Genomic DNA, 72,089 nt, shown 5'->3' with positions numbered 1-72,089 from the left:
CTCTGCAACAAAGATATAGTTTCTAAGCCTTGCTATTATTACTATTATTATTAGTTGAGCCTACAGAGGGAACCTAATGACTAGAAGGAAATCTCAGACAACAAAGTTTAGGCCTATATTTTCCTTGTAACTTTTATTAATATTCTCTATAGTATTCTCTTTCATATGAAAAGAAAAATCACCTGAAACTTCTTTATAAATGTAAGTCTGGCCTTCATTTTTAAAACAATGCCATGCTGAGGCCATGTTCAAAGACAGTGAGACAATGGCAGCAGCGAAGCTTTGATTGTGTTTCTCATTTGTCTTAATAGGATGATAGCTTTAAAGAGCAGAGCCTACCTCTTTTTACATTTAACTCAATGGTAAATCTTTCAATGGGACATGGCCTAAGCCCAGTGAACTGAAGGTGCCTATTGTGTTCAAATAATTGTTATGAAGTGGTAAAATAATTTATATTGTTCCCTTGTCTTTTTCTACTGGATTCAAAGGTTTGCTTTTATTTGTTGTAGCTGTGATCTATCAGAAACACAGTGTGAGAAGAATGTTTCTCTCTGTAGAGCTGGGCCACTTTGAAGGGAAGGAAGGAAGCTGAGCTGAGAAGGTGAAGTGATGAGCCTGAGGCATTTCACCAGTATGAACAGGCTGCATTACAACCATCTGCTTGATATGATCAAACCAGAGCATGGCCATATTCTGCCTTAGCTGACCACAAGCATGACCAGTTCTTCAGGGCTGCTTTTCAGGCCTGAGAGTAGCAGTTCAGTAAGTCTGGGTCAGGGGTGACACTAGTGATCCTTGGGTGATCTTAGGGCTTCACTTGAAAATAATAATGTCAGAACCACACTTTTTTAACATCAAGCCTGGGTGCCAGGTGGAAAAAAAACGACCAGGTACAGACAGAACATTTTTCTGAGGTAAATATGGATAGGTGCAGCTAAATAAAAACATCTTTTGATTGTTTTTAGACTTTAGTCATTGTTTTTGGAGAGAGACAGCACAAACAGAAAATGCAAATCACTACATTATTGGGAGAAATCACACCATAAAGACAGAATTCCAGATGTCTCACTCTAGAAGATGAAGAACATAATGCTGATAATTTCCATATCAGAAGGATACAGCCACACTTTCCTTTTACCCTTCTCTTCAAATATTTTTTTTCACTTTCCAAGGCTAAATTGAGACCTGAGGTGTTTACTCTTTTAATAATTACTTCAGAACACTGTGTCTTTTCATTATAATACCAGGCAAAGCCCTAAAGTTCATACCCACCTTACTACAAATCACCTCATTGACAACAGAGTTTGTAACTTTTCTCCTCAAAAGTTCTATTGCAAATCCCAATTTGCTTGCATGACTTCTAGTAGACCAAGAAACAAGACCAGATGTGGAAGGTCTGAACATTTATCTGCATTTATGCACATTCAGAGCTGCTGGACATGGACTGTTCTTGACCCAGAAGCCCAATAGCTATGTTAATCCTGCACTGTGCTAACCAAACCTAGGTTCCTGAGATTCAAGATAGGAGTATTAAAATGAGGGGAAGTGAGTGGTTAGGAAGAGCAAGAGAAAGGCAAATATTGTTTGAGCATGTGAGTAAAAAGTCATGTTGGAATGCTGATGTAATGAAGCAGTAAGGCTGCTTATATTGAAAGGTAGAGATAAAAACCACAGCTACAACCCAGCTTTGTTATGAATGTGATAAGAGGGTGAGCAACAAGGTTAAAAGGAAACAAAGATCAAAAATTACCCCAAATCCTTCACACTGCCAAAAGCTGTATACTGCTTGGCAAAACATCTATATGTTGTGTGTCCCAGTCAGCTAAAATGTCAAGAGAATAGTCTTAGATTCATGTATGCAGAATTTCTCTCCAAGGTGTGATCTTAGCACTGACCTTTGGAACAGATCTGGAGTCATACCATAATCTAAAGAAAAAAAGATACTGCTGAGTGGATAGAACTGAAATCTGCAATCTAGGCACCTCTCATCAGAAGTTCAGACAGGTCTGGAAAAGTGGCAGAAGGCTGTGAAGTCTATCCAAATGTCTTCTGAATTACCCACAAAATGTATGTACCAAATTTTTCCTGCCAAAAAAAACTCCAAACAAACAAATAAAACAAACAAACAGAAAAGAAAAAACCCAAACAAAAACAAAAACAAAAAACCCCAACCAAACAAAAAAAAAAAAAACAACAAAAAAAAACAAAACCCAAAAAACAAAGAACCTGGCAGACAAGTAATTTCCTAATTTAGGCTGTTTTGAAACTTCTGTAATGTCTGGGGTTTTTTTAAAACCATCAGTTATTCCTTTTCACTTCAATCCTTTGAGTTCTATTCAAGAACGCAGAAGATCAAACGCTTCATATTTGTCTAAATGAGGTAATGGTGTGCCAGATAGCCACAGAAATAGGGCAACTGTTGTCTTTCTGTGCTATGATATGGCTGACCCAGAATGCAAGACGAAGAGTGCTGTTAAATGACCGATCAGAATCTCTTCAAAAAAACTGCTTGGAAGCAGCTTGTCTACTAACACAAGAATAGCAAAAGAAATGTTAAAAATTATCTCATGGATTAAGCGTGATCCGAAATCTTCAAAAGGAAAGATTCCTGTGAGTCTGAATGGATTTTGAGCTTGGTTTAAAATCAATTACTCATTAATATAGGCGAGAATGTCAGAAAGTAAAGCACCTTGTATGAATAGACACACACTGAAATGAATTAAAACTAGAGCAGGACGTATGATGAAGTATGATTGATACTGAATTCAAAAAATTTACTTTTGATATAGAGTGGGATTTTGAGAAAAGTTCACACAGTATAATTGTATATGTTCAATGGAGGAAGAGAATGATATCTTATTAGATACAATATAAGTTGTGGGAAAAAAAGCCACACATAATTTTCAAAGAAAATTATTATTAAGAAAACTGTCAAAATTACTTTATGGTAACACCACCTAAGGGGCAGCTGTCACTGCCAGACCAGCAGTAACCCACTTCCTTTGTGTATGCCACTGTAGTAATACAATGGTTTCTACAGAAATGCACTTGCCATGGGAATTAATATCTAGTCATTTACTATAGAATTTCCCTCTTAAGTTAAAGAGCAGTGACATAACATTTTTGTGATACTTATTCCTGCATTCCCTGAAAAGTACCTCAGCAAACTTTTGCATACCTGTTTAGACATTGCCTTTCATAAGTTTGTGTGTCAAACTGGGCATCACACGAGGCAACCAACATATCATCAATTATATTTATTAAAGGTTTAGTGTTTTGTTTTGTTGTTTTTTTTTTTTTTTTTTTTAATCTATATTTCACATAATTTTACGTGTGAGGTTTTGGTATAAAAAGGAAGTCTGAAAGCTTGCAATCCACTCCAACTTGCATAATAATTCCAGCACAGGGTCTTTACTCTATGATGTCTTGCCCCGTCTTCACATTTATGGCTTGTTGGACTAGCAAACTCATGCCCCATGCTTGTGTACAGCAAGACTCATTCACCTTGCTAGATGCCAGAGGTGTGCATGATATGTTGTTATTCAAAAGGTCACTCACTGTTGTAAACTACTGTTTGTGTATTTCACAGAGCTGGACAGGTAGAAGTGCTTTTGTTGAAAAAATTTTTTACAATTCTTCCCTTGTATGTATGTTTCTTCAATATGATCCTGTTGCTTTCCAAAGAGCCACCTTTTTTTGCAGTAGGGTGAACTCCAAGATACATTTCTATCCATGCTAGCAAGCTACAAAGCCAGGCCTATTGCCTGAACACAAAAAAACTTCCATTCAAACTTCATGCAATCATAAAATACTGAAATTCAGATTAACCCTTGGCATGATGAGTCTTGAGAAGAATTCCAAAGACTTGAAGCTTCTCACTGGAGTGTATTTCATGAAAACCCTAAAGGATTCAATGTATCAAAAGTCTGTTGGGCAGAGTGATAACAAATCAGGTAAATTACCTTCCTGACTCACTTGAGTCATGAACCACTTTCTCTGTAGTGATTATTTGTAGTAATGATATGCAACATATTGGCTTGCTGTTATCACATATTAATTTTTATTATTAAAGATGAAAAGTGTATGTGTGCTATATAGATGCAGAAACATTACAATTGGTGACTGTTGCATATAGCTTGGAAAGTTTAAGTTGAAATGAAAGGAGGAAAAGCTGGATGAGTTCAGCAAGTCACTGTCAAATCCCACACCTTTAGTTTCAGCAGTATGAATACAAGAAATCACTCTTTACAGAGGCAAGACACTGGGAAAACAACAGTGTTACTGCTCCAAATATCTCATTAGGTGGTCAGTAGTAAATAAACATTCATAACCTCCTGGTATTCAGGGCACAAAAATGATATGAAGATTATGATAATCTCCATTTGAACATGTTTGTTTCTATTTGGGTTTACTCAAAAAACTTATCTTGAATTATAGGCAAGAGCAGTCCAATGTTTATCAGAAAAAGTTCAATCATTATGTGGCACTTAAAATAAGGACTATTTGTTACAGTGTCAGTCCTACTCATGATATCAGATCAGAATGAAGATTAGCTCTTTTCTGGATGTAGTTACCTTGTATGTTTTTATAATTGCCTTCTTGCTAAGTACAGATTGTTGACTATTTGTCATCTTGTTTCTACTTTTTAACACTCGAAATTAGACTTCTCAATTCCTAGGGATCATTACTAAGGAAACGCTCCAGCACCTGAATTACTTGAGGCTGATAACTTACAGAAACTGTTGAAATATTTTATGAACACATGAGGAGTGTATATAAGCACGTTAGGGTTTTAGTTTAAACATGGTAGTAACATTTGATTAAACGTCAATATTATGGAACCTTCTGTGGTCTACAAATAGTTTTTCAAAGTAGTTGTATTTTAAACTGAATTTACCTACACATAGACCTCCTCTCCAAGCAAAAGAAACCTAACTGGACCTGGTAAACTGAATGCTTGTCAAGGCAAAATCTCTGTGCTAAGTAGAAAGAAGAGGAAGGAAAGAAGTTTCTGAAGGATATCCCAAGTTCAGCCTGGGCAGTTTTATGTCACTGGGCATCCCACAGAGAGAAACTGTCACATACATAGGGCAATAAATTTACATGTCTGGTTAGAAACAGCCCTAGGAAGCTGTTTGGGGTAGTAGTAGTTAACAAACAAATGCAAATACAACAAATTAGAGGAACCAAGTTACTAATAGCAGAATGTGAAAGAAAGATTATCCTTAAATACAAAATAAGATAAAGGTGAAATATAGATGGCACTACTAATGAAAAAGAGCAAAATGAGAATATGAGAGAATTGTTTTCCCTTGGTCATGAAAATCTGGACTTTAGAGTAAAACTCTAAGATTCACTGTAACTGCACAGACTGTTCATTTAATTTACAGAGAAGTTTTCCCAAAATTATGTTGGGTGAGTACAAGGAAATTCTAAACCCAGCTAATCATGTGAAGGAGAAAAAGAGCTGTAACAGTGACTTTCAGCACTCATTTTGAAAAAGGCCAACAAAGTTACAGATCTGCAGGACTTTCTGCATAACATGCAAGGCTTTAAGCTTGCCTTGCGGGCAAACACTTTGTGTTGTCTGTGCCACCAACAAGAGCCAAAATATGAGATGAAAAATTTTTCTTAGAAGCCAACACAAATGTCACTCAAAGGATATCCAACACAGCCTTTGCTTTTTGAACCCAAAGTTAATAGATGAAGAAGGAGCACAGGATCAGAACACACTATGATTTTCATTCATACTGCTTGCGCTGCAGTTCCTGAAAATATGAATACAGAATCATAGCATACGAATCCCTGACTCAGCTTTTTGCTACCTTTGGCCAGTGGCATCACAGAGCAGTGCATGGAGTCAGACTGGTATGGGAAAACACAGCAAGGGCATGTGTATGTTATCACAGCCTCCTCAACAAACTGTGGTTGTTAAGCAGTCCTTCCCCAGTTAAATTAGTCTCTTTTGAAGACTTATGTCTGGTTTTCAAATATAGATGTAATAAAAAAAACCCCAGTAGACAGATTTCCAGTTGGCCTGCTAAGGGCCTGAGCTGGGAGAAAAAAATGGGGAAGGCACTGAGACCTGTAGTATGCAGGGAAAGAACGGAATCAGGCAAGAGTATGATGCCATATGTCATTGATTATCACATTGATTAAAAGCAAGTTTCTTGTCTCACCCCCCTCAACAAGCCACTAACCACAGCTATTTCATGGGGTCTGTCTTTGCCCTGCTATTTCATCCACACAAAGACAACTGCTGTGGTTCAGACAGTTTACATTTTGTGTGTTTGAAGAGAAAGGGAGAAAATGTCCCACTGCTCCCTATGAGATGCTGCTGGTGCACAGATAGGGCTCCTGATTTTAACTATCAGGATGCAAAAGCTTTGTTGCCTCACTTGGCGAGTGTCTCTGCTCTGTGTTGATGGAATGCTGCAGGATCGGAGGGCTTTCACCACTGGGGTACAATGCAGTGCCTGACGGGTAAGAGCTCCACACATGCCACAGGCGTGCAGCTAAACACATCAGCTCTCTGAGAGAAAGATCACAGCTGTGGTGCTCTGTAAGCTTTGGAGGACTTACTGTAGACACAAAGCAAAGCTTGAAGCAAAAAATCCAAAAGCAAGCAGAATAACATAAACAATTGCTCTTAAATCCTGTGGTAGGCATCATTTTGGCATATTTTCAATGTTTATTACACACTTAAAAAATATGTTACTGCCACAGAACTGTGTTATCATGAAGTTACATATCAACAGAAATTGTGAATAATAGCTGTGCATTTGTGGGGGATTTTGGAATTTGAAACTGACTCTCACTATTTGTTTATATGCCTTCTGAGGCATTTTAATGCCTTTGAAAATCTGGTCCTGGTCTTAAAATCCATTTAGTGTCTAGTCAAGGGCATAGACTCTAAAACTGAAAATTAGTGATCATAACGAGTTTCTGCTTTTGTCACAGACTACAGCTCAATGATTCAGGCAGAGTGCTGTGGTGTTTGAAAGGCAAAGTGTGTAAGCAAGGGACCCAGAGCATTCCCTCCCAGCATTTCAGGAAGTGAAAGTATAGGATTTCCATAACTGCAGCATGCAGCAAATAACAGTGGGGAAGAGGAAGTGGACATTTCTCAGACACCAAACAGGACACCATTCCCCCAGCACACAGCAGAGCAAGCCAGCTCCTGCTCAGCTTTCTAGAAGATAAAACAACACAGATCCTGAGAGGAGGAAAGCCATGTCTGGTTTCTCATGTACCCCTTATTCAGTATGTCCATGCCTGGTTTGAGGATCAGTCATATCATACAAGAGGTAACCAATGTCAAGGAATGTTAAATCAGTCTCAGATTATATGTCAAGTGATTGAAACTGAATATCTGTATTCCATGTTACAAGTAAAAAATACTTGCTTCTGGAGCAGTGGGCAAGATATGTCCTAACTAAACATTAAATTCAGTTTGGGATGTTAACAGTAAAAGAATTGTAAAATTGTGGAAGTCCAGAAAATAGAGTTAGGAATATAGAAGGATTTGCATATGAAGATTGCAAGACCTAGGATGATTTAGTGGTGAAAAAGAAACACTAGAAGGCATTTAATTAAAGCATTTAAGATTACGAGTCAAAAACTAGCCAGTCCATCTTTTTAACAGTGTCTCAGAACACCAGAACAACAGCAGGGTCACTTGAAGTTAATGACAGGTAAATGTAAAACAAAAGAGAGAGAATAATACTTCACACAGCATGTAATCAGCCTGTGGGATTTCTGTCATGGAGGGTCACTGAGTCAAACACTTCAGCTGAATTTTAAAAAGGGGAAGGTAATTTTATGACCAAGATGATAATTTTATGAACAATGGTATTTATGTTTGCTGAAATAGGGAACATTAAAATTCACGTGGTCAGGCATAAAATCATTACCAGGAAGGAATTCACTGTGCCTCCCTCACTATCCACTCTTGACTTGTCTCTCATGACACTGCTGTTAAAGGATATTTTCTGATGCAATCACTATTGTTTGAGACTTAAGTTAAATGCCATCCCTAGAGAGGGAGATTATCCACTCTAGTGCAGAGACTCAAAAACTGGACTTCTGAGTGCATCATAAACCAGGTATTTCGCTGTTACAATTCTCTGTAGCTTTGAGGATACCATGGACCAGATGTAGCTCAGGTTCACATCAGTTGAGAAGGTTTACCACTGAAATCTATGTGGTGTAAAGAAAATTCCATGTAGAGTCACTGTAGGAGATGGACTACTTTGAAAACTAAATACTTCAATTGAGCTAGAGGTGATTGCACATTGCTCACTTAGAGTGCAAGAAACAGTAATTTCCTCTGGTACAAGAAATAAAGAGTGAGTGTTATGAATCATGTGATAATAGTCTGAATACACCACCATAATGCATACTTCTATGAACAATAATTTGCATTGGATCTTTCTGTCTGTTGTCTCATGATCACATCAAGCTTCTTAAAATGTACTTTTCACTGCTTAGTGCAACAAAACTATTTGAGAGTTGAGATGATTGACAAAGAAGTGGGGATAGTTCGTTTTAGTCACCTAAATTTGATTTATCAAAGCAATTTTAAAAATAAACTTTCTTCACTGTATCTTCCATCCATGAAAGGCCTCATATTTGTGTATTTTTGAGACAGTCCTGTGAACAATTTCAAAACAGCGTTTTCAGTGTGAACTCTTTATTGCCGAAAAGCTATTCCTCAGAAATACAGAAGGGCATCCTAATGGTTTATTTAAAGCTGATAGGTGAACTACTTAGACTGAAGGCTGCTAATGTTTAGATGTAGTTTTGAGGAAACTTGCACAAAATCTAATGACAATTATGTTCAGGAACATAACTGCAAGCTGGTCTGTAATGTTACTTACAGATATGATAGGAAATAATTGGTTCCACAGTACGAACCTTCCAATATGTTTCATTAGCAGCTTTATTATAGAAACAAAATTAATTCCCATAAATAAACGTCCATTAATTTTGAATTAATGTTGCAAATATATAGCAATTATGGAAAGGAAGGTGAAGGGGAAACCTTATTAAAATAGCATGAAACATAAATAATAAAAAAATATTAATATCTTTAAATTCTCAGCTTCACAACATGGATCTTGATCCCAAGATAATAGCATTATTAATTTAACATTTAATTGATAATAAATAAAATAATGGTGATTATTAACATGCATCTAAAAATCTGTTTCCCTACACAAAGAGTTTAGATTGTGCCTATAATCCCTGTAATGAGAAGAAAAGTTATAAAAATAAAATAGTAATTAATCCAGAACATAAGTCAATAACTATGGATTGCAGATCTTTGCTTGTTCTTTCAGTACTTTCAGCCCATAGAATATGTTTATGAACAAAGTTGCAAATTCGGGTTACCACTGAGCAATGTGATTACAAGCCAGGGCTGCTGCAGTCAATGGCTTTTCAGTGTGATTTGAATCACAGAGCAACTTGTCCCCAGCAGAATTTAAAATCCTAATCATAGTACTGACACTGGAAACCTGTGTCTAACAGTTACACCACTCCCCCAATCAGGAAAAAGAAACGTAATATGTAATTATATTTCCAACAAACAGAGCTCAAAAATGAGCTACAGATTGAGACTTCTTCATAATGTATTGTCAGTAAAGCAATAAGAGCAAATGCATTTGAGAAAATCACAGTTTAATCCCAAACAATTCACAAAAACAAAACTCATTCAGTGAGCAATTTGTTAAGATACATTCAGTTCTGGTTTATGCTTACATGAAGCTTTTAATGTACATGAAAAACCCATCATTTTTACTGTTCCTTTTTTTTTTTTTTAAGAAAGTTAATTTTCTTTATTTCCACTAGAACTGTTGTTACAGCTTCAGCCATATTCTGCATTTTACCATGAACAGATGCTACCTGTGGGAAAAAAAAGTTCCCATTTTAAGGTAAACATCATTGCCCACCCACAGATTGTGATGTTTGCTTAGGAAAGTTCCTTTTTTAAATGGAATGACCTTGCAATGATGACTGAAAATGTATAAAATAAGTTTTTCATCTCTGAGGGCCTGATTCTATTAAAGTAAGTGCAAGTGATTCCATTGACCTCTGCGAACTTTGGAAATTGTCCTAAATTGAGAAGGGTTTAATGTGTGTGAGTGTGAATAGATGAAACATAAGCTGTGATACAATTGGGGTGGAGAAAGTACCTTTTGATGATCAGAGAAGTTCACTGACAGCAGTAAGAGTTCTAGAATGAGTTAGACAAACATCTCCCAAGAATGACATAGGTGTGACTTACTCTGCTTTGAGAGTGATGTTAATGCCCCAGCATGATCTAGGAACCAAAAGACTTCAAAGGACCATTAAAGTACAAGCCGAAGTATTTCAAAGAATTGCTTTTAAAATACTGAAACTATTATTCAAATAATATAGTGAATTAATTTTAAAGAGTCTAGTGTAAACATTTTATTAACAGGTATACATAGAACACCATTTTATAAATATAAATACATTTTAAAACAAACTAGTGACATTTAAAAACTTGGCAGCATTTCTTAACCTGCTAGGAAAGATTATTTGGAGGCAGTGTGTTAGAACTAAATTTTGCCCAGGTCTCAGTTGTTGCATTTAAAGGCAGCACAGATCTCCTCACCCCTGCAGGTAAGAATCTCAAAATGAACACAGGTTCAAAGCAAGGCGAATGTCAATCTGAAGCAAAGCCTTCTTATCGTTATCTAATTATGGCAAGTGGATGCACTTCATTTGTCATCCTGTCTTTGGGCAGATTAGGTCTAACCTTTAGCCTGAGTTTTACATCATGTGGTTACCTAAACCAGTCTGCTCTTGGTCTGCGGTCAGTTCTAGCTGTGGAGGTGAAAAGTTAATTCTTCCTGTAGTCTCTTGTCCATGACCATTTCCTTTAATTCATCTTGTTTTGACATTTCTTTTTGGCCTTAGCATAAAAGTTGAAGTTATACATCATCTAAAGAACTACTGAAGATCTACAGCAGTCTCTTCCCACATTCCCTCAATAATTCTCTACATACCTTTCTGATTTTTAAGGTTAATAGCAGACTTTTCCTGACTTATACACACCTGAAGTAACAGCCTTTTGGTCTGTGACTGGGGTCCCAGAATGATCCTAAATGATGTCCATCCCATCCAGTTTTATTTCTATGATTGAATAAAGCATATTACAGATAAAATTAATCTGATAGATGAAATAAAATGCAGGAAATTGTGAAATCCAGACTTCTATTCTACTCATTAGATCTGCCTTCTGGTGACACTTCTGAAAATCAGAGAGCAGGCACTGAGAATACATGAAGGTTTGAAGTCAGTAGGAATCAGGCCCCAATCATGTTAGCTGCTGGAAAAATGCCAGGCTGCAGCCTGCTTTTGAATGTGTGTTAGTCTAGTAACATTCAATTTGAAAGATATTGACCATCACAAAGGGATTCAGGACCGAGTCCTGCCAACACTCCTTCGGGTGTTCAGTGGCAGGTACTCCCACAGACTCAGTGTGATTGTCATTCTATGGCAATTAGTCCAAGCATAAATGTTTGAAGGCTCAGACCATTAGATAGTAAATAGGTGCTGTGGATTGCCTGAACCATTCTGATAAATATGTCCCTGACTTACCTATCTAGCACAGTAGAGACATCATCAGCTATGAACCTTTCTTGTGTTTAGCACCATTAAAAAAATTTATTATTTTCTTGCTGAAAGGCAAATGAAGTAAATATAAATATCATCCAGTTTCTTTCAATACCTTTGTCTTTATCTGAACATTTATCATAAAACTTTAAGATACCTCTGTAGGGACTCAGCAACTCTCTCCCTTCATAGTTCATATACTACTAACACTTTACTTATCTGCCTTTAAATAAAAAACTTCTGTCTCAGGTAAGGTGAGGTTGTTTTGTATTTGTTTTTCTTGACTCTGCATTTCTATAGTGCATTTTTAAATAAAAGTACTAAGTATCATTCTCTGGGACAGCCTCCTTTCAGAAAGTGTATTGAATGTTAATGTCTCTTAAATTCAAGCCAGACTTTGAAATTTTAATTCTTCTATTCTTTATTCCATAAATTATTTTAACTGGTGTTCTATTGAGTACTATTGCTCTCTTGAAGAGAGTAACACTTCCTTTACAAGCAATAGCTCTTCCAAAATTGCCAATACCTATCTGGTAAGAAGTTCACCAGAAGCAAGCCAAATAATTTGGATGTGACATGCTAGAGCTGTGTAAGGAGAACCTGTTGCTGCCCTCACTTCTGTCTATTGTCCTGTACCAACGGAGTTCCCTGTCTCTCTTAATCCTTGTTGAGACTACTCACTTAATCCTTGGTATAATGTAAAATAAAAATTGTTTAAAAACTAATCAGTAAAACATTAATTTACTTCTGTGTTAGATTGTTTTGTGGCATACATATAATACATAAATAAAAATAATAAAAAATCATAAATAATCTTAAAAAATCAAGGAGAGTCTTCCCATAAAAAACCCAGGAGCCTAAGGAAAAACTGTCAGTCCTGCTGATTATTCAGCACAGCCCCAAAGCAGCTAATCACAGTATCAAGCCACACTGATGCATGATGTTCACTCACTGAGGTGAATATGATGGCTATATAGAATAGTAGGTTCCTCTGTTGGATCTGCATTCCTGTGGGGATATTAACATTTGGAATTGCACTGAAAGTCATTCTGTAGCTCTCAAGGGCATATGTCTGAACTTGTATGGAAGATCTCATCCTTGCATTTTTCCAATGATAAATGAGCACAGTGTAATGAAAATCATAATATTTTTTATTGGCAGCCACTATACTGGCAAAATTTTATACGGCAAGCTCTTCCCATGAGGTGGCATGCATTCCACCCTCATTTGAATGTGGTCAGATTGTTATGAGAGGTTAAAACTCTCTCTTTTAATGGAAATGTTTTTTACTGTGTTTACTTTAATTAAGAGCCAAAGCTGAATGGCTCCTTGACAATGCCTTGAACTCTCTCTTTTTTTGGTACTGAAGATGATAGTTAAAGTTATCTGCTCTGCACTTTAGATGAATAGATGAGAGAAAAAGATAATGTGCTAACTGCTGACATCACTTACGACTTCTGTTCCAGGTTTCGTTAACCTTTGTGTGCCAGCAGTCCAGAGAACACACTGGTAGGAAATTGAATCTCAGACAGCTTTTTTTCCTTTCCTTTTCTTTTTCTTTTGTTCTAAATAACAAAATTAATACTTCACATTGTTATTAATGCAGTCAGTGGCAACGTATTTTGACTTTATGCAAAAAAATTATGGCTGAGAACTGTAGTGGTGTTCATTCATTGCCAGTAAGAATATTAAACCTAATGCATGGCTGTATTTTGTCACTTTTTTTAAAATGGCATGTTATGGCTCATTCCCCAAAGAGTTATTCTGAGTCAATGAAGTTACTCATAAATATTACACATCACTAAGAACAGAAAAAATTAGCCAATAAAATAAAGGTACCAATTAAGGTGCAAAAAAGAAAGACAAGAGACAGATCCTTAGGAGGGTATCTGTGAAATATTTGTCTTTTTTCTTCACCAAGATTCTGTATAGGAACATGCTGACCTTTGCACCCAACCCCACAAAGGACCAGATTTTCACAAACTTAAAGAATCAGCTGAGTATGAATTCCAAGTACCTTGAATGAGTGATCAAAATGATGGAGAATCAAGACATCAGTAAATAAACAAGAAGCACACATTAAGTCAGTACTACATCCAAGTGCTATATCATTGTCACTATTCATGTACTGCTAAATGCAATGTATTCAACTGTCCTCAGAAAAATATTGGTTACTAGGATGCTCAGAGCTGGAAAGATATTTGACAATTCATCTTGCCTCTTTATCATAAATATTTTCAAGTAGACTTTACAGCAACATCTCTGAAACCAAAATGCTACAAGATGCCAAAGATGCACAGGAGAATCTGTGAATCTTGTCATTAGAATTGGGCAGAGCAGGTAGGATCTACCAACCCATATCTACCTATCTATAATTCTTGTGATAAATATCATATAAAATATTTTGAGCATTGACTGGAAGTATATGGACATTGAAGAAAGTCGGTAAGAAGTAGACTTATTAGGCATAGGTTGTACATTTAAGTACATTAAATAATAATAATATTATTTAATATTACCTGGCTGAGCTTCCAGTTTTTGATCCCAAGATCAGACCTGAAACAACTTGAGAGCCCCTGAGTGCTGCTACAGCAGGCCAGATCATAAGAAATGTGATGGGCCAACATTGATGTCTCAGGAAAGTCGTAAATAAAGCTGGTTTCTTGTTTGTGTGGTCCTCAGAATAAGCAGCAATGGTAAAGGAAATCTCCTGTTTATCATAGAAGACCCTAGACCTAGACCTAGAACAGGGTAGAGATACCAGCTGAGAGTTTCTCTGGTTTTTAATCGGTGAACAGAGGACACCTATTTCCAAATCAGTGCATTTCACAGGCACTAATTACACTAAAATAATGTGGAGCAATGCTTTCTATTGAAATTGTATCATTCAATATATCAGAGGAATACATTCTCTTTTCAGGATTTTAGTTTATATCCTGGCAGCAGAGCAAATGTGATTTCTTTGACTGATGGCTTGTTGCATTTGTGTGCATATTTAATCAACAATAGACTCAACATATAAACAGTCTATGTCTCTATGGAGTCACTGTCAGCCATACTCTGCTGTCAACTAAGCCAGGGTAATTCAAGAATAAATGCCACTGAAATCAGTGGAGTTTCTCTAGATTTACAGTGGGGTAGCAAGGAGCAAAATCTGCTCCCATTTCTTCAGCTGCTGAAATACAACCACAGTGTACACCAATAATGACCCCAAATTAAAATCCCTGATCTTTAAGTACATTTGAATTTTCTACATCTGCATTTTGACTTTAAATAATTTAAAAAGAGGAAAGAACTAAATTATAGTGTAAGTTAAAGCTTCAGAATTATTCTAATAATCTAAGTAATTGGAGGGCAGAGGGAGGTTATGATTTGAGTTTCCATGGTACAGACCGCACTGGCCCCAGTGGCTCTATCTTCTCTTTTGGGGGAAACAGATCCTGATGTTTCCCTGCTTCCCCTCAAGGACAAAAAAGGTCCAGAGTGTTGAAAAGTCCACTCCTCTATCTTTGCAAGAAAGACTGCCAGAGTGAGGATGGCAACCAACACAGATGGGATGTAGCAGTGACTTCACTTCCCCTCCACCTAGGAGGTACTATTTTTCTCCACAAAAAAGATGAAGGCTGGCCCTGAAGTGGAACTTGGGCCCTTCATTTATTTATTTTAAAAGTAAACTTGAGCTGGGTTTTGTAGCATTTTCCTATGAAACTCAAAGTGCACTGAGCATTTCATAGTTCTGCAGCTGTACATGCTTTCTTAGCTCCAGTGAGGGCTGATTCAATAAATGACTTTTATTCATTCCCAAGATTCACACTTAGCTATTCAATAAGGGCTTTAATGAAATGTTTTCATTGTAACAAATAAAAAAAAAAATGTAATGGGCACTGAGATATAAAATCCCATTTTCCATAATAAGGTCATTCAAATAAATCTAGCATGAAAGAAAGCAAGTACTCTGTGAAGTCCCAACAGGAACCTAAGTGGAGAGTTTCAATTTACAGAACTGGTCTACATTTCAGACTGAAGTGCAAGGTCTTTCCTCACCCCACCCAAGCAGAGAATGTTAGGAGCTGTTTACTGCAGTGCCTACAGATTTGCCAGATCTTTTTTCTGGGTCTGGGTACAGCAAGAGTTTCAGCTATTAATGTATCATCTGGACACAAAAATGTGCTTTAATATATGGACTGAGCAACTTAAGAAGTTGCAAAATTAACCCTCTACTGGGAAGTCTGAACTTCTTTGAAATACTGGCTCAGCCATGACACAATTTTCTCTCTGGTAACCAGCCCTCCCTGCCCTTTTCTGACCATATAACACCCTCTCCTTCAGAACAGAAATGTATAGGTTTACACAAATTTGTGATAAATCATGTGGCAATGCTTAGTTTTAGGACAGCAGTTCGCATATATTCTTAACAAGTCTGTGGTGTAGACCTCATTGGTACTGTTTTAAAAAGTTTTTGATATAGACAGACAGTGAGAAGACTGCACCAGAAAGTATTTATGAGTATTCTGTATTCTTTATCAGAATATGAACACAAGAAATTGTACATAGGACTTAGATGTGACACCCTACAATTGGATAAGGATGGAAAAAAGAACTCTATTCTGGCATGAGGGGAGAGGGTGCACAACTAATTTTCCTATGACTACCCCAGCTGTGATTTATTTACATCTTTCTGGATCCAGCTTAGAACTTCATACAGCATGCAAGCTATGGGCCCTTTTGTGAAAAGGTTTCCTACACTCCCCTTATGCCTGATCAGAGTTTAAACAGCATCTGTCACTTAATCTTTGTTAGTGTCTTAAGTATGCCCTTGGTTTAAACTTCCTTGAATGGAAAATCTGTTCATGTCATACCTTTCCAAGGACTGGATGAATTTATTGAGTTTCCCTAATACTTTCTTTCTATGTATCTTTAGCTTTCTAAGCTGGCATTCCAAAATACTGCAGGGATTGTGAGCTCTACATTCTGACTCCCTTCTGAATCTAGATATTAACTCTTAACACTAGAGCTCTGTGAATAGATGCCTAGAGTATTGCTGTAGGGTACAGAATTATACCATGCTGATATGCCTTTAATGTGCTTATAGTGGGTAACAACCACAAGCTATATGTCAAAAACATCTTTACTAATGAATTCAAAGCAAGTCTGCCATGTGCTGCTGTCCAGCTACTTCATTTTTCAGAAGTGAAGGAGAGGTCAAATATCTCATCACATCCTAACCTTCTAGTCCTTGTCCTGACTGGCTACACATTTGTACTGGCTACATGAGTAGGAATTGACAACTTAAAGAAAAGTGAAATAGGCAAACCAGAATTCTCAGTCCTACTGTTTTTGAGATGCACTGGCATTGTAGTGCTCATCTTTTCTGGTGAAGGTATCTGTCCTTGTTCCAGACAGTTGTTCCAACTGACTAAGATACCTTCATCTTTCCCAGATCAGCTCATCATAACCACTAGAAAACTACAATTCAATTCCTGCTTTGTAAGTAGTCTATGTTGCAGTTATTTCATCATCAGTTATGTATTGAATGCCCATAAACTGCAGGTTATAATGCTATGATTGTGTCCCAAGAGCAGACAAATCTCTGTTGATCATACACAGAGCAGTGTTACTCCGCCCACACATGCAGGAGAAGGGGTCACACTAAAGTGCAGGGACCATCCACTTACTGTGCTAAAAATCTTAGTGTTTTATTAAATGCTGCTTAGATAGATATTTTCCTAAAGCAAATTCCATCTCTTTTTGTCCCCTCCATTTTATTAATTTATTGATTCTTTATTTGAGGATACTAGCCAAAAGATTAGTCAGCACAGTCCATATTTCTCATATCTCCAGGGTGATGTTGGCAAGGCAAATGGAGAAAAATTGATAAAAGTTTTGTAAAGATGTCAGCTGGAAAAAGGTGGCATTGCTTAGGAAGATATGTTATGCTCAGCTCACCTCCCTGTTCAGAGAAAGAGAATTTCTCAGAATTTCTCAGAAGAAGACCAAGGGCCATTTCTCAGGTAGGTGAAACATTTCTTAATGTTAAGGTCTATTTTCCTTATGTGTAATGAATGCTATTAAATTCTTCTTTCTTTGGTACAACATACTCATCCCTCAATATTCTAGCAGGAAATCTCATTGACAAGTTCCCTGAAATTCTCTAATGCCTTTTTTAACAGATTTTTTATTTGCAGCAAGAGAAATCCAGCACACTGAGCCACTCTGGCTTTCACTCAGATAGGCCTTTGCCAGCATCATTCCTAGTGCACAGTGTGTGCCAGTTCTCTTCTACTCCCTGGCTGATATACTTTCTTGTCTGAATAGGCTTATCACCTGCAAAATATAATACCTCTGCCTTCTCTCCCTTCTTTATTAGCCCTAGTAAATAATAACATCTCAGTACCCCTGGTGACTTAATTTTTAGGGTATATTTCTCTGTAGCAGTAAAGTTTGCACTGACATTTCTTCTCCATATGTCCAGGTAGGTTGTTTAGTTTAGGTTGGGGGGGAGTGGGGGAGGGTGTGTAGTTTGCCTTTTTTTTTTTGTGACTAAGAAGAACAAAATGCACAGATTATGTCAGAATTGGCCATGCTGTCAACAGTGTGGTCTCCTCATCTCCACCAGTTTATCCTCCTTCCACTGCCTTCCAGGAAAAGTTAGTCTGATTACTCCTCCCCTCAAAATGTTTTAATTGATTGCCAAGAACTCTGTGCACGGTTTCTTCAAGGCTGGTTATTCCCTGGACTAACCAAAAATATTGCCAGCACTCATACCCTCTGACTCACCTCTGGATCCCAGCTGTTGTGATGGTTCTGGATTGTGATTATATTTGGTATAGTCGCAAATAATTGTATGGGTTCCCTGTAGCTTGTGCTAGTGTATGCAAAAAGCCCAGAAGATACTACTTCTGTAGCTCTGAAAGGACTTGAAAGCAGAGAAGAAACATGTAAGTCAAAAGGATATGGTCTGAGACTAAGGAGTCCCAACTTCCACTGATCTAGGGGATTAAAGAAAGGAGGGTCCTGGAGTATCTCTGAAAGAAGGCAGATTACTACTGGAAACTGTTGTTCACTGACACCCAAAGCCTTTTTATGAGTGCCAAGAGTCTGCACAGGACTAGAGGTCCTGTTGCAAAGGCCTAAATTCCATCTAAACACCTGCTGCTCCTTCTACAGCCTCTTGTTTGCTTGTGACTCACTCAAAAGCATTCAGCTCTCTTCACTCCCCAGCACAGGGGATGCAATACATTCCATACACATGCAATACAGCCAAATATTTACATGCCATCCTGTCTGCTCTTCAGATTTGAAAATTGTCCATCGTTTCCTCTACCCATGTACCCATTATTCTGAGATCAATGTGTGACCTCAGATTTTAAGGTCAAAAGGAGCTTTTAGATCATCCTGTCCAACCCCGTTTACAATTCAGAATTTATAATTTTATTCTATTCTCCCTGTATGTGAAAGCATAATGCACATTCTTATGTAATTGCTATGCATAACAAGCAGCACTGTGTAATTTGATAAATAGCAATAAAGCATATCGAAATGGCAGCTCTTTATAAAAGAAGGCTGAATTCACCTTGCAATATTATTGGCCAACTGAGAATTTCAGGCATTTGCTGGAAAGTTTAATGCAAGCTTTGAAATTTGGAAAGCATGCTTCTTTGTTAAGAAATTCTCCATTTCTCATCATGAGCTTCTCAGAAACCATTAACATTTTTTATTTAAAGTAATAAGCTCAGAAGAAGGGGATATAGCCATGAGATAATAGCCTTTGTGAAATCACTAGGTGTGCTGAGGTGAATCCATGGGTACTCAACATAATGACAGGATCATCAGCTAATGCCTACTTTTATAGAGTTTTAATATTCTAATCACTTTTCCAAGAAATAATCTTTATATTTAAAGGTATAAGGACAGTCTTAGAGCCAAAAATGTTAAAATAATATTATGTTACCCTGTGAGTCTTGTAGACAATTAGTTTTAATAGAATGTAATACACCAATCTGATTCACTAAGACAGTGAGGTTTTCAGCTAAAAGAATTACAGAGGCTATGCCTACTCATTATATTTCAGCTCTAAGCCAATTCAGCTTCTCTTCCTCAGAGTCCTCAGGCTCCTCTGCTTGGTGTCTTGATTAAGATGGCATGGGAGACCAATGGTCCCTTGTGCATGATGTTATGATTAAGCCCCTCCTGTGGCTGAGTTTCCAGCATGACTGTGGAAGTCAGGACACACACATTTGACTCTAGACTCTCACTTACATTTCATGGAATCCCTATTTCTACCCATTTAAAAAACAGAGATAAAGCCATTCCTGAATGCCAGAAGTCTTAAGGAAGTGATGACTGTGCAAGTTTGAGATGCCTAATATACATATACATACCCCTAATGTACAAATATCTGTACTAAGTGATGTTCTTAGATAGCCTGAAAGGAAAAATTGTTACTATTAAAATACTAATTTCTTCAAGCACTGCTAGCTTCTTGGCTGCTAAGGAGGAGTTAGAAAAATCTCACTGTGGAAAGAAAAAAACAGAGTTGGAGAATCCCAATATATAATGATATACTTCAGACCTTACTGTGTTAGAGCAAATCCCCACATTGTCAACCATTTACTCTTTGCAGGTGTGAGTTCGCTGTTTCTGACAAGTAATGCTAAATTCATAAGATTACTAGTGAGGCTGCAACCATCTAATAAGTATCTAATAAATATGATTGTTAAAAAGAGCAAGGTATTTCAGAATAAGAAAGCAAACTTCTCTCACCATTTTGCAGATAACAAGTTCATATATATTTTCAAAAAAGAAAGATCTTTGCATCTGGGATAAGACTGTTTCTGACAGCACAAGGGAATGTGACCAAATAAGAGAGCTTTATTAACTGTATTCTACAACAAACCTACAAAGTCATTTTACTCATGCGCTTTCGGATTCGATTAAATAGTAGCCATGGGGTTATTGTCTGATTATTTCTGACTGAAAATTCAAATATTTTAAGTATAATAATGAGGATTTTACTACTCTGCTTGTGAAGCTACTGAGATCCAAGTCTCCCTGTATTAAAGTAAGCAAGAAACATAACGTTACTCAAGTTACATTTTCCACTTGAATTGGCAATGTGATTGTGCATTCCTAAGCCACAAGAATAAAATCTTTGGAAACTAAAAGCAACCAACAGTACATACTGGGATGTCAATGAGCCATAAAGGCTATATATAGATTTATATAGCAGATAAATATTATGCTGTCATTAGAGAGCAAGCAAGGGTTTAATATTTGGATCCTATGTCAGATTTCTGCAGAACATTACTCTCCAACAGAGAGTATAAAAACCTCTTCCGGAGGACAGCAAATCAAGTGATAGTATTCAACAACCAGGCAGCCAAATCAGCCACATGTTTCAATGTTAACCTCAGATGGGATCCAGTGAGAAGTTTATGATGTAAAGGGACCAAGAAAATTATCTTGACCCCTTCTGTCAGTTCCTGGTAAACATAACAGACAGCAATATCATCAGTTCATGTCACAGCTGGTATGGCAAGTTCACATTAGGTGCTCAGGAAAAGTCATCTCAATAGCTTCAGTATTTCTGTGCTGTGTTCAGCTTCAGTTCATGGTGGCTTCCTATTATTAGAATTAGTGACTGTCTTAAACAATAAATCCTTCTTTGGGGCTTTTTTATTTTTCCTTTCATGGAAATGTTCTGTGGGATTTCCCATTGTTCCTTATGGTTAAATTAAGCAGATATGAAGAGACTATTTCTGTTTTCCATAACCCAAGAGGGGTTAAGAAAGTTCATCACTGTAAGGGGCCAACCACTTGTTCTATCTATTTTCCTTCTATGAAAGTGAGCTCAAATCAGACTAACTTTCTCTTTAAGTTTTTTCCTTCCTGTTACCTAAATCAGTCTTTCTGACATGCACAGAAGATCTAAACAAATGCTCTTCTCATCAGGACTTTTTCTCCTGCAAATATCAAGAGTTCTTTCATTACAATATGTTGACCAAAACTGTATTACTGAGATTTTTTCCAGACATCAAACAATATTCCTGTACAACCTTTGATTCCAGACAGCATATAGGCATTCTAGTAGTCATCTATTTGTATTTAATTTTCTCCCATAGTGATCATGATGGTGATATCACAGGCTTTAAATTTGCTAGTGGCTAAATTTTGTAGGCAATCTTGTCTCTTCTCTTAAACCTATCCACCTCCTAATGCTCTCTCTCAAGAAATGTTAAGTTTGTGACTACTGCATAATGCCTTAGCCATGTTTTATTTTGAGCTGCAGCCTCTAAGCTGGTTTTCATAGAATATGGAAGCCTTGCAGAAGGTCTGCCTCTGTCCTAGACATGTGTTCTCATCTTCCAGCAGTGGAGTCAAAACCCTTTCTTACTCTTCAGCATCCCCATGAACTTTTACATAACTTCAACAGGGAAGCATGAAGAGACCTTGTACTTAGAGCATTTCTACCAAATAGCTCCTGTCTAAAGATTTTGCAAGAGTTTTGAAGAGTATAGATTGGGGTGGGGATACTCAATAATTTTGTTTTTCATGAAGGTTAAGGTGGATGTAAGGACACATACTGTCACTGAGACAGTAGGAGTGTAAAAGTCTGCAGCCTGTCTATGGGCTGTGTTCCAGTAGTGGAGAAAGCCAACTATTCTGGTCTGGAGGCCAAGGACTCTATCCTTTTCCACGCCCACTTAAATACTAACGTAAAGAATGAAATGGATCCTATCCAACACATATAGTCTTGGCTAGTCTATCACACAGAAATCTATTGATGAAGTACACAATGCAAAAATTATTCTAGAATTAAATTGAAGGACCTACACATAAGGCTCTTGCCACCATGTGTTGAAATCTTATCTCTTATCGATGTTGCCCACAACTGAAGTTAAGGTAATGGCATTTCCCAAACCAGTAGCAAACCACAGACGAGTAGCTGGACAAAGCATGTTTCATGATTTGGTAAGCAAGACTAGTGGTGTCACCTGGGCCTCTCACATAGTCAAAGCTCAATACCTCATAATCTGAAATTGGTTAAAAATGTAGAGGGAGATGAAGAGAAGGAAAGCTTTCCATTTTAGTTTTATAATTTTCTGTTTTCCTCAACCTTTCACTCTCTTGTGAGTAAGATTCTTCAGCTTTAAGTGCTGAGCTTATTGCTTTAAAGAGTCAAAAAACAAATAAAATGAAAATGTAAATTATTTTCATTTTGTTTTCAGGTTCTTCTGTTTTTCCGTGATTCATACATTTCAGGGAGACAAAATCATCATTTGATTTCCACATTCACACACCAAAATTTTGATTTATGTTTTTTAACTTTTAACATTATATCAGAAACTCTATCTGTAATTTAGATGCAGATTCTCTCATTGACTACTCAGCAGTTCTATCAGCCCATACAGTATATCCTCAGTTGATATATCCTTATCAACAGCTCAGGAAGAACTTCTTGGAAAGTTATTTTCCCAGTATTAGAAAATTTTAGTTTGTCATCACAGAATCAAACTAGGATATGTTCTAATAAAGACCCTTAAAAATATGAGGCTTTATTTTCTTAATTAAAAAAAACCAAAAAACAAAAACCTGAATCTTTCAAAAATATATCTTTAATATTCAGTTCTCCTCCACTAAAAAGTCGTTTGCGAAAACTAGGGGAACTCCACAATATCAAACACCAGACATATCCATTTTTCTATAGGAGTATAGACATGATCGTTTCTAAAATGCACTTCTCATTTCTCAGTGTGACATGGGTTGAAAACTTTGAGTAGGCAGGAGAGGATTAGGACATTTTTTTCTCCCCTTAATCTTGTTTCTTCCAAAGATCAGGGTTTTGCTCAGGAATGTACTCTTCTCTTGAGGATACATAGACAAAAGGCAAATAGCCTCTGAGTGTGTGACTCTTGCATGGTGAGGTCAGCACTAGTTGAGATCTCTTATTGATCTGTTGAATCAGACTGGAGAACATGAAATTCTTCTTAAGAGTGATCCAGCACCCATCCATGCCTTCCAAAATCTTTGTCTTCACTGAGCAGGAAAGATAAGCAAATATTTATGTAAATAAATATTTATTAAGGTTCTTTTGCTAGAATACACCGAACAAAGTTTATTTTCAGTTATTGTATTTGTTATCAGAATTTCTTGATTAAGTCATTATTTTACTACATCCTGTAAAAGCAGTTCAGCACTCACATAGTTAATATAGAACTATTCGCCTCCAAAACAGACAAATTTGATTGCCTATATAAACACCTCCTTTCCATCTCACTATGTTACTGGTTAGAATTGTACAATTGTTATTGTACATTATTATTATAATTATAACAATGGTCATTTTCAAAGAATTATTATTAATTATATATAACCACAGTCATTTTGCTTAGATATTGGTGCAATCTTAAACTTCTGGCTCTGGAGCTATTTTAAAAGTTCTGGAATTTTTCAGAGAACTAGGCTGAGAACCTGATGAGGTTAGGCCATGAGAACCTGATGAGGTTCAACAATTCCAAGTGCAAGGTGCAGCATCTGTATCAGGGCAATCCCAGACAAGAGTACAGAAGAACTCATTGAGGTCAGCCCTGCAGAGAAGGACATGGGAGTGTTGGTAGATAAAAAGCTAGACATGACCAGGCAATGTGCATTTGCAGCCTACCGTGTCCTGGGCTGCATTAAAAGAAGTGGTGCAACCAGCAGGGTGAGGGAGGGGATTCCACCCTTCTACTCTGCTCTGGTGAGATCCCAACTGGAGTGCTGCTTCCAGCTCTGGGGACCACAACATAAGAAGGACATGGACCTGTTGGAGTCCAGAGGAGGACCACATAGATGATCAGAGGGATGGAGCACCTCTCCTATGAAGACAGGTTGAGAGAATTGGTGTTGTTCAGCCTGGAGAAGAGAAGCCTCCAAGACCTTACTGTGGCCATTCAGTATACGTAGGAGTGTATAAAAAACAGGGAGAGAGATTTTACAAGGATATTTAAAGATAGGACAAGGGGAAATGATTTTAAGCTAAAAGAGCAGAGATTTAGGTGCTAGGAAGAAATTCCTTACTCAAACGGTGTTGAGGCAGTGGAACAGGTTGCCCAGAGAAGTTGAGGGTGCCCCATCCCTGAAAGCGTTCAAGGAATGCCTGGATAGAGCCCTGGGCAACCTGACCTAGTGGATGGCATCCACCCACGGCTGGAGTGTTGTAACTTCATGATCTTTAAGGTCCCTTTCAACCCAAGCCATTCTCTGATTCTATGAATAAAATATGCCTTCAGGAATCCCAGAGTCCTGAGAACAGTGAGAAAGTTTGGGAAGAGGGAAAGAAGACCTACTCTCAGTGAAAAAGGATCAGGTTAGGCAATGTTTAAACAAGTTGGACATACACAAGTCTGTGGGGTTTACTAGAATACAGCCACAAGAACAGAGGGTGTTGGCAGATGTCATTGTGAGACTGCTCTCTCATATATCTGAAAGGTCAAGGTGATGAGGAAATGTTCCTGAAAATGGGAAGCAAGTAAATGCCATTCCTTGGAATTTTCAAGTTTCCAAGGAAGGATGAGGAGTCTCCATTCTTGGAGATACTCAAAACTTGACTGGACACAGCCCTGGGAAACTTTTTCTGGTTGACCCTGCTCTGAATGGTGATTGGATTAGATAATCTCCAGTAGTTCTTTTAGCCTCAACTCTTGTGTGATTCTGTGATATTCTGTGGAAGTTTTAGTGCTAGAAAAGTCTGATAGGAATTTTAAATGAAAGCATTGTGAACCTTGTCATATTTCCCACTTCAGGGGGAAAAAGGAAAGAAAAATTTAAAAAAAAAAAAAAAAAAAAAAAAAAAAAAAAAAAAAAAAAAAAGAGAAAAAGACCATACCATCACCACCCTCTTGGGTGCCTCTCAATTAAAAACTGATATTTGTTTGAAGTAATTCTTTCAGAAATCCCAGTGTGCCTGAGACTATTATAAAAGCTTTTGTTTACATGCATTAAATTACAACAGTTTTCTGAGAAATCTGTTTTCATTCAGTTATTTACTCTCAAAAAACAGGTTTCTTGAGACCAGGGAGAAGGCTTCTTGCAACCATATGGAATCTTCTGACCAATACAGCTTCTCCTTAGAAGTTCCCATCTATCTATATTTTGCAATCAAATCAAATGCAAATCAGTCTGACTCCATAACACTTTCCAAGGCAATAAAAGTTTTTAATGTATTTGGAGGCCACCACACAGGAGAAATGAACACTTTCCCACTACACTCCCCCTTCTGTCTCATCTCCCAAGGAAATCTGAAAAAAAACCTCTAATACTATATATTTGCACTTGAACTAAAATAGTATTGGTGGTTACATGACAGTGGAAAAGAGAGAGTCCTGGAGCTGGAGCTTACTCCAGATATTTAGTGGTTATAAGTATGATACAAGCCTGTAAATTAAAGAGTGTATAACTCATAAACCCAGCATCCCCCTCTTTTTTATTTATTTATTTTTTTTAATTGAAGCCAAATTCTACTTTCAACCAGCAGAAATTCCTCGCCCCCAGTGCTCCATTGTTGGGAATGTCTGGAAAGGCCAGATGTTGGAGGCAGTAATTCAGGGGCTGAAGGAGTGCCTGAAATACCCACTGCCCTCTGGAGGACAAGAGAGAGGCTGAGCTGCTGGAACCTTCCGCCAGTGCAGGCTGTAATGCATTGTGTGCTTCTGTTGTGGTTTTGCCTAGAATAAATGGGGATTGAAACTGGAAACTACTTAATGGTGCAAAAAATTAACATAGCCCCAAAAGGCTTGGAAATTTAAATCTGAGTTTGTACTCACTGATCTTCTGTGGTGTGTCATGTTAATTCATGTCCTATTTTTATGTCTTATTATGAGAAATGTGGCTTATTATAGAAGGGAAAAATCTGTCAGATATGATTAATGCCTTCATGTCTAGGAAAGTAGCCTTGTAGCCACACAGGCTTAGGGTTTAAAAGAAACAAAGTTTTAGGGAGAAGTAATTTTTTTCTTTTAAAAAACCTGACGCAGGTGGAAAAAAACCATGCTTTCCAGGCACAGTTTTTCAGTTTTTAAATTCCAAGGTATTGAAATTTGTACAGATGAAGTAGAGCATAATTAATGAATATCTTTAGTCATGTACTTAATAAACTGGAGAGCCAAATTAAAACTTGATCTATAAAAAAAATTCCCGTGCTATGAAAAAAGTGGAAAAATAATGAATGATGAGCCAAGATCTAAGCGGATGAACAACCATAAAATGCCATAACTCTTGAGATTTACAGAAACATTTTCAGGTAAACACAGCATTTCTGTTTTATATTTAGAACTTCAACACCAGAACCAAAAAATGCTTCCATAGTTTACTTTTCAGTGTAGCTACACAAAGTTAAATAAGAGACAAAACCGTCTTATCACCATTGTAAGACAAAAATTCCAGTGGTGGTACACACAAACTTCAGAGATAAATTTACTGCAAACAGCAGTGAATATGACTGGTCCTTTCTTCATTGTGGTAGATGGAACACAAAGAGCCAGCACAAATGGCAGGAAACAAATAGGAAATTTTTTTTTAAATTGAAGAATTTTAATAATTGCATTGAATTAAGACACAAGTCATTCTTGAAAAAACCTCAAAAGCTCTTGAAAAATGACAGATTAAATAGCCTGACAAACAAGATCCAGTAAGAGGCATAAAGGCATATTCCATCCCACATTTTAACTCATCCATAATGATCCTAACACAAAATATTAATAAAGTGTAATTTGTTCTGGAAGGGTCTAATATTTAAAACAGACCATTTGTAATGAAACTTTCCAAGATCCATTCTCATCAATAATGCTTTCTTTTCCTCAGAAAAGAATGGAGGGCCATGAAAGCATTAGATTCTGCATCTCCAGGAGGAAGCCTCCCTGAAAGCTTTTTTAACTTATTGTGCAAATAGATGATCCACATCTACTTGATGGGACAGGATATACAGCCACCACGAACAGCAGTACTTCCTCTCTTTGTCACTCCCTCCCTCCCTCAAGATCAGCATGGCTTCTCTGGCTCCCTCGACAACACAGAGCTCTACTGAGATCTTATGGACTACTCCAATACACACACACTGCTCTCTATAACATCCTCTGGCCTTTCTGAACCCTCATCCACTTTGTCCTTACTGGCTTCCCTCAGCCCTCAACACCTCCCTGCACACACTTGTTGAATATTTTGTGTCATTATCACAAAATTCAATTTTGCTCTTAGGGGAACTGGAAGTTAATGTTGCCTGCAGAACTGAAAAGCCTTGAGTGGGTCCTGGCACTACATGAGGAATTGTATCATTCAGTGAGGAATGCGATCTGAAGAGCCCTATTCAGCCTACAAATCATTTACTCAAAAGACTACAATAGACACCAGGCAGAAAATAGTATGAATACAGGGAAAAAAAAAAAAAAGGCAGCCTCAATCCTGCAAACACTTATGTGTGTACTTAATGTAATGTGGATGAATATTGATTTCAATGAGAGTGCTTATATGCATAAAGCAAGGCATATGCATGCTTATAGGATCAAGGCCAAGATTGTTAAGTACTGCAAGCTGAGCTTTAATGACTGATAAAGCAACTTAGGAATACACCAAAATATGTCAAGGAAATATTCAAGATGCCTGGCTGGTTTCAATACTTATAAAATTGTATCTCTGCTCTGAGTCTGAAATAAGATAAATAATTTGTTAGTAAATTAATGACAATCACATAAAATTAGAATGTAGTATAATGTATGAGCGAAAGGAGCACACATGTGGCTGAATAATTCTGCCTCCTGCTAGAATGCATCCATTTCTGTGGCAGCTATTGAAAAATGTACAAAAACATAACAGTTTATGTCAAAGAGGTGAATGATCCTCCCATTTGCAACAGCCAGGGAAAATTAAAGTTGAAAGGGAATTGCTCACAACAGAATTCATCCTGCAAATATACAGACTGGGAGTTGCAAAGCCAATGGGTGATCATTTCAGACTCCACTGTACAGCTTGGTTTTAGTCTAGGTGGGCATACTGGCCACAAATTTTCTCATGCTCTCTGTCATAGTACATTCTGAAACACTGACCTAACATTTTATCAAAGTTATTTTTTCTTCAGCCTTCTATGAAAAAGAATGGATGTGAAACACTGTGGAAATGCACACTCTGGTTTCTGTTTAAACGCTCTCAGGGAAACTTTAATTGCATAACCAAAATGACAGTTTGGGACAGTGACTGGTAACTTAATGCTGGAGACTTTGAAAACCTATGTCTTAATTCCCCACTCAGTAACAGCATAACTAATTTAGCAGTGATGAACATGGAAAACAGACTCTCAGCTCAGCCTGAATGCCGAACAGATACTGTTTTCAATTATGGTGACTGCTCTGGTCTGCAAGGATCTTGAGTGAGAACACACTGCTTGTGAGCAGTGCAGTCTTGGCAGTGGAGAATACTCCAACTTTCCAGACAATACAAGTCACACACCTAAACATTTTTAGGATTATACTGTATATTTTAGAAAGACAAGCTCAGGGGAATTCTAGAAGTAGCTCACAGAAAGGAGACAAGAGTCTTCCAGGGAAGGAGGCTTGCCTGAGCACTCAACTAATGTGCAGGGAGCCTTGTGGTGAAGAGGCTGTGATGTCTCTAGCCCTGAAATTAGGTGGTGCAGCCCTGCCAGATTTGTGGTGTCCACACTGGATACAGCTCAGAACTGTCATGAATCTTCTCTGAATGTGAGATGATAGATAAGTGTCTCTTCAGATCTGGTCAGCTCTGCTAATATGACTAGCTCATGACTGTGGTGAAAATGGAGTTTTACAGGAAACTTCAATTTCAGAAATTCCTCAAGAATCTGTATGAGACCAGGATTCCTGCTTTCTGTATGCTTTGTTCTAGGGTGATCAAAATAACAATAACAAAATATAGTAACAAATTTCTAGCTCTCTACCTACAGTGCTTCATTGGCTTAGGAAATAACGTGTCATCTACTGCCCAGCCTGCTTATTCCTGCCTATCTCAGGGACTACAGTGGCAGAGCACTGGAACATGCTGTCCAGGAAGGTCGTGGAGTCTCCCTCTCTGAAGATATCTAAAACCCACCTGAAAACATTCCTGTGTAACTTGCTCCAGGTGATCCTGCCTTGGCAGAGGGGTTGAACTGTATGATCTCCAGAGGTCCCTTCCAACCCTAACAATGCTGTGATTCTCTGACTGCTGTAGAGGCATAGACTTGCATTATTTTAAACTCAAGGTAAGTTCTACCCTGGTGTCTAAAGACTGTGGGAGTTGTTAACACTCTGACTTACCTTTTTCCCCCTCTCCCTGCCATGTGGCTGCTTCAGGACCGTTCTATTTTCCTTCTATGGTTTAACTGCAATAGAGTCAGTGACTGCTGTTTATCAGTCTGCAACACACAGAGCATCAGTGTAAGAAAGGCGACAGAGAAAAAATTTAGAGGCAGAAAAGGTACTGCTTTTTTTAGTATGTAAAGTGGCTATTTAAAAAAAAACCCCTTTGTTTGTACTGGCCAGTGTAGAATTGTGCTACTTTTCTTATGAAGTTACACTTTAACACAGCATTCCTTGGCCAGCCCTACAGTTTTCATCGTGTCTAGATTCTTCAAGAAAAAATAAAGCAATATAGGACCAGCTCAGTGAAACTACCCCAGAGAGAACAGAAAAAAACCCAAACAAAACCCAAGCTTGTGAACTTTGAGGATGGAGCTTCAAAATATATATGTGTACTTTAAAATCAGATCTTTAGCTGATGAAAATAATCATGCCTCCACTGAAGCAAATAAAATTATGCCAAAACACACCAGGAGAGTATTTGACACTCAGTTGTGTGCAGCAATTCCCTGGTCTGTGGCTGCTTTAAGAACACTTGAACTGGCAGTTTGTTCAGGCAGGTTTTCGACTTGTCCGTGGAACTGCAAGGATTTTCTCACTTCTCATCGGTGTGGATCTGCAGCCAACATCTTTAAAAATATATCCCGATCTCATTCAGCTCAAAGCTGTGTAATGAAATAAGGCAAGCCCTGAGATGAATTAGAGGCAAAGGGCCCCTTTGCACACTTGAACTCTATGTGCAGCTTTCGTTGACATCAGTGTGAGCTGTGTCTGCAAATCAGTGGCCGCCTTTTGTTATGGAGTAACAAATCTTTAGCACACAGCCTACTTCTGACAGAGTCAAAGTCTTCCTTTTAAAAAGCACATTCTTTCCTTAGATTCATGCAAAGACATCAACCAGCATTGCCAAACGACACACTCAGAAAATCAGGATGCTATCCTGGACCTGCAGTGCAAAGACCAACTGGCAAGGACTGTGCAAATCTGGAAAAAAAAAAACAAAAACTCTTACTACTTATATGAAATATCAGGAAAAATACTTCCAAAAATTCCAAAATAAGAACATCCTAATTTTAATCATGCTAACTAAAGCCTAAAGCTAACTAACTGACAGCAACACTAATGACAGCAGAAATGTGTCTGAGGTGTAGGAAAAGAGTATGCAGGGTCATAATTCAAATTTCTCATTCAGTTTCTCATAACACATTCAGTTAAGGCCATATTTTGCAGGAACTCATTTAAGCAATGTTAAAAGGATAAGTTTTTTCAAGCACTCTAAGCATCCAAAAACTTCTGTTCTGACTTTGTGCGTAATCAGATTTTCCAAATGTTTCTATTTCCCAATGCTGAGAATTTTTGCAGACCTGAGTCTCACTCTGAACATTTCTGAAATGTTGATCATATCATGTAACTTACTCAGTTGAGAAAGGTACACAGTTCTGCTTTGGAGTCCAGTAAATAAACTCCAGTCACAGAGCATACCCCACTCACACATAAAGAGAATCCCTTTTGTTCTCTGAACTTTTAATCATGAAATGGTTAAAAATATTGAAGGGCCAGAACTATCAGCACTGAGAGAGAGAGAGTGAGAGAGAATGGAAGGAGGAGTGTGGTACAGCACTTTGCAAGCTCAGTAGTTCTTCAGATGTGGTCTGGCATGTAGTTCATAAAGTCAAGCAAATCTCATTTCAGTCATACAGGCACATATGCATCAACAGACATAGATACATAGATGCAAAGCCTCTGAAGAGTGAAATAAAGCAGTGTCATGTACATCTTTAGTAAATCAGCAGTAACAAAGATTTGAAGTTATAAAAAATTCATTGCTTTGTACTATTTCAGCACAAAAACAGGCTGAAAGTTTCAGATATGTGACAGCTAGGATAGGTTTTCTCTAAGAGGACACTGATGATGATGATATCATTTGAACTTTCTATTTCACTTTGATTTTCTCATGATTATATATATTTTTAAATGGAATTTATAGGAACATGATAACAGAAAATACTTTCATCCGAAAACATTGCTTCATCAGAGCAAAGTAATTTCATTGAAACAAAGGAATTTTAATTTTTTTTGGCTAGAAAATTTTTGAGGTCTCTCTTTTTAATTCTGATTAGGGGAAAAAAAAAGAGAAAAGCAGATGGAGGGGTAGAAAACCAGAAGAAGAAAGACGGATGTCTACATTCATGCAGGAAAAAGATTTTTGGCAGAATTTTGGGCAACTGGATGAGATGAAGAAGTAAATTCCAGAATGCTGAAATACAAGAAGGAAATTGATTTTTTTTCTTCCTAGGTCTGCTTCACTTTTTTATTATTAGAGTGCAGAATTTCTGGTTCTTCTGTGTTGTTTCTTTCAAATATTCTGTGGAATGAGGGATTTCATGCACTATGCCAAACTCAGCAATGCCCATGCAACCAGACATAGCACAAAGGTTAGATTATAACAGCTAATTAGAACAACTTACAGCAGGGACAGTATCGTAGAATCATTGAATGGCTTGGGCTGGAAGGAGCCTTAAAGATTATCTATTTCCTACCCCCCTTACATGGGCAGGGACACCCCCCACTAGACCAGCTTGCTCAAAGCCCCATCCAACTGGCCTTGATTTTTATCAGTGTGTGACAGGAAAAAAGAGTTTTTCAAGATTTGGGATGGGATAATAGGATATGAGGTAATGATTAGGGATTTTTTTTCTAAGCAACATGAAGATATCCCAACTCAACATTGAGGGATTTAGTGAAGATTATGAGGTGAACAGGTAAATCTCTGGAGATTGACAAAACCTTATGACTTACCAATATAGGCCGTAGATCTCATTTCCTTTGTCTTTCATCAAACAAATAATGAAAGAGGAATTTTTTGAATGCAATGGAAAGCAAGATGCAGGTAGATCCCTCTCCAAACTGAAGCTGTTATGAAAGATTGTAAACAGAGTGAAAATGTGTGTGACTTTCTCAGTCTGCATGAAGCAGCATCTGATTTTTCACACTATGTCATGCCAACTTAGAGTAATAAGAAACTATTGTTTCTACAGAAAATGGAAAATAGCATCTAAGAATAAAATAAATGCATCTTTGGCTGGAATGTCCACATTCACACAGTGTTCAGTGTTGCACAGGCCTTCTGTAGTCTGCTTTTTCCACCTACTTGAAGAAAAGCTGTTATGTTGTGCTATCTAAAGTAAATGCAGAAACCCAAAGCTTCTGCACTTTTAGCATAGATGGGCCCAAGGGAAGCCTATTTAATAAGTTAGATGGGATGAACCATAGCCATTTTTCCTACCTACTCCTCTTTCCATCTATGCTGGTTATCTGTCTTCTCTACAGCTTGGTTTCCATGACTATCATGTGGATATTGTCTTAGTCTTAAGGTAAGGATATTATTCCTAGCAATGAGAAAGAACACAGAGAACATTCAGCAAAAATGATAGGTTGTGAACACAGCATACTCTTAGCCTGGGGAGGTGATTACCACAAGGTCACTGTGGCCCAGTGGTTCTGGTTTTTTTGAAGAGAATTCAAAAAAAGCTGGGCATTTTTGGAGTATAAAAATACACTGATAAATATTATTGCATGTGTGTGTCCATATGTATTTTAAATACATAAATGCATAGATACATATGCTTATATATACATAAAAAAATATGTGAAAAGCGAGGCATGATTCAGAACTGAAACCAATCTCTATTGAGACTAAGGAAGGCATGTCATTGTGATTGACTATTCCTCAGCTGCCCTGTTCCATTTTCTCCCCAAAGCAGCCTACACTGATGGTTGAAAGAGATCATTTCCCTTGTGTTCGAGTTCCTGAAGGCTGTCAGCAAAAGGCAAGTTCTCAGACTTCAATGAAAGAACCTACCATGCTACAGTCCTTCTGCTTTAGCTGTCATTCCTTGTGAAGGGGAAGAACATACAGACCTGCAGCTTATGATAGCCAAAACCCTAGAGACTTCTGGACCAGGCCAGATCATGGAAAGAATCATAGATGGATAGAGTGGCTTGGTTTGGAAAGGACCTTAAAGATCATCTAGTCCCACCATGGGCAGGCTTGTCACTGTCAAATATCCTGTCTGGTTTGTCAGAGCCTGGACTCCTTCATGATGTTACAATACACACCAGTGATGATGGTTGGTGATATCACAGCCTTAGAAATCAGTTTAGGAATCTTGCTAAGCCATGCCATTCTTTGTAGCTCATGATTCACACTTCCACTGAACGCTTCACAGGGCTGAGTTTCTGTAGCACAGATGAACCTCAGGCTCTCTGTATGCCATCTTCCCTTGCAGCCTGTGACTGACACAGCTGAATCTCAGACACTACAAATTTCTTTCTGGCTAATTCAGTGTCTTGATGTCAACACCTGGGCAGGTGGGTAGAGATAGGCAGACAGTGCAGGGAGAGGAGAAGGCATGGCTGGACCAAATAAAGGTGCTAACAAGAACCTTGCATTCTTAGAGATGATCCATCTCCTGGACTTCAGTCTAAGCTTGTGTCCAAGCAATGTTGAGATAGCATTTGAAATACACATAGTTTTCATGCTAAAATCTTTACTTATTGTAGCTAATAAGAATTTTAAATTTAGTGTCATGTCTAATTTTTGTATTTGATGAATTACCCTCTTTATTACCAAGTTGAAGTCCCCCATAAACTAGCTGCAAATTATCTATTGATACTTTCTTTTTCTTTTGTTTCTTTTCCTCCCCAATACAATTCTCTGCTGTATAACAATTGTATTTGCCTGGGACTATGGAAAGAGTTAGGTAAATCAATTTTAAACAAACCATATATTGTATGCTTATATAGTTTCATTTCCAATAAATAACCTGGAATAGCTAGTCAACTTTACATGCAATCTTAATTTCAGTTTCATATGCATAACGGAAGCAAGGAAAAATGGGACAGACTTGAGAAGGGAAGAAAGATTATATGGCTACAAGCACAGTGCGATGTAAATTCATTTACAAGGGCATCTGCATCTGTATGTCCAGTCAAGTGGCACAGTGAATTGCGAGGGGATTATTGATTTCAAAATGACTTGACTGCAGTCATGCAGTACTGAGAATACCTTATTGCTTCCCTTAGCTTCATGTACCAATTTGATCATATTTTGTGTATGTCTCAGCAGTCACACATGTAAGTCTGAAAATAAAAGGGCAACAACCTCACAAAAATAAAAAAATGAAAAAAAAATAGCAAAAACAGGGTCTCACCACATAAGAAATCAGGTTTGCTCTTTATTTTCAAACACCCTAAATCCTATACTTATCTATTTGAATACCCCTCTTAAAAACAATTAAAATGCAACTTACAGCAATGCTGAGCAGAAGCCCTCTGAAAATCAGGTCCCATCAAACTGGAGTCATCCAAGGAAATTTATGTCACTTTTAAGGTTTGAATTTATAACTTCCAAAGTCAACATGGATAAAACTTTCTGAATGTGTGCACAACATGGAGCTAAGAGAACTTTGATACGGCACACTGCAAGCTTTTAAAACTTCCATGTGCATGCAGGCCTGATAACTTTTAAAAACCGTTTTTCAAGGAAAGGAGCAAGAAATAAGAATCATCTCCCCTAACATATGGATTAAAACTTTTACACTGTCAGTAATTAAAATACCATGACAAATTAAGAGCTGATAAAAGGCCACAGCTAAAGATTTATGTTCTTTTTTTTAAAGCTTCTTTAAGCTTTACCAAATGTACTGTGCTCCATGTACTTCATCTCTAACATCTGAATCCAGTTAGCAATGATTTTCAACTAACAGGGTGTTCCTTTGCATCAAAATGTGTAGCAGGATCTCTGTGTTACGCATGTCATCTTATGACAGTCAGTTAGCTCTCTTGCTGAAGTGCATTAGGAAACTGTTTTAAAGAGCTTGCACCTTTTGTCAGAGTGGTTAAAAAAAAAAAAAAACATTGTTTAACAGCCCTGTATGTCTTACCGTTATACTCTCCACCTTTTGCAAAGGTCAGGGAAGTGTCATTTTGTGACTGTACTAATTTATTCAGAAGCACAGCTTAACTCTTCCTGTGACTTGTTAAAATCATGACAACACCATATCGGGTGGGGGGAGGCAGGATTCAAAGTGTAGACAACACACGTTTAGTGAGTAGCTTTTTACTTGTGTCTTACATCAATCACTCCTGACATTTCCAAGGAGAAATCCTATCTGGACCCTAAAAATCTATTTCCTTTTCTCATGACAGCTGTGATTAAGGCAGGGCAGCTTGTACCACGCAGTTCTTTAATGATGAAGGCAGTCCTTCATGTCAACTTTCTTCTTAAAGTTGCACTTATCAGAAATATTCCAGTGCAAAGTATTTCCCCTTCTATTTGTTCTGTGCACACTTCCAATAAAAAATGAGGTTTGTTTGGGTGGTTTACAAAACTATCCCTAGAGGTCCACTGCAGCCAGTAAAAAAACAGCTTCAGGTTTTCAAAAGGTAAAGCTGGTTGCTCCTCAGCACGGCACCCGGTGTTTCTAAGGAACAGAAGAGGATTCATAGTGCCAACTTGTCATTTGGAGTCACCCTCGCATTGCTTTGTATAAAGTGAATGGGACGTTAGAGTGGTTCAGTGCCTTGTGTTATATTAATGTTCTGCTCAGGGCAGTGTAGACTCAGATCTCATTAAATATGGTTGTTTGAAATGACTTAGACACTGAATGGCATTGGGTCTGTTTTATCAGCACTTACAGTAGGTCCAGAGGCTCATTGTCTGAGTTGTATCAATGCACAGTTTCACTACCTTTCTTCGCTTATCTGAGAAATACCCACACTAGTTAAAATTAGAAATGCTCTGACAGTGAATTATCTGCTGCTCACTCCTACCCATAGATGATGGCAAAAATAAAAAAGGTCTGCTTTTTCTTGAGTTAATAATTACCAAACTTTTGGGGAAAGAAAATGATCTGTCTTTATATTTCTGATATGCTGCAACACAGTCCTCCTTGTCACATGATTAAGCATTCAATAACTAGACTTCAGGAGGCAAGAACAAGTATTGTGCTACACTAGAAGTCAGAAAAACTCCCTCCTTTTTCTCTCCACTCTCACTAGGTTACTTAAGTTTATATCAGAGCCATCCACTGGTTACTGAACATTTTCCAGCACTTCAGCTTCGGAAGTTTTTTCTACTCTTTATGAAGGGCAGTGTAATTCTGTTGGGCCTCAGATGGGTTTTCAATGTCAACCTGAGGTCAAGTGTGTGAATCTCAAGACAAGATCAGGACACATCTGGAGGACTGTGCATTACTGTCCTACCCTATTAAAAAGCAGCAGCAACAACAACTGCTTAGGAGTTCCTGGGGCTGAGCCTGACAGCGAAAACAGATGGATCACACTTCAGGATTTAATTTTCAGATGTGATTCCCCCATGCAGATGAATGGTTGGCAGAATTTATGATCTTTAAACAGGTTAATTTTGAAAAGTCAAATTCTGTTCTATGATGTACGAGACATCATAAGAAGCTGTGATAGCCTCTTGTGTGTGACATATTATACAATGGAACCGTGTGGTGCAGTATCTCCACTGGAAAAAACTCATGGAGCCTCATTGTCTGTGTCAGTTTGGGTAGCTGCTGACCTGGCTGCTCACCTTTCACCCATGGTTTGCCTTCTTCTACCCACTACAGCAAGCAGTAAACCAAAACTCATCAACATTATAGCACCTTCATAGGTAACTGCTAACTCTGACCCATTTTAGGCAAAGACAATTGAAAATAGAAAGTAGGAAAAGAACTATACAAAGATGATCAGGTTCTAAGTGTGTAGTTTATATACTTGCCTCCTTAGATGTGGCTCAGAAAAGTTATGTGTTGCTCATGGAAGAAAGCCAGTGCCTTTTAAACATTATTCATGACAAAATTCAGCCTGCCAGTCAACCACATGCCGCAGATGAATATAAGCCTAGGGCTTGCAAAGGTTTTTGTTGGGGTTTTTTTGTTTAGATTGGTGGGGTTTTTTCTTTTTCTTTTTTTGTACTAGAATTTTATGCATGCTCTCAATATAAATATGTAATAGAGAGGCTGCTTGCTTAAATACCCTCACCCCCCACACTCACACACAAACTGCTCCTTGCATCATTATCATGCCATAGGGGTAAGCAGAAAAAGAGAATGAATCCCTATGTATTTGCCTGAAGAAAATGGGTTTATTTCATAAAAGCCATCAATATATCCTGATGACTTTTCTGCACTGTATTTCAAATTAGGTGCCAGAATGTTTTCTGAAGTTTCTTCTGGTTCTTGATAAGAATCTTTTAAAATCATGCTTTATTCACTTAAACACCCTTTCCTGAAAGCTGTGCAAATAGCAAGTATCAGACCAAATTCCAGGTTGAATGGTACACCTTTGGATTTTACAGTGATCCATAAGCCCCCTTTTTTTGTGTAATCCTGACAAGGTCCCAGAAGCTAATGTGTGTGCTTTCCACTTTGGCAATATAGGTTCGTCTGTCATGCACACCTGTGCAATGACTGTTGGAGAGATGAAAGCACGGATGAGACATAAGCAGAGTCTGGGTCTACAAAGTCTTTCCTCTTCTGCTTCAGCTTTGCAATAATTCAGCTCTCCATGACTCCATCCTGTTTTTACAGTGGCCCATGTGGAAACACAAACTATTGAAACACTCAGATCCAATTCTGCAGTTGTCTACCTTTCAAGTAAGTCAAGGGAAGCCAAAATGCAAAAATAAACAAAAAGTATCCAAGAAACAAGTTTTTGCATCATACTAAAGAAAAGGATTATAATTTTGTTAACAACAAGGTCTATCAGTTGTCACTTAAAAAAAATAACATTTGTCAAAGAATTACCATCTGGGATAGAGAGTTTTTAACAGTAATCAGTGTGTGAGGAGTCTGTAAGATCTTAACTCCCTTAAGTTTATCTAAGCACTATCACGCTTTTCTTGGATTTAAAGCTAAACAAGTCTATTCTAAGTAAGTATTACCCATTATTCTTCATTTCCTGTTGTACCTGGTATTTCTTCAATTAGCCACATATGTCAAAGCTTGACTTAATGATAGCTAATCTTCAAGCACTGTCTGTTAATTTTCTCTGTCTGTTTCTGGATCAAGACAGAGAGCAGGGAACTACCCATTAGCTAATATATCCTTCAAGCTCAAAAGCAGAAGAACAAAATAGAACGGAGAAGTAGACTCAAATGATGTTTTCTCACTTCTGCAGGAAATAGAAGTCTCTTCTAATAACTTAGTGTCATGTAGTCATCTGCTCCAGCCTGCATGAATTAGAAAGAAACAAGCATAATTATAAAGCAGGAAAACAATAGTCATTTATTCCACTAAAGTCAGAAAGTTGAAATTTTCAGAGTACTTTTTCCTTTTTCATTTTCCCATAGCTTTTCTATAGGACAAAAGAGAATTCACATTTTGGAGAAAAAAAATTGAGGGTAAGAACATGGGAGTTTTTGTTATGAAAAGGAAAGGACTCTTCCAAATTTTTCAAGACTCCTGGCATGAAGTTCACATGAACAAATATAAACAAGAGAACCAAGGTAGTCACATAACTCCCCAAACTACCACAGGGATTTTTCCCCAACTAAGTATTACAAGAAACGAGTAAAATTTAGCAGAGCACAATCATTCCCACACATCTCTTGCAAGCCATTGATATCAACCCTGAACAGCTAAAGTCAAAGGCCCAAAGGCTTACATAACCAAATTAATCCATCTCTTGTCATCATAGGAATCTGTTCTCTGATATCTGAAAGTACAGTGAAATACAAACCTATATTGTGGATTAAACATATATATTTCACATAAACTGCAATATTTATGAAAACACTTATTTGTCTGAAGACTTGCAGTAGCTGTTGCAGTTTGGAGAAAAAGGAAATTAAGGGTCCACAATATATTCATTAAAATTTAAAACGCTAATAACATCCTCTAATTTTTCCTTTCCTTCAGATAACATTTATTCTTATCAACAATATCTCACCAAGAATGCACTTGGCATATGGCAGCAAGACAGGATAAACATGCCCTGCCCCTACCACCAATACAGTTTTACATTCATAAGTGTCCTAGTTCCCACCAGAACAAAATTAATATTTTTACAGTAGCCAGGCTGAGCCTATCGGGTCTCTTGAGCTCGGGATTTCTGGTCTGCCATGTACTGCACTGAGTGGGCATGGCCAAGACCCAAATGTTGTTCGATACCATCTTAGGTCATTGCCAGGGATTGGGAGAAAGGGATTCTTTTTTCTGGCTTCTGTGAAGAAAGGTGTTCCTATTCCTGAGGGGAAAATGTGGCTGCAGTCAGGTCAGGCTTTGAAATGAACATTTTCGTACATGAATCATTCTCTCTTTTTGTACACTTTTGTTATTAATAGAGTTGCTATTAGTGTTTGTTTTCTTATCTCATTGCTGTTTCCAGTAAACTGTTCTTAATTCAACCTGCAATTTTAATCTTTTTGTGCCTTCAGTTCTCAAGTCCATCCCCAGAGTGGGAAGGGAAAGGTGAGGGGTGGTCAGGGGAAGAGAGTGGTGTCTGGTTTAAGAGAGTCTTGGGGGTGGAGGGGTGGGGGGCACTAAATTTGAGGAATGCCATTCCTAAAACCACAACAATAATCCACACATAGACAAGATTTTCTGAAAATAACTAGCAGTTCCAGGTACCCAGCCTGTGACACTTAAAAATAATATGATTTTCAAAGTGCAGATGAGCCTGTGACACTTAAAAATAATATGATTTTCAAAGTGCAGATGCTTAAAGTCTCAAGTTGCCTCCTTCCTTGAACCCTCGCCACCTCATAACTGAACTGCTCCTAACTTATTATCTACATTTAAAATGGTGCTCAAAATCAGTTTCATCCAAATGAATAAAGAAAGCACGCTATTTGCAAGGCAATTTGTATATCATGGCTAGAACATTTAACAGTTAATTTTAAAATGACAGGCATGAGATATTTCTGCCCTACAATAAATGGTCTTAGAACCCCCAATACCAGAAATATGATGGAGAGTTAGAAATCCACACAACTGCATTTAATATAAGTTTACAAATATTGCTGAAAAAATATACCCGCACAGTATTTCCAATATGTTTAATTCTCTTGAAGGGCTGAAGCCAGTAAGTATCTTCAGCTAAATTTCTCAGCCAGTAAAAGATAACTAAAAGTGAGAATTAATAAATACACTCCAAATCAGACTGCCTTTTTTTCTATGAGCCCACTCAACAATATTTCTTCCAACTAAGTAATTCCCATAAATAACATCGTGACTTGCACTAATTAGTTAAATTTTCTCTTCCCCCCGCCGCCAACCCTGCTTTGTGTTGAAGTAGCTGCTATATTGTAAAGTAATTGCTTCAGGGGTTAATCCCTGGCTTCCTTTCTGTCTCAGAGGCAAGAATATACAAATATGTCCACTCTTTAGAATGTTATCACAGTGCCCTCTCTTGTCAAAAGTAAATCAAGAGGGACTAACAAGAGATAAAGGGTGTGGGATTTGGTTTTTTGGTGAGGGGTGAGAGGGGAGGGAGATGTTTTGTTTCGGTTGGCTGTTTTCTGAGTGTTTTTTACACACCAGATTCAAATGTAACTTTCTCTCTGAAGACTCACTAAGCAGAGACACTTTAATGAATTGCTCAAATGTGTTGCTAAGCTGCATACGAAGAACAGACATTCAGGAAACTGACACCAGTATCACATATGTTTCATAGCATCACATTTTATCCTTAACCCTGAAATTCAATTATTTACTTTAAACTGGAACAATAATTGCAAGATTAATCCAAGCCTATGATACAAATTAACTTAATTTGTCTGAAGTTGTTTAGGAAATTATAAACTTTTGAGTGTATAAACAGTTGCAAATGCCGGGAATAATTCAAAGGCTTGTGAAGGGGAAATTTCCATTACAGTTATGTCAGACAAATTTAACAGGAAATAAATATAACTAAAAATGCCCATTTTCTTTTAGCACATAAAACCAGCAGAGTTTTTAACAAAAAAAGAAAACTGTTTTTTATTTGTGAATTCTTCAAGTTAAACTTGCCACAATGGTGATGTGTAAAATGAGAAGGAAGATAGATAACATGGAGTGACACACCTGAAGGAAACAGCTCCCTTTATGGAGAAATGAGGATTTAAGGTATAGTCTTTTCCCCAGGTTTCTGTTGGAATACAGAGAGGTGGACATGATTGAAATTTGCATTTAAATGGAAATGGTTAAAGGTAAAGGCACAATGTTTAGAAAAATGAGAGTATCCATTTTTCTAAGAGGGAGGCATACTGTTATTGTATACCATTAAGGTGTCACAGAGCCTAAAAATGTTTAGAAATATTAGACACTGCTGCAGAACAAAGAACAGCAAAATGCCATTTGGAAATGGCTATACACTGTGAACGAATCTGACCGAATACTACATCATATACAATTGTCTTTAATGTTTTCTGCTGCCATTACCTAATGTGAGTCCTGTTCACTAAACAGTAGAAGATGTATTAGATAGCTTTCTGATACTTTTCAACTGCAATATAATCCAGAATCCATTCATCATTCTATCCTGGTGATTTCTGCAGGTCTTTCTCCATAGGATACCACCAGACCCTAAAATGTTTGCCTGGTACACTTTCTGAGAACACACTGTGAATTTTAACTGTGTCACATGAAAACCCTGATGTGTTTCTGTAATACCAAAGATGAGACACACATTTTGCTGAAGATAATGAAATATAGAATGCAACAAGTCATGGAACTGTTCACATCTTGTGTTGAGTGGAAATTGCCTTAGTGAATATTTGTGTGTGAATTTGAGACAGACACAAGAAAATATTTTCAAGAGGAAAAGTAGAAGACAGAAAATTCTTCTCAGTCTTCCTTTCCCAAATGAGAAGGCAGAAAATAATGCTGCATATGTGTGGACTCTTATTGATACACACAGGCACAAATATACAAGTATTCTTGAGAGGGTAAATGTGTGTGAATGCATGTAGACAATAAGAGACTCACTAAATCATTCTATTTTAAAAGGTTTGGATCTTTTCACATGTAACTTTTTTAAGCAAGTGAAAATGATGAGATTTGAGAAAATTTTGGTGTTTGACATTTTTTCACGATTATAATTTTTCTCCAGCCTTTTTCTCTCACCTCCTCTCACCTTCTCTAGCCTCTTTCTCTCACTAGTTTTCAGTGATGTTAACCCTCTACTTTAAAATAGCATTGTTGCAGCTAAAATCAGAAGGTACTGAAATCTCAGTCAGCAGGATCATTTTCAGAGCATTTCTTATCTGGGAGAAAACAGAAAAGACCAGAGTTGTCTGCAGTAAAGCTCCAAGTAGAAACTAGTTTTAGCAATTGCAGCCCAGTAAAGATCCACATTTACCCCAAATCTACTATCAGATTTTAACAGTCTTTCTTAGCCTTTCTGAAACCATAAAGGTGAGCTCCAACTCACTTATCTTCTTTCTGTACTGACATGAAGAGCTTTCCTGTTTTCCTGACTTACATCATCCTTGAACAGCCTGACGGAGGAGGTAGAAGCTTCCTCCGGTCTTTTCCCACAGATCCAGGTGTCCAAGAGCTAAAAGGTATTTATCTCAAGACTTTGTCATCCAGTTCTCAGAAAACTGGATACAAATATACACCACGGACATCAAAAAAAGTCAGACCAGCACCTTTGTGATTAACAGTTTTGGTCCTTGCACAACTGGTTTAGTTAAGGCTGTAAGGCTGACCCCTAGAATGAGTCATTCTAGGGGTCTATGGAGCTGCAGACTCCTAAACTAGGTCATTATTGTTAAGAAAAAAAAAGGTAGAATAAAGGACATCTTCAAATGAGCTCAAACAGATAGGCCCCCCAAAAGAGTCCACATTTTTATTTAAATGTCATGTATACCCGGCATGAAAAGCCACATAGTTCAAATATATACATCTCCACCATTAAAGATTCTTTTTTTCTTACACCTGTGAGTGTTTCCACTTCCCAAGACTTCCACTGTCTGCACTGTCAGGGACCAAAAATAAAACTGTAATTGAAATACAGATAAGATAGAAACCTTTAATTTACCTTCTCCCTGAGCAACAGGACCTTTCCAGCTGCATCTGATATACTTTTCTTTTTAATGCCTGGGCTGGTGCAAAATTATCTTTAGATAAAATATTTTAGGGATTTAGGGATTTTGTGTGCCTCAGGACAAAGGACAGTGTTTGTGAGAAGATCACTGCCCTCTTTTTAAGACATAATTCCACCCTTATTGAAATTTCAGTGTAACAGAAAAGTATGCCACTTCATTACCATACTATCTGTCGTAGACTGTAGTCACTTTTACTACAGGAGTGCTTGAACATCAACAGCTGAGTGTCAAAAAGGACTGGTAGCAGAAAATGACGTGTATTTTCCCAATAAATCCATTGGGCATTTTTTTTTAAACTTTTTGATTTTCTCATATAAGTGGATGTTTCTAGCACACTACAGAACTATATGCAAAACTTATTCCAGGAAAATAGGATTATGCTATAACTTGTCTGTCTGATAACATTGGGTCCTTCAGTACACATTTGGGAATCGATAAAGAATAAAACCAAAAAGTGCTGAGGAGAGAGAACAATGGTATGATCCCCATTCAGGACTGAAAAAAAAAACATTTCTACTAAAGCATTGAGTAGGTTTGAAATAAACTCATGGAAGCATATATTTTTAATGAAAATATATGTCTGCAAAGCTTTTCAGCTAAACAAAAATACAGACTACAGTAAAATACTGTAAATATGATAAAACCAACCTTGAAGGAATTTATGCTGATTTACAGCGCCTGATGATGCCAATAATTGAAATCTGCATAATTTAATCTATTTCCCAGGTAACATTTTCGGAATTACTCTTAAGAAGTAATTCTATGCTCTTACTTTATTACTTGTTTTATAAAATACACCTCTGCTGCAGGTAGGCTAGACCTTTCCTTCATGTTCTACATTCTGGTTAATAACATCATGGACAATTTAAAGTACGATGCTATGACAAACACCAGTTTGCAGTCTTGAAGGGCAGAGGCTGAGTGATTTAGTAACTGTCTCAGTTCACTTCCCACATGTATGCAATGCTGTATCTGATCAAAACCCCCCTGCAAAGTAGTGGGAAGAACAATACTGAAACATCTAAGCTGAACTTACTTGATCTTTTCAGGTCTCAAAGCCACTATTTCTGATTTATTGCATCTTCCCATTAGATATCAGAGGAGCATCCCCTCTTCCCACCCCCACCCCAATTCCTCTTTATTTCAGATAATAGAAATAAGAATGTTTTCATTACAAAATCTTTCAGGAAAGGAAAATTATTGGTTCCTTTAATTGTGTAGCACCTAGCATAGTAAAGGTTCCTTCTCTGATCAGGCAGCGCACCAAATCCATGAAAATCAAGACATGTAACAAGTGCATGACTCCACTACTCAGGAAAGAAAGACAGGAAATTTCACCCAGCATCTCAGCTGGATGGCTGATGCTCTAGACTGCCTAACAACACAACTTCAATCCATAGAAGAAACAAGAACACTCAGAATATTATAATTTCCCTATTTATATCTACACTCTTATTCCTGAAAATGTGGTCTCATATTATCACTTCCTTATGATGTTTGGCACTGAGTACTGCAGTGTTAGTACCTGGATAACAAATATCCCAGCTGTTTTAACTGCCTAAAGTCCTTCCACAGAAAATCAGATTTCCTCCATTATTCACTATAGCAACTGTGACAAGGGACTAAAAAGTAAGCAAAAGGTTTATGTCATAGTCTTCAGCAGATATCCCAGACACTATTTCAGACAGACTGAGTAAGCACTTCTGCTCAGCCTTCATTCATTCATTCCTCTTTTGGCCATAAAACTGAGGATTAGGATGGAAAGTTATGACTGGAGAAGTCATGCCAAAGCTGTGAAGGAAGGAAATTTCCCTTTTCTTCTGATAAAACCATACAATAAATTATTGCCTTCTTCAAACACATGTAAACTACACAGTTGCATGCCTTACTGTTTAACCTGGATGTGTTGATTTTACAAATATTTATGTATCAGGCCCCCCCCCCCCTTTTTTTTTTTAAATATCAAATGTTAATCATGAATGATATTCTGCACTGGATCTATACTGCTTTGACATTGGGGTGTTTCGACTCCAGGCCTCCACACTTTAAAGTATCATTTTACTTTTTCCCTGAACCAGTCTTTGTTTCCTATTTATGTGCTAATGTGCTCCCTGAACAGTCAAAAATGAGTCCTTGCTGATTATTTGCACTCACTGAAAACTTAGCCTGTTAATAGCTGTAAAAAGAAGGAAAAGATAAAAAGGGAGAGAAAGCGCAAGCAACAATAATAGATAAATAGATAAAGTTGGGGGAAAAGTTTATGCAGAGAAAAGAAAGAAAAAAAGAAAAAAACCCAAATGACAGATTATTCTTCCTCCTGCTGTTTCAGTGATAGCTATTAATGTGTTTTAAAGTCTTCCAGATTGGCCTTAAGAAATCAGTTATCCTGGTCCTTGTTTCAGTAGAAAGACTCATGGGAGCTATTAGCAGTAATCTAAGTTAATAAACTGTAAACTAACTTTTTTTTTTTCAACAGGAGGAAAAAACCCTACAACCTTTGACAAAATAATTGTGCCAGTTATAAAGCAACCAAATGCTGGTTAACAGTCACATCAAGCCACTGGGGTGGAAAGAAGATATCCATAACCAGGCTTCTCCCAATGATACTGTTTGTTTTCTCTTATTTAAAGTGTTCTTTAAAAAAAAAAATAAAATACTTTCTTTGCAAGCCGTAAAATGTTTGAATAATGTCTGATGGTGCTTATCCACTGGCTAAAGTCTCCAGTTAAAATAAAGAGAGGATTTAGGGCTTGATTCACAAAACACTTATCTGCAACTTATAGAACCCTTTCAGTTAGAGAAACAGGGCATTAGCATGCAAAAAGTAACAAGCACTCTGAATCACACTATTTCCTATCCACAGAATAAAACTCATCATGTGCAACTCTTTTGATATCAGCTACGGTTTCTTGCCTACATATGAGAGGGAAACAATATATCTCCAAACGAGGCTGTTTTGGACTCTAGAGACACAGCTCCCCATTGTCAAATATGACATTTTCTTTCCTTCCAGACAGCAGCAATATTGACACAAACATCAGAGATTGCAATGGTAACAACTACATTTGAGGGTACTGCTGGGTCTTCTGATGATCCAAAGAACAAGAAATGGGAAAATTGCACCTTGCAAGCAAACTTGGCCTCTGTGTCTGAGAGGATCATGGAATTAAATTTGTCTTACCTAGATAATTCCAGCAAAATTAACTTTTGGGAATTTTTTTGGTCATATAAAAGAAATTATTTGAGAGTAAAATAAAATTTTGGCAAAAATTTTGGCTTCAGTAAACCATTTTTTGGTTTTCTGAGTGGTATACCTGGGTACTCCTAATCTTTTGAACTTCAAAAGAGAGCTGAGATAGAAGTGTCTTCAGAAAAGGCTCAGCTCCTCTTCCTCCATGCCAGCTTCAAAGGAGGAAACACTCTCATTTTGTGGTTTTGGGAAACTCTGGATGGAGTTTGCTCATTTGGATATCTTGCACAGAGACAGGAGGAGAGAAATCATATAGACATGAATGGAGTTCAATCTTCCATCACACGTAACACCACTTAATGCTGGTCCAGCAGCACATAAAAACCAAAAAGCTTTCAAATATCTCATCTGGAAATTCCCCTGGCACTAATTCTAGGAGGGAGTGCAAGTGAAAAGGTGTTACAAGGAAAAAGTATCTTTTCATCACTAGGGATATATTATTCCTGGCATGACCTAAAAGATTAATTTAGCCTAAAGCAGTTCAAGGAATCCTAAAGACCAAAACCTCTTTTGCTTTCCCAGTTTACTTACCCTTTTTTGTACACCCATATGTAGCCTGTACAGTCAGACTGATCTTGCCTTGCATGCTGCATATTTGACCTCTGTTTGCTGGACAGTGGCTGGCCAGTGTTTGGCCAGTGGTCAACCAAGGGGTTTAAGCAGTTTTCTCAGAAAGAGATGAAGATGGGAAACATTTTTAGCTGGGCTGCACCCATTCTGGTATTCCTGCAATATACAAGAGCAATGAAGTTACAAACTGTTGTGCATTGTTCAATTGATTTACTCTGTGTTTCTGGGACCTACTTACAACCTGGATTTCAGAGCACTGCTGCCCTAAACACAAGAGGTATAAAAGTAACACATAAAAATAAGTGCAGGCCCTGTGGTTCATTAAAAACTATGGAAGACTAATGTACTTCTTTTCCCTAAAAAACCCATGCTTTACCACAGTACATGGAAATAAATGTATTAGAAGGATGGAGGAAATGTTATTCCTTCTTTGTTCAAATACTATCTGTACTCAGACGTGTTTAACAAATTCTTTTGCAGCCTTGGTGAAACACTGTTTAAGGGCATGATACGGCAAAGGAAAATGGTCCTTATTCACTGAATTTTGGCCTTTGACCAACTATTTTTTTATTAGACAGCTACAATAACAAATGCTTTGCACCAAGGTTCTGAGCATAGAAAGTATGTATTTATGCCCTAAATCAGGTAACGGGGCTATAGACACTTAATAGTCAAACTCTTCTGCTTACCAGCCCACTGAGACAATCCAAGCAGAACACTCTTGTCGGGGAAATTTAATATCCAGAGCAAATAAAATAAACTGGCCTACTCATACCAGGGGTAAAATTTTAAATCCACCCCTAGTCATTGGTAAGACTCTTAGTGACTGTGATGGAGTCATGATTTCACTCCAGACACACATGATGTGAAGGACCTGTGGTGACTTGCATGAGTTTAGAGGAAACCGGACGCATCTGCTAAACCAGGGCTCTCCAATTCCCCGCAGCTGCCTTGCATTCAGCTTGACTCAATAGAAAACACATCAAAAGCAATGGGGTCTTTCAACTGGCTGCTTCTGTCTTTGGATTAGGACTACATTGAGAAGGCAGATTGTCATTCTTCCTTACTAAAGTATTGAAAACCTGTCCTTTAATAAGACTAATTTAATACACTCTGACTACTGGTAAAACTCTGGTTATATATATTTCCATCTGGCACATACCTTGTGGAAGCACAGCTCAGACTATGTATCACTCTTCCTGGGGGCTTAATGCTTTGCACTTCTTGTTGACTCGGGCCATTAATGCTAAATTATCTACAAGGGCCCGTTTGTTTTTAAAACTCCCCAGTCTGCAAGTGAGCATGAGGATTTTAAACTCTGGTTTGAGAAGTCCGAAGTTTTCTATGGGGATTATTGAATTTTTACATCACAGCCAATCCGAGGGGTTCTAAAGCCTTCAAACAACTGACACCATATGTCTGGGTACAATGGAATCTACAGAATTATCAGCAACAGCAAAAATGTCTCATTACACACTGAGAGCCACAAACACATAACAAGTATATTGAGTAGCATGTATAGTTGCAGAGAAATTAATCGACTCACATGCATACAAAAGGATTTCTAAAGTGCTAAAAGCATATTTCAGTGAAGAAATGCACTATGCCAGGCTGTGATTTGCAATATAATAAATAATCCTCCTAAAATTCACTTAACTTTCACTCTGCCTAACGTGAGGCTTCACAGATTGTAGAGAATATGCTTTGTGTGACACAATGTGAGAAAAAAAATAAAATAGTTTTTCAGGTCAGTAAAATATCTTCCCAGAATCCTGGTAAATACTGCAGAATGTATTGTATTTGTATTTATTCTGTTTACGTATTTGTTTGTTTGTCACATGCCAGCAGAATTCTACCAAACATTCACCTCAGATACTTAGCAATGTCTACAAAATTATAGCTGTGTTTTCGGGTGGGGAATGCAAAGTGACGATTCACATTTAGAAATCTGGTTTCATGAGAAAAAAAAAAAAGAAAACAGGATAGGAAAGCACTGGCATTATTTATTCACTTATTATCATACAATCTGGACTAAGTCATAGGAAGAGAAATTTTTATGAGCAACTTAAAAATAGTGAGATATAAATGAAAATAATAATAAATGGTAATTAGCAGTGGTTTTCACTGTAATATCTTCTTTTATCCACAATTATGCAGCATCTTAAAGAGACAGGTTATGAATTCTGAACCTTTGAATATTTTATTCACACAAGTGAATGAACAGTTCATCCATAAAAAATGTGGGCATTCCTTTGAATAAGTGCTCCCTAACATGAAATATAGGGTTCTCATTTGGCATAAGAGATGAGCCCTCCAGTATTTCTGTGTGGGGTACGTACTGCTAAACCTTACAGAGAAGATGAGCAATAAAAAGGATAAACACCTTGCAGATCTGGTTACATATTTTTTAAAATGATAAGGGTATAAATTTGAACTGATAGTGAAATGATATCAGATGTTTCTTGAAAGCATGTTAATTTTTACAAATGGTTCAGCTTTTCTGAAAGTTCATCATATTTATTTGTATTTTATTTTCATCATATTTCATTTCACCAGAGGTAAACTTCTTTTAACAATCTAAAGCTACTTTCCAGAAAGTTCTGGGCTAGTAGTGGCTGAGGCAAGAATAATATCACTTGCCTTTTGAACAACAGAGTACAGTAAGCTGTTCATTGTCTTTAATGCATCTTGTGGATTTTAATCATGGCACAAGTCAAAGTTTCTGATTCCACAGAGTATTTCATCCTGTAACACCAGGCAAACCTCTGCCTTTGTCACTGTCACCTTCTATGAGGTGTTATATGAGAAGAGTAATAGATCTGAGCCTTGCAAAAGTCATCTGTAAATTACCGTACAGTTTGTTTTAAAAATTTTTATACTGAATAATTATTAAAATGTATTAGCTAGAATTAGAATTAATTAAATTAAATTTTCATTGTATCTACCACTGATAGGAAATATCAGTTGGGGTCTAAACTGGTCTTACTCATTCACAAAGGGGAAGAAGATAAAAGAAAAGTATTTGTTTTTCTTTTTGCTGCTTTGTCTATCAAAGTCTTAATTTAAGACTTAAAGGCAAGAAGAATAAAAGTGAAGAATACATAAAAGTTGAACCAAGACCCAGAATTTAAAGACCTTACTGCCTTTCAGAAATAAAGTTATATTTCCAACTTAACTGACTTTTCATGGCACAGAGTATGAACAACACTGTACAAAAATGGCTGTTCCCAAAAGATTCTTAAACACAGCTTGCAGCATGGTGAATTTGGGGGAGGTGGAATAATTACCAAGTCTACAGGCTTTTACTCCTAACTGAACCAACAAATCTTTTAAAGTGAATTTCCTAAAGATTTCAGCATTATTTTCTTTCCCATTACCCATTACCCCTCCACTACTGAGAGTGTAAATTTAATTGTTGAAGGAAAATTTTCTTATGCCTAATTGCAGTTAGCAAACCTACTACAAAATAATCTTGAACAAAACATCAGTTCACTCTCAACAGAAAACTGCAGTAGAGAGAAAGTATCACTAGCACCTTATTCATGCTCTGTCAGTGGGAGATGACTTGGGTTGTGCACAGCAATAAAAGTATTCGTCTGAACTTTTGAGACCAAAGGGTTAGTAGCCATGTAACTCACATGGCAAGTCATAGGTGACAACAAAAGGTTCAGTTTTGGCCCTTGACAGTGAAGTAAATGAGTACTCTTGTATGAGAAGAGATGAGTTTCTCTTTGGGCTGGGGACATTTTCTATTTGAATTACCTTTAGGATGTGGCTGGGTTGGCTGCTAAGGGAGCCCATTGTGCCAGCAGGCAGAAGAAGAAAGCTCTGAATGGGCTCCAGTCTCAACACACAACATTTCAGACTCAACACAAAAGATTTCTTTTGTAATGCCAATGGAACAGCTTTAGATGACAGAGTGGCTGTGTCTGAGGCTCAGGCTGGATGCTTTGCCTACAGAGCAGGAAGTCCAGCTCGCTTATCCTCTGCAAGGTGCACATCAAAGGCTCCAGCTTTTGACTGTGCTGCCACACAGGTCAGAGAGATTCTTATGCTTCCTTGTGGTACTGTGAGTGCAGTCTGGCATGCCAGGGATGGATGTTTATGTCTTTATGGGCCCAGCCTCCTCTTCTGTTATTGCCCCTCTGCAGATGCTGGCTTTTCCCTCAGCTCACTACTGGCGCAGAGAGCAGGAGTTTAAGCATCTTCCCACTACAGAATGAAGAAAGAAATCCACCACAAAACATGTAAAAAGCACAAATCTAAAATGAAATCATATTGGAGAAGAAAATTAAACACTATGAGTAGAATTTTAACGTTTTGAAAGAGGATGATGATTTTTCATGCAAAACAGGAATGTACAAGATTTTCTGTTCTCTCATTAGACCTTGATTCTACAAGAGAGGGTCAGAAGGTGAGACACACACTCACAGAGAGGGGAATTTCCCTTACAGTGGCCACAATGAATGTGTTTGCTGAAGGAAATATAAACAGAGAACAAACACCTGCATTTTTTATATTTAAAGAAAAGCAAAGCATAAAAAACAAATCTTAATTCCTTGGGTTCTAACATTTTGGAAACAAAAATTGTTCAGTTCTAATTCAGTCTCTTCAAAAAAGGACTTTTGTTACCAAGGTTACTTTTTGGACCAAAATTAGATATCTGATTTACAGAAATATTTTTAACTATATTGAAAGTGCTGGTGACTTTATACATTTATTTTGAATTTTAAACTATGCTGTCTAAACAGCAGTGTCTAAAAAGTAGATTGCCCTTTTTGCCCAGGCATTTGTGTTTGTCATGGCTGCTAGGATGATTGGTTGTGCTACTGTAATTTAGAAAGCTATCCAAAGAAATGGGAGAGCCATCAACTTTGGTTTATCAAGCTTACTAGAGCAAACTTACTTAGAATGTTGGGGGCTATTCTGAGAAACTGTACATGTAATTCAGACTCTTTCCAACTATGCAGATACCCCATTGCTATAAAGATATAATATTAAAGGATCACAGACTTTTAATATGCTCTTGCCAAATTACTATTTGACTTCTTTTTCATGGCTCTCTGTGGGTACTTAGTATTCAAGGCAAAGTAGTCAATTAGCATGATCACGCTAATTCTATGATACCTGAAGAGTTTCCTAAGTTCTAAAAAAACTTTCAGTGGTGGTGAGTTTTTTAATAATAGATTTTTGAATTATAAATAATCTATTATTTCAACTAAGATTTGCATGAAGACAGAATAAACTTAACTTTCTGGATTTTTCTCTGGAGCTTTCAGAGACCAAGTAAACTCTTGGAAGGACACAGTCTTCCATAAAAAAAGACTTGCAAACCACATGGTAAACTTCTCAAGGTTTGATTTTTCTCCTTTTTCATGCTGCATAATGGAATTGTCTGATATGACATGTTGCAGGTGGAAAATGGTTTCGTGCCTGCTCTTCCCACTAGAAATTGATTCCAATGGATTTCTGAATATGGAACTGAATAAAGACTGCTAATTACCCATTAGATTGCCATTGTGAGACATTTCTTTGCATATGGCACTTCATTTGACTTAGTTTACATTTTCTTTATAACTGTTTCCATTTTCAGTTTATTGTGGAGTATTGCAGTTTTCGCTGTAATCCTAAAGTCCATTTTTTATCTAACTTTTCTTCTTGTACATTTGCATTTTTCCTAGAAGTCTTAAAGAACCACCTGCCCTATTTTAAAAACCAGTATTCAATGTTCACAGTACTTGAGTATCACTCTTTAACACTTGCCTCAGCATTCTTCCCCCTTGTGCCACAAGTGAGATGGATCAAAAAACAAAAAAACCATGGTGGATCTGAACGAACAGGATCAGAGATAGTACCCAATTTGACTACCTCACTTACACATTACCGTCCCCAGGTCTGTGTTTGCTAAATTTTTACTTCCCCTCTGAGAGGTTGGACAGAAATCATGGTGGTCATCCCCTGGAATTTTGTTTTGGCACTGGGTCTTCTTTCTGGAACCATTTTCAGTCTCTACATAGTTTATATGCAGAAGCCAAACAGATGAGCAGCCATGAACTTGCTAGTTGTGTTTAACTCCTCTTTGTTAACTGGAGGATTCAAGTTGTACTGCTTTTTTTCAGTCCAGGTGTTACCAAAATTTACAGCCAGCCCATAAAGACTGCAGCAAGCAAGTAGTAGGTTTCTGCTTGAGAGTTCAGAAGTTTGGACATTCACCCATACACCCCCCCACACCCAATTATCTGTTGCTTGTTTGCATTCAAATTTTAAATTATTTTTTTCACCTACATGCCATTTTCTGACTTGGTTTAGCTGATGTGCTTTTGCTGACTTTCTCTGCCTTGCAACAGTTAAGGAAAGTGGGACTTAAAGCCCTGTGTCTTAGTCTGACCTTGTGTGGTCCAGAGCATTCTCCACACCTGCTTTTGTCTGGAAAAATGGAGGATTATATAAAAAACCTTAGGAAAGGAACATCCCCCATTCAGGCACCACACAGCTCGAGGCAGGGCTGCCCCAGCCACTTCAGACCTGCCTCTGATCCTCAGCCTTGTTAGCTCCCCCTAACAAGGGAAGAACTTGACCCACCATGTTTCAACACCTGATGAGTAAAACAAACAAAATTTATTCTGTGGTAAAATATGCTTGAAGGACCTGTGCTAAACAGGGGTTCATGCCCACGTAACTGTGTATGTTTGCAGTCAGACTGTAATTGTAGGCCTAAACTACACTTCAGTGACTATCACTTGAGGACGTATTTACAAATACTAATATTGCATTTACTAACTGAAGAATCAAGTAAAGAGATACGACAAAAAAGAGGGAAAAAAACCCCTACACGTTTACTTTCCTGATCATAGTTAATGAGTGACACCCAGGGTACAAAACAAAACCATAGAGAGCCACCTTTATCTGCAGAGATAACTTTATGTAGGTCTGTGGTCAAAGCCCACGGGGGCTTTACTCTAAAGCTCACTGAGAAAACACATTCATGTTTTTGATGTCTAACATTGTTACCACATAATATTTCTGGGGCTTTATTTTTTTTCCTGTAATAATGTTCACAGTCTTCACTGATATTTCATTGGTCAAAAATGAAAAGAAGGGAGCAAAAATGAAATAAAACACCGTGGAGGGAGGGAAACTTAAATGGAATGGGACTTAAAAATTCAGGACAACTATGTTTGATGTTATCATTAAAAAAAAAAAAAAAAAGAGGGAGGAGGGAGAGATGGATGACAAAGTGAAAAGAAAAAAATGCAGCAACTCTTTTATGTGAAGATTACATTTAAAAATAACCAACTAACAGTCTGCACTTTTCAAAAGACTGACGTCCTGAAACGCATTTAGATTGATGCAGCCTGAGCCTGAAGTTCTCTTGCTGAGTAAACAGTCAAGTGTTCTTAATAGGAATTGCAGTTTCTCGACATCTGTTGGGGAAAAGGGAATGGTGAAACAACAATTTAGACCGAGATTGGTTTTGTTAAATGCATTTAAATTCCAAGATTAGTGGTGTTCTTTCTTTTTCAATTAGCATTTACTTGCAGAAAGGTTACAGATGAAGGGGCTGAGAAAGAGTTCTTTGGGGGAGGGGGGTTAGCTCCCAGGGCAGTACAGAACACACTAAAACGTGTAACACAGACTAGCACAGGACTTTAACATAAACTTACAACTTATGCAAACGCAGTGCCTTTGAAAAGCTCTGTGAAGGAGCAAAAAAATTAAAAGAACAATAACCGTGACTTCACTTTGTTGAGCTCCTAAGCTGGAATTCATATATGAAAAAATATTATTATTGCCTTTCAAAGGAATTTTCCAGCCCATTCATTTTGCAATTCCCCATGCTGATTAGACTGTGAGAGGAATGTGACTTCTTAGGGGTCACAGAAAGGTAAAAAGAAAAGAGGGTATAAGAAATGCCCTACCTTCTTTCTGCTTTTCAAAAATCAAGCTTACTTTATGACTTTTGTCAAGAAAAGGAAGATTCTTTTAACCCAGTGAAACAGTTGTTGCCATTTTAGGGAAACGGCAATAATAAAAAAACCTGGAATGTTCTGAATTATCTTGCCCTGTTTTGCTCTGGAGCCTATGTCATGTCTTGAGTCATCATTCCAGAGTGAGACTGCTGTAACTGCTTTGATTTCAGTGTAAAGATGAAGTGATGAAGAAAACTCCAAAACATGTATCATGCACAGGATTTTTTACCCCCAGTATTATACCTTTTTCATAATATGGATTTCAATTAATTCTGTCCATTAGATAGAATTCTGTCCTGTAGAACTTGTGACTGTGCTATGCTGCTTTGGCTTTCTAAGATGCTTATCACTGTTCTTTTAAATATTTGGGATCATGTTGTTGTATTTGTTTTCTTCATTTGGAGTAATTTGGGTAATTCCTCTTTTTCCTTTCAAATCCTTACACTTTATTCCTTTGCCACTGACAAAGCACTCAGAGCTGAACAAGAATTGTTCAGTCCCTACTTGAATACCTGAGAAATGTACAGATATGCAAAGCAAGGTAAAACTCAACCCATTTGGAAAATTAAAGAAAAGGAAGGACTGTATAGATGCATCTTCTTTTTCTATCTCTGCAAATTCAAACAATGTTTTAAATACTTCTTCAAAAGCATCCATAAATCAACAGGAAGTCCTCTTGTCTTTGCTGTTTAAATGCAAGAAGGACCGTAAGGGGCAATGCTCATGTTGGCATCAATGCAATGTGTTTGGTGTTCTCTCTGCTGGTAATGCAGTGTCATCCTACAGGAGTTCTGTTTCAATCTGTCTCTGGACACTTAAAACCAGCTGAGATTGATTGCACTATTTATTGATCTCATTTATATTGTCTTGGAGATTTCAACCTAATGCTAATCTGATGAAGTGCAGATGAAGTAGTCTGTGGTGGTTAGCACTGTGTACTTCACTGCACAGAGCCGTTAGAGGACTGGTGTGAACAGAAAGTACGAACAAACAAGTGCACAGTTAGTCCTGTGGAATGTTTCATTCTCCAACCACAAGTAGATGTGATCACAAAAGACTTTACAGGAAACTGGGCTTTGGACCCGTGCTCTTTCAAAGGCAGAGTCTCCCACCCCTTCCTTTCTCCTTCTCAGAAACCTTCACTTTTTTCTGTGTGTATCTCACAGAGAGTAGCAGTCATGTCCTCTGCATTCTGCTTAACACCACGATTTCCAGCAGACCTCCCCATCATATGTAAATGCCACTCAGCCTGCCACCTCATTTCGCTGCCACCTCATTTCAGTATTACAGCTATGCCCACGGTGTGATAGCCTGGTCACCTACTGCAAAGCCAGGACTGTTCAGTGGGCGACAGGAAATGTTTCAGTGTTGGCAGGTCATGCTGGCGCCATGGCAGGTTACACCATCTGAGGACCAGGCACACAGAGCTGTGGCTTGCTTTGGAAGAAACAAGTAGCTTTAAGTAACTACAGCTTTTCTTCTGCCTCAATCTTGATCCACATGTCAGGACTCTTTATCTGTTTTCTTATAACTCTTATCACATCAAAGGTTTAGTTAGGCAAGTTTTACTCCTGCAGCTAGTTTCACTATTGCTAGGTAAAATAAAGGCTGAAAGTTCATCCCTTCAATTATTTTGTTCAATGCAAATAGTCAAAATAATTTGCCAAAAAAAAAAATTCACAAAAAAAAAATGGAAGCTGTCAAGTCCTCTGTGTTTGTTTTAAGTAGAACTAGTCTGTCTCCTCTTAAAAAAAAAAAAAAAAAAAAGAAAAAAGAAAAATCTTTAAGTAAGGCTGGGGTGAGCTCTCAATTTCCACGTAAAAAGAAGTGCTAAAGGAACTGTACCACATCAGCTGTATCTCCGGGAGGTGCTGTGTTGCAGCTATATTGTTCACACACATGTTTTTTTAAACTTCTATCCTGTCCTGGGTGCAGTAGGATTTATATAAGGAGCAAATCATAGTGTACAACATTTCTGTCCAGACATTGTAGGGAAAAGGCTATCCCTGGTTTTACCCATTTTCCTACCCTGGAACAGACAGTGTAGGTATTCAACCACTACAAAAAGGACAGCTACTGTTTCAGATCAGGTAAGTTCACTCACTGCTTTAAAGTGGACTTTTAGTAAGGTCTCTGGGTTGAGTGAGCATGTCCAAGATACAGTGCAGTCTATGGAAACATTCCATTTTATATCATACCAAAACACTCTGTGAATAATCTAAAGATCTAGATGAACATTGATAGATAAATATTGCTTTGCAGGCAGCAATCTAGGGGTTAGCAGCACGGCATCTGGTCCTTCTTGGACAAGAACAGTGAGCAGTTTTGGATTTCTTCCTGCCTGGGAACTAGCTGAGCCCCAGAGATGTTCCTGCAGCTGGGGAAGGACATGCTGCTGGACATGAAGTATTCTTACCAGTAGCTATGGGGATCAAGTCCTGATCAGGTCAGCTTTACTCATTTTAGACATACTGGGAGTCCTCCCAAGTAAAAATTACCCATGTGCAAACATACTTAACTTTTTCTCAAGCCAGTGGCTCAAAAGGAGGAAATGTAAAGAGCGGAAAGAGGAAAAACAGTTTTCCACATAAAGAAGGAGTTCCAACACAATGAATTACAGTTCTTTACACAGATTCCTCTCAAATTAATTGAAAAGAAACACAGACAGAGATGCCTGAAGAGAAGAGGCTGAGGAGGCAGAAAACTGAACCTGAATGAATCTGAGTCTGGAATTTGTACATGTTGTCCCTTTTAGTTTGCTTGGGGCTGAATTTATTGCATATTAAAGGCTTTAATCAAATGCTCTGGGTCATACGAATGTATTTTTAATGCTTTTATGGTGTGGCATGTTCTAAGGAAAAAGTGTCATCCCACATATATCACATTTGTCTAAATTTGCATTCTCCCAGATGGCCACATTTATTGACTTTGTGAAGTTAACTGTCTCTCCCTGCTTCCAGCCAATCAGGGTTTGCTGGGGGATCAAAGAAAGTGAATCCTTTATTGTTCCATCTACTGCTGAGAATGACCCAAAACCAAAATCTTTGACACCAACACCCCCAAATGTCAGTACCAGATTAGCACAGAAAGTTCGTGGCCCAAATTCCATTTTCATTTTTTGCAGTTTCCATGAGACTGAAAAATATTTTACCTGCGAACATGAGCTCTTCTCTTGCTATCATATTATTTTCAGCCTCCAATATTAGAGGTAAAAAAAGCCTATTTCACACCTGATGAACAAACTAACATTCCAGCTATTATTCCAAATATACTAATTTATAATTACGTGAACAAGAACCCAAGCAAATTATGTAATTCCCTGCACTCCTAGAAACTGAACTTTAAACAAATTGCAGGAGAAATTTTGTTCCGGTCCTTCTAAGATAGTTCTTTGCAGCTATCAATCTTTATTAATCAAAAATTCACAAAACTCTATCAAATATATTTCCTTCAAATGAAGCTAAAGGAAAGCGAACAACAAAACGCCCACTATCTAGGTAGCTGCCAATTCCTTTTCTAGTAAGTGTTTAATCACTGATTTTTTTAAGTCCAAGCGTAATAGTATGGAAATTTAATCATCATTTCTATTAGTACAACTGCTTGAGAGGGTCTCGAAGACATTTCCTTTCACTTTAGTTTGCCCTGTGGATAAGTAGAGCACTTTGGTTCTTTATTGATTTGTCTTTTACTGCACTGATCACCTTTCATTTTCAAGCATTCACCTTCCATTCATGAGCATTAAATCCCTATTTAAAAGAAATAATAGAACTGGAATGGTGGCTCAATAGGGCAATGATCAGTGGAAGAACCCAGATGACTTTATCTGGGTCAGAACTTTATTTCATTAGGTTGAATAGTGATTTCTTGCTTTCCCCTGCTCTGTCTCTCGGGTGGTGACAGGCCTTCCCTCTCCCTAAGGATGTGAAGACCAGATGCCTTTGGATAAGAGAAAAGGAAGGGAAAGAAAGTGCATTTGTAAAGGACACTGGTCTACACGTGCAGTTTGCAGCATATAAAAGCCCCCTGTGTGTGAATATGGGCTAACACATCAGCACATGTCTGTTTTGAAATGAAGAGCAGCAGGTACATTTTGACACAAATTCAAATCAAACGTGTGCCTTTGATATCATACTGGCAAAACTCGATCATATGCTTTGCTAATCGAGTGTGCCGAGTCTCCTATGCTTATGTTTTTTGGAATTAAATTGCATGACTGTGCTTTGCTCTGTAAAATGTGTAAATGTGTAAATTATGTCAGGACAGATTGCAAATGCCAGTTGAAGAAATAAAAAATATGCTGCACTCATTGTAAAGAGTGCAGGGGTGTGGCCTGGGAGATGGTGAGAAGGGGTTAATGCCTCCTAGCAAAATTCCTGGAAGAGACAGATTGATTTATTAACTGTTATTTGTATTACCACTATTAACAGCTCAGCTAAGAAACACCAGAAAATCCAAAAAACCCCATTCAGGACTTAGAGCTGGCAAAACTGTACTCTATCAATAAATGTAGAGCCATGGTTTCTACCTGGAAAACTTTGTTGTACGGGAGTCAAGATGGAACAGGTGACTCTAGTGAGCAAAGGCAGAGTGTCTGAGTGAAAATGGCACTGAGTTGTATGTTGGCCCTGTTTCAAGAGAACACTTAAATAAGAACTTAAGACCATTCCCTCTAAGAAACAGCACTTAAGCAGAAGCTTATGCACATTAATGAACAGGAATGTGCACTTGAAACAGGGCCAATATATACAGCTTGCTTGATACTTTATATTTACATATATGGAATTATTTTATCATCTTTTAATGTATTTTAATTATATTTTAAATATCCAATTAAGTTACAATTCCCTCTGCTCCCTCATTGTTTATCTCTTTTCCTCATTCTTTCTCCCTTGAAAAAATTACTTGGGATTACTGTCCACATACTCCACTAGTCTAATGCCAGATCTTATTTAAAAGGGATCCTGAAAACCAAGGATTTTATTTGAAATCAAGGAGCATGCAGATCTCAACAGATTGCTTTCTCTTTCAAAGTTTGATCTTTCTCGTTTTAGGGAGACAACAAATTTCTATTCCCATTTAAATCAGGATCAGCAAGAATTTGTCCCTGAGTTCAGCTGTATTAGCATACATCCCACTGTGCCATGGAATTGTCACCCAGGAGTGATCTTGCGCCTCTTAGATGAGATTCATTTAAATAGGTATCAGATGACTATGCTGAAGCAGATATGAGTTGATTGTGAGATCAATTTAAACATATGTCATTCAGAGCACTGGGAATAAATACACTGATTTTACAGACTGTCTTTTTCAGTTCCAGCTATTTGTTTAAGTGGGTCGCGTTTAACCCAAAGAGTTATATAATCATTTCTGTGCCTTTATTACTGAATGTTTAATATTTTATCATCAAACATATTTCGTGGTGATGTTTGAACTTTTCACTTTGATGGTCTGAACTTCAGAACAATACCTTTTCAAGAAAGGGAAAAATCCTTTAAAAACAGTGGGGAAAAAAAAGTATTCCAAGGAAAGGCCATCTGCTATAAATAACTCTGACTAGATGCAACCTAGTATTACCAAATTTCTAGAAGCTACAGATTAAAGTTTCTCAAAGTTTCTTTTTCAAACAAGGATGTGTATGTCTCTATGTGATAATTTTCATTCCCCCAGGAGCAGAACAGACTTGCTGCTTCACAATGAGCTTCCAGATTGGTGCAAAACTCCTTCACACAGCCAAATGTCCATTTGAGCACCTAGACATATGACTTGATTCTGCATTTGAGAACTTGGATCCACACAAAATTTATATTTATTTGTGTAGTACTAAGATAGAATACTTAATTGTAAGCTGTGGAGGTTGAGGGTAGCATATGCAGCTTACAATTATACAGTGTAAAAAATGCTCAAGGACTGTCCCTCTGCAGTATTAAAAGCCTGGGTATTGTCCATGGCTTTCCACAGTCCTGATATTGGAGTCATTTCCATACATTTCACACAAGAAAATAAAGAAAGGAAGAAAATATGAACTATCATTGTAAAAAAATCTAAATATGTTGAATGTGTTAGAACATCCTAGATGGGAGTGCTGCAGGTCTTGGAGATAGACTGGAACTACTGAACATATGTCACTTCATTTCCAGTAACTGATGAAGAAGCTTACAACTTCAGGTACAAAAGAGGCTTCGTCCTCTTCCTGCATGCAGTGTGCCATCAATCCAATGGTCTGACTGCTTAAAGACCAGGTGCTCCTTCCCATCCAGTTAACACGGGGAAATTCCCATACCATTAGATTCAATTAAGGTAAGGTGGCCCTGTTGTAATTTACCACACCACTATATATATTTCATCTTTTATCTTCAATTTAGGTAATGTAACAATCAAGCTGACTGACTTTCTGAAATACATGATTATGTGAAGAATATTTCATCACAATTTCATAATGTCAGGTGTTTTCCTTTAACCTCTGGAGTCTGATTCATATTATGGCTTTGGTGATTACATATTGCCTATGCCAAATCCTGTCCTATCATTATGAAAGGCTATTTTTTTTTACTTTATGTCTTAAACCTACTCTGTGGTGCTCCTCTCTTGTTTCACTGGGGTTCATCAGCTACCTTTGGAGTTAGCTTCATTTTAAAAAAGGAGTTGGATGAAGGTGATGGGAATACATGAGAAAATGTTATGTCACAGAGATTATCTGAGCTACTATAGTAATAATGTATTTGCCAAGGATGTCTACTTAGGAAACATATTCTGGAACAGAACATTTGAATAAGTTCAAAAGGGTCTGCATCTTTTTAGTCAACCAAAAATGGTTTAAGTAGAGAATTTAAAATATGAAAAGAATGGAATTTCCTTCTTGGGAAAGATTCTGAAAATCTGGATATCAATCAAACTGCAAAATCTTGCAGACTTCAAGAACTCTGAGAAGGACAAATTATGTCAGCTTGGTCAAATAATTTAATTTTTATATTTTTATATTGTAATTATGTGGTGGATTGTGACAGAGAAAATAAAAAATATTTTCTAAAATGCCACTTTGAAATTAAAGAACAGAAATGCTTTGGTTTGAGAGCATTGTGATTTATTGGGATTTCCACACTTTTATTTTCATGCAACTCCACATGCTTGTATATTCATCTTCTTTCACAAAGCTTTATATTTCAACTGAACCACATATTTCAAGAGAAAATAATATTGTTTCTTATACCCATGCTACTGTGAATCACATTTCCTGTATTTTCTACAAAATCGAGCATAATATTTGCCTTTGAAAACCTGACTTTTTATTTTGATGGTTAACTGATCCCATTAGAATATTTGGCCCTTCGGTCACAGGTCTGGCAACATCTCTCTCTTCTCAAAATGCCATTTCAAATTGCTTTGACTAACTTAATTTATTGGTGTATTATTATTAACTAGGAATATCTACCATGTTTTGTCCCTTGATCAAAATCATTAATTTCTCTTGACAGCCTTCAGGTGGCACTGAAGATGAGAAGGAAAAAAAAGGGATATTTTTCCGCCTTGTAATTACAAACCTATAGCTGTGCTTTAAAGAAAATTTGGTTCTGTTGGTATGATTTAACTGAAAGGAACTATATGGAGTTCTGTGGCTTCACATATGCATTCCCATACATTCCCCTACAGAAGATGAAACATGACACTTCCTTTGTAAAGGATCCAAGAATCTTGCCCCTAATCCATAGATTTCATATGTATGTAATCAACTTTTATTGGTTTTGTGAGGATGAAGCTTCCCCTTCCAATGTGAGCACAATACAAACTTTGACAGTGTCATTAATAAAGAACTGTCTGGCTCAGACAAGCAGGGGAAGTTTATATAAAGCTTTTCTCCCTGTGCTTTCCATGATATTTGTGTAGTGCACTCTTGCTATAGCACACTTGCTGTGTCAGACCCCAAAATGCAAACTGCTTGGAAAAAGAGAAAGCTGGTGCTGTAAAAAAACCACAGCACAGCTGAAAAAAGTTGAGGATTTCCTAAATATCTTTTTCTCCTGCTGATGGTAAAAACCTTTCTGGTCACGATAGCGAGCCTAATGAAGACAATGGCAAAGAGCCAAATGATTACAGTGGCACTAAATCAAGCTGTTTGATGGGCAAATTCTTAGGATTGGTGTTTTGAAGCCTTGATGGATTTTCTTCAGAAACTCAGGCCATTATCTGAAGACCAGAGGCACCCAGTTTGGACATTCAAGCGAATTCGGGGCTCTTTTTACCATAAAAAATGCAATCCATCCTTTCAAACTCAGAGGCAGTCAGAACCATAATGACAAAAATGACCCCAAGATTTTTTGGAAGCAAATATTCTATTTGGGTTATAATTTTTCCTGATCTCCAAATAAAAAATACCAGGCACTGGATACTGTTGTCAGCAAATGGTTGTTTGAATCATAAGCCAATAAAAAACATAGCAAAGAATCACTTCTGCTTTCCAACAGAACACACTATTTTCCTTTCACAATCACTAGGATTCTAAAGCTATTTTACTAAATACTAACCACATTTAGGTGAAAAAAAAAAACTTTAATAATACTCTCATCTCCATTGAAAAGTAATATTAATGATTGTTTTTTGCATAAGCAATCATATAGAAGTCAATCAAGTAAAAGATTGTATTTTGGAAGAGGTCTTTCTAAGTTATATTTTCTTGCTTTTATAAATAACTTTCTGTGTTCTAAAGATCATAGATTTCATGGGTAATGTCTTCACCAGCGCACTTACTGCACTTACAATGTATAGCTTCACCACAGCACAAAGTTGGATGTTAATTCACAAGCTTCTTTCTGAATATTTTTTTAAAAAAATATCTTCATCTTGAAAATTTTTGTGGAAATATAAATTTATTTAGTAGAAAGCTGTATAGATGGACTCTCTTAGATACAGTCCCAGTGTTTAACTGCTTTTCTTGTGAAAACTTTTCTTTATATTCAGTTGAGTTTTCCCTTACTCTTAAGTCTCTCATCCTTCTGCTGTAAGTCTCTGAGAAAAAATTCACTTTGTTTTCTCTTTCTTCCCTTTAGCTGCATCTGAGCTGCATGTGTGCTCTAGCTGGATTCCCTCTTTAGCCTTTTCTTCTAAAAGTTTAACAAAAAAAGCTCAATTAGCACCTCGTCATTCATTATCAGCTCCATCCCCTTAATTAGCTGAGTGACCCCTCCACAGGTTTAGTGTTTCCCTTCTGAAATTTTACCTTGATTGAATATACAAGCACAACTACCATACATCTTCACCACCTGTTTCAAAATTATTAATATACTTCAGTTTCTCTGGATACCCTTTTATGATCATTTTCTTCAAGTCATTTCACCTAACCCTCATTTTGATAGTTCATAATTATTTTTTCTCTCAAGAAAATAGTCTCCTTCCTGAACCTTCTTCACATTACTCACTATTCAAAAGTTGCCACTCTCTCTTTGGTCCGATTGTAAGTTCTCATCCTCTGATTCACAGATGTAGCAAAACACTGAAGCTCCCTTATCTCAAATGTAATGTCCATAATGAGAGGACAGCAAGACCCCACTTAGCATTACAATAACTGACTAAGGGTACTGAATGCCCCATTTCAGTTTGAAGATTTTGCAAATATTGTCCATTGTGGTATCTTACAGTCTGCACAGAAATGTGGAGGAACCTTCTGTAATTAGTTACTGTTGAGAAAATAAAGTTTATAGGATTTAAATTATTTTGACTGATTTCCACTACTGAGACCTAGGGCTTCCTTCCCCTAATCTCACTCTCTAGCTTGAAATGGGACTAAACTGAGGCAGTGCAAATGGCAGCTACAAGCTGCAACAGTTTGAAACATTTAAAATTAAATGAACAGATGAACAGAATAAACAGAAATGTAAAAGGGCTATTCAACAGCCATACCTTTGTGGATAAATATTTTTGTGAGTGCACTCCTTCAGCTGTAAGTTCACACAGCCAAACAAATGGAAAATTATTCTACTTTGTAATAGCATAAGGAGAGACAGAATATGCAACATATATATTGCAATCTTCTATTAGGGTAAGTTTTCTAAATATAACAAGAAATACTGCCCACATAAAAGGCAAAGGATTTTAAAATTTTAATTTTTCCCCTTTTTTTGTTATTTATTTTTTGCAGTTTCTTCAACTCTGACATTAAGATCACAATGGTCACCTTCATGTTAGACATGTTTCTGAGCTTTTCACTACCTATATAGTGCTGTTTTTCAATGTAAAAAAAAGAACTGAATAATTCATTTGAAAAAGCAAATACTTCAACTTTTTTTTAAAAAAAATAAATTAGAAGTTCTTTGTCTGTATACATTTAATCCATGTTGGTTTACACTTTAAAAAAATATTTTTAATTCCTGCTCTAAGATGGGGAACAATCTCTTGATTGATACAAAAAAGACAATGCACAATTGCAGAAGCCATTTCACTAATATTAATTAATGGACAACCATAGAAGGGCACAAGAAAATATCCCATCCCTGGGATGAGAGGTAGAAAGAACAACTGGTACCAATTCTTTTGGGACTGAAAGTTTCCATCTGAGCATCTTATAATCTCTTTCTAAGGAGTAAAATCCTTTTTACATGAGCTTAACATCATAGTTCATGAATCGCCTCAGAAGTCTTTTTAAACTGGATGTTTTTTACATCGTCCAGACCTAAACTGCAGGGTTCACATTATCTGAAAATCTCCATGACTCAGTATTATTAATTGTAAATTTCTCATATTACTGAAAAAAACAACAAATGACACACCTTGCTTCAACAATTTTTCATTGCCATCAGATACCAAACAGACTTAGCACTGTCAACTTGATCAGCATAGATTATTAATTATGATACTGCTGGTACAGTTCAATTTAATCAGAAAAGAACATCAAGGAGTCCAAAAAGTAGGGTATATAATGCAATTTATCTTTGCCTTGTACTGATAGGGATAACAATGATTTGCAAATTGGTTCAGCTACAAATACACAATTAAAAAGAGATAAATATCAAAAGATATGCCACATTTTCAACTCAAAGCCAAAAGTGCAGGTCTTAATCTTAGTAGTCAGTTTTAAAATCATGAGTTAATTCTTCCTTTGATGTGCATGCTTAACTCCCATTAAAATTAATGGGGGTTACACATGCTCATTGAGGAAGAAATAGACCCCATAGTGTGTATATTCTTCAAATAATAAAGATTTGGTAATTACTATATTATTTGTTCATTAATTTTCAATTTATCTTGTAAATGTGCACTCTTTGTGATCTTAGGTCCAATTATATAGAGTAATTTGTGGCAAAAGGTCTAGTGGAGCATTATCCTCTTAAAGGACATGCAGTTTTATAGCACGTATTGACAGTGCTCTAATTCTCAAAATTTATCCCTTGCAAAATGCACCAAAACAAGAGAATTTGACTCCTAGCAGACAAATTCTTCTTCTCTGTGTCATCCATGTTCCCTTTAAATCATTTTTGCCTTCAACCATGTTTGGAAAGGCCATTTTCCTTTAATTAGTCAGCAGCCAAAAGCACGATTTTTAAAGCATATGATGATAAAATCCTTGCAAGTTACTGCAGCACAATCTGTAGACAAGAGACAACAATTTATCAGATTCATAGTGGAGGTCTGACCTCTACAGCCTCAAACCCCTTCCTAGATAAGACTCTAGTTGAAGCATTTTACTTGATATTAATGTGGTCTGAACAACTTTTAAAGCAGTCTCTAATTCCATTCAGTCTGATTTCCCATTGTCATGTTTTCTAATGCTTGAGGATGGTCATACAAGTTAATAAATGTGTTCTCTTTGGGTCTTTTTCAAGATACAATATTCCCTTCCTGATTTGACTCTCTCTTTGAAAATTCCTTCCCTAGTTCTCTTACCCAGTTTTTCTTCCTTAACTACTTCCCAAAAAAAAACCCTGTTAGTACTTATATTCTCCTCCCACTCATCTATTTTCTGGAACTGTGTCCTTCCCACTCCCTTTTTAACATAAAACAAATTTTCAGTGCCTGATTTTAAGCTTATTCAGTACAAACCAAGTACATGGAGTTATCCAATGATGGAGCATTTTCTTTATGCTCACTAAAGTAAATTTAGGTTCCTTGGGTCACCTGGATGTGTTTGTGCCATTCCTATATGATGCATTAACAATGTGGATGTCCAACAAGTGAGCTGGTTTACCACTGGTTGATGTAGCACAGATCCTATGATCTAGTACTCATTTCAGGTAGCTAACAGCAAGGGATTGTGTAAAGGTCATAGGAGTGTGAAGCAGTTATGGTCTCCAGCCAGTGTGACCCAAGGACATCTCATGAAAGGTATCATGTTCCAGCAAAAGTTTCCTATCTGTCTTCAAGAAAGAGGCTGATGATTAGGTTCAATGAAAGCCAAATCCATGAGATTAAAATCTGTCTTGTGACTAGACATCAGGAAGACAGGAGAAATTCTGGATACCTTGAACAGCTATGTAGGAGCAAGGAGGAGAAATTTCTACCCAATGAAGAACGAGAACTATCAATGCCATTTTACTTAAACATTTACTACACAAGTAGCACAAAAAATAAAGATATTATGAATCTGGGGAGGGGTTGAGGGTTAATGAAAGACCTTGGAAATTGCCTAAGCCTATGAGAAGGGAAGGACAGGGACACAACACTGAAGCAACAGAATTTGTTCTAAGAATAAGCTACAAGATACTTTCAGAGCAATTCATTTTTTCACTCCAGAGGCTCACAGTTGTGCAGATTTGGTATCAAGTACAGCTCATTGGAAATGGTAATGTTTTGTGATATAGAGTCATTTCACAATTATACTTTATGTGACATACATTTCCCCTAAATATTCCACGTTTAAACAATTTTCTATAAAGGCTGAATTATTAACTTTTGGAGTAGGAAGATATTTTGTAATTACTTTTTTCATCCACCATTCTAATTTTTTGAAAATAAATTAAAAAAAACAAAACAAAACAAAAACCAACCAAAAAACCCCAATCAAATCAAACCCAAAACCAAACAAGCATAAACAAACAAGCATAAACAAACAAAAAAACCCAAATAAACCCACAACATTGAAAACAGAGACTATAGGACAATACATTCCATCTCAGTGAGCACTTTTTATTAATAGAAATTTTATGTGGCTGTCTTGTTTTTTTAGTAGTTTTAGTATATAATAATTGAAAACACCACCACTGTCCAAATTATTGAATTTGTCTAGCAGTAAAAGACAATTTTACAGAGAAAATCTATGTATGCAGTGTTTGCACTACAAACAGAAACAAAAGCTATGGTCTACAGCTACCTGACTGTACAACAGGGAGAGAGACACCAAGTGGGTCTATAGGTACCTTGTGTTTTACATGCTTCCTATTTTCTAAAGGGTCCTTCCTCTCTTTGCATTTTTACTTGGTCACCTTCATTTCTTAAACACCCATCTAGGCACCGTATAAGAGAGCTGGACCATGCCCCTGTGTTACCCTTTCCAGGCAGAATGGTACTCATGGAACTCAGCACATTAGTGGCCACTGTTAACCCCTGAAGTTCCCTTCCCTCACTCTACAGCTCCCCATACAGCCCCAGACACATTTGTGAATCCAGGCCCATTACAGTGGGTGTGTGAGAAATGAGTTGGCAGGTCTCAGGCTAAGTCAGAATAGGCAGATGTGCATGTCATAAAACTCAGCACCCTGATAGGCGATGCTTAGCACCCCCACGGCCTTTTTTAAAGAGGGGACCAAATGTTCTGCAAAGCAATTAGGGTATATGTTGAACAGGATTAATCTAGCTTTGTTTGGATTGTAGTTCTTCTAACACAGATGCTAACCTTATTTTGCTACTTTTATATACTGCAATGTATCTAGATAGCTCTTTGAATATAAGTATTTTTATTCTGAGGCAACAGAGACCTTCATTTGTCTGCTCTATAGATACAGACATTCATTATCCCCAGGAACAGCCTACCTGGCTTTTAAAGACAGCAGTCCAAGGAACAGTTTACAGGTTGATTAAAGTTACAAAGTCAGTGCAAATGCATGGCAATGATCTAGGATTTCAGGCCCAAAAAGGGACATTTAGACAATTCTGACACCAGCATTTCCCTTTGATCTGTATCTACAGTATATCTCTGCAGAAAAGTTCTGCAGGTACAGTGTATGCTGGGGAAGCTGAATGTAGGTCAATGAGATGCACTCTGCTTTTTTAAATAAAATCTTTCTGCAGAAAATGCATGATTTCCTGTTATGACTGTAGACTTCACAGAGTATCATACATTCATTTTTAAAAAATACTTTTCTATTTGTGCAAAAAACATTCATTTTACTCAAGGTGCACAAACACATATACACACAAGATTCTTTACATAATGTACTCATTAATGGATAATTTCTTTTCATGCATTTACCATCACTAATTTGTGGCTGACAAGGCAGACCACAGAATTTCAGAATGCCTATTCTTGAGCAGTAAATGATGTTAGCCAAAAAGGTTAGACAAAGGGCTCAATCCAAAGAAGACTTGCATACCTAAATCCTGTCTAACGCTCAACTTTTGATCTTCAAATCCCTAGCTCAGTACCACCTAAGTTTAGCAAGACCAAAACCCATGAGTGCCTACTTTAGGCCGCAAGAGATATATGGGTCCCTCATTTCATGACCTAATGCTAATCTGTTAGCTGAGAATCCTGCCAGGGCTTCTCAGGAGCACAGTGGGCACTGGCAAAGAGCATAGCAGGTCTCCAACACTCTCACCAGGCTCTGGAAGTGCCTGTCCCTCACACTGACCATTCAGAGACCCCACTGTAAGAGAAAACCCAGGAGGCCATTGTGCTGGTAGTGGGGAGGAACTGCCTACCCAGCTCCTTCATGATAGTGTTGCCCTGGAATAATCCTTGAATTGCTTTCCTCAGAGCAACCAAAACCCTTTGGATTTTCCTAAATGAACTTACTGCATCCAGCCCCCAACAGAAAACAACAGAAACAAAGCCAGGAGGATCAGGAAGAGCAATTGGGCCAGAAGAGACAGTGCCTGTGCAGTTTCCACAGTCAAATGACAGTTAAGGCATTTGCCTGATTTGGAACATGGAAGAATGTGAGACTCATAGGAGAGCACTAAAAAGTGAAGATTTCTCTAACTCAAACTTCATGTTATTAGCCGTGATTGGGACAAAGGATTTGGGATTTCAGATGAAGAGGGTTTTCAAAATGAGAATGAGCCACTGGAAAATGCATGTGGGAAAATGCAGTCTGTGCCAGATCTTCTCCCAGATTTTACAATGTGAGAAAGGCAGTAAGTTGGGACAGATCAAAACAGATGAACAATAAAATAAAGACTGAATATCTTAATAAAATTTATATAGAATCCTATGCCGTCATTATTCTGATTCTATTTCAGCCATAAAGGAGGAGAGGGATGCTCTGCAGCTGGAGACACTTCTTCTCTGAGTTGGTAAAAACATGTGTTGGGTGATGGCACCAGTTAGAACTATTTCTATTATGTTGCCCTGCACTTTGAAGAATTGTGTTTCAGAGGTCATGGGCTGGGTGTGTGCTGGCACTGTGTTAGGCCTCTGTGCTCCATGAAAAGGACCTGGCAAACACAGGCTCGAGCTGAAGTTAATGGAGTTTTGCCATTGCTTAAGTTGAAGCCAGGTTTCCAGCCCTGGTGTCAAAAAGGTTCTTTTCCCCCCTCCTCCAGTTCTGCTACAGGCACCGGCTGTGTGCTCAGTTTATCCCATGCCTATCACAAATATAGCAGCGCAGACCTCGTTACCAGCAAGCTCAATTATTGTAATACCCTCTTAGAGGAGCTTAGAGCCAGGCTGCTCAGCACTGCTTGCTCCGAGCACAGCAGCACGTGTGCTCAGCCCTGTGAGCCAGCAGGAACACATTACACCACAATGCATTTTCCACGCTGCCAGCCTTCGAAGTGGCAGGTTGATTTTAAGTTGGCCCTTTCAGATTTTAAAGCCTTAAAGGCTCTGGCTATGACTGATCCCCTTCTCTTTGAGCCCTGCCCTAATGGGGAGCTGTGTTCCCACACCACCTGCTTTTCCTGGAACCCTACTGTCACATTGCAGATCTGCAACAGATTTTGACTTTTCTGTGCTGAACTACACGATGTATCTCACCCCCGGAACCTTCCTTTCCCGTCAACCCTTTCCATTTATATACCACACTCATCCCAATGTTAGCAGAACCTCACAAAATTATTGCTGCCAT

The 72,089-nt window shown here is 37.5% G+C and overlaps 2 long non-coding RNA genes across 2 annotated transcripts; both read right to left on the bottom strand.

Annotated features, from left to right (window-relative positions):
* Positions 1-23,312: 23,312 nt before the first annotated feature.
* LOC138110866 (uncharacterized) lies at positions 23,313-30,959 on the bottom strand. The gene is made up of 3 exons (XR_011151124.1): positions 30,461-30,959; positions 29,949-30,046; positions 23,313-23,682 (listed from the first exon to the last, which is right to left on the bottom strand). It is a non-coding gene; the product is annotated as an uncharacterized lncRNA (long non-coding RNA).
* Positions 30,960-38,698: 7,739 nt separating this feature from the next.
* On the bottom strand, positions 38,699-48,783 carry LOC138110865 (uncharacterized). Its single transcript, XR_011151123.1, has 3 exons — positions 48,601-48,783; positions 47,873-48,067; positions 38,699-39,231 (listed from the first exon to the last, which is right to left on the bottom strand). It is a non-coding gene; the product is annotated as an uncharacterized lncRNA (long non-coding RNA).
* Positions 48,784-72,089: the final 23,306 nt, after the last annotated feature.

Source organism: Aphelocoma coerulescens, chromosome 5 (assembly GCF_041296385.1).
Source record: "Aphelocoma coerulescens isolate FSJ_1873_10779 chromosome 5, UR_Acoe_1.0, whole genome shotgun sequence".
In the NCBI taxonomy this organism is placed as follows: domain Eukaryota; kingdom Metazoa; phylum Chordata; class Aves; order Passeriformes; family Corvidae; genus Aphelocoma; species Aphelocoma coerulescens.
The sequence above is the reverse complement of the archived record's forward strand: the minus strand, read 5'-3'. Positions and strand labels throughout refer to the sequence as shown.